Consider the following 72,089-nt stretch of genomic DNA (forward strand, 5'->3'; position numbering starts at 1 on the left):
GATTGTCCCGAGTGCCAGTGCAACTCATACAAACAGTCATACAAACAGTCTATGTCAGTTATTTGACAATGAATCATTCTCTTAGTATTTAGCCTTTCCGGGCATGCCTTCCTGCCACGGTTCTGTGTTATCAGTTATATTCTACTCCCTTTCTAATCCTGCCCATTTCTCAGGCTTAGGTTTGCTGACACAAAAAAAGGACATCTTGGTCTGGACACCGGCCAGTCTTCCAGCTCTTGTGGAACAGTCTTCCAGCCACAACCTTGACGTTCTCCTTGTCTCAGCACCTCATGCCTTAGGGGTCTCCCACAGAGATCCTTACCGTGGATTCTTGTTGACTTTGGACTTGACTGAGATTGAATTTCTTGCTAACCATAAGGTATGTGTGTCTGTGGTTGGGAGGGAGGCTCTCAGCCAGATTTAAGTTAGTGCAGAAATGTTAAATGTGAAGTTTCTTGCATCTAAGATAGATGGAGCAAATATTATGGCTGCTCTATCATCAAGGTCAGTCAGGGCTTGCTAAGAACTTTTGTGCTGCATGTATCTGCACCATAGGCATTCTGTAATTTCAGCTGATTTGGACACAAGTCAGGTTTTGGAGAATTGATGTGCAATTGTTACTAAGAAGAGGAAGGGCTTTCCCTCAGAAAGTGATTTTAGGAATCCGATTTCAGACCATGAATGACTAAAAGCAGCAGCCACAGCAATAATAGCGTAACACTTCCCAAAACAGAAGAATCAAACTCTGCAAACCAGAAACCCTTCCTGGAGAATGAGGAGTGAGCAGGGGTGATGCCATGAGTAAGGATATGGCAAACATGAAAAAACCTTCCTGTTCAAGTCTGAGCCTGACTCCTGAAACATGGTCAACTTAATGGGAAAGGTATGGGGCAAGCTGTGCTGACAGTCATGAAAACAGTGATCGATCAGAAACTGAGGACATTTGGTGGAGCAGCATGTCACTCTTGGGTTGGGGGAGGGCTGTCCCTTGGCTCAGTGGCTCAAATGAGATGCTGGGGCAATAGCAGCTGTCTTTGGCTGACACATGACATTGCTGAGCAAATGCCCCAGGTGCTTCCCTGTGCACATGATCCAGTGACTTTGGCTGGGTAACTGAGGAAACATACCAAAATATGCGTGTGGGCACTTATCAAGGAACTGGTTGTTCTAGCTCCTTAAAAACATCTGAGGGGTGAGGTTTGGAACTCAGTTCACTGGATATTGGCAAAAGTTCCTTTATCTTAGAAATGGGAAGACTGAATTTATTTATTTATTTTTTTTAAATAATAAATTTTATTTTTATATTCCCCCATACAACTGCACATGCCCCATTCTGACCCCAATCCTTCCCCTCCCGGCCCCCACCCCCCAAAAAGTGTCTCTGGTTCATAGTTTTTTGTTGATTTTGATTTTCACTTTCTTATAGTTATTCATTTTCCTGATCCCTTATTTAAGTTTTCTAGATTCCTGCTATGAGTGAGACCATCCAGTATTTTTCTTTTTCTTTTTGGCTTATTTCGCTGAGCATGATCCCTTCCAGTGCCATCCATGTTGCTGCAAATTGCATGTGTTTATCTTTTTTGACTGCTGAGTAATATTCCATGGTATATATGTACCACATCTTCTTGATCCAGGGAAGACTGAATTTATATACTAGTATGGCCAGGATATATATGAAAACCCCATTGACAGTAACGAGTCTATCTCTAAGTCAGCCTCATAGGAAATCAGATTACTTCTCATGCAACCAGTACAGGAAGCCGGAAATAACTCCTGTAACAAATGGCCCCAAATGACTAATATTTGATTCCTAACTGACAGCATCCTCAATTTTTGTCCCTTACTTTCAACTTAAGGACAACCAGAGAAAGTTAACTATGCATCCCTAGTCAAATAGTGTTTCCAGCTTCCAGTTAGCTGCCTACAATTTCCCCAAGCCAATAAACTCCAATCAGGGCACATTTGAAGCCTTCACTTTCTTCTCCATTAAGCTTTCTTTCCACCTCTGCCTGCTTTTGGGTCTCTATGGAAACCAAATAATGGTGGATGACTCCCTTGTTCTAAACAGTTCCAATAAATAGCTATTTCTGGTTTTCATAAGAGTGATTGTTTATTTCTACAAAAGCATGGATTTGATCCATGAAGAACTCTGAAATATCCTGATGAACATTGATGTAATAATCTTCAACAAAATACTAGAAATTTGTTTGTGTCACAGGATCATATATCATGATCAAATGGGATTTACCCCAGGAACACAAAGATGATTTAAAAAACATAAACCAATCAATGCAAACATTATATCAACAAAAGTAAAGATAAAAGTCAGGCCAGGCAAAAGGACAAATCTGTTAGGTAACCAAGATATCTCTGATTGAGAAAATGGGGCCCATTTCACTAACTCTAGCTTCCTGCTCTCCAACCACTCACTTCCCACCTTCTCCATCCACTTTGCCTTCCATAGATATAACCACCTTCCAAGTACCTGGACCACTCTCCTGGCCTCTGACCTCTCTTCCCCCATCCTATGCCTGACCTTACATGTCTATGCACAGCTGGAAGTCACACTTGCAGTTCCTGGCCTGACTGATGACAGGAACTTGGCAGGAACAAAGTCAAAGGCCTGCAGAGGCTGACTTGCCACTGATCCTCAATATCTCTTGACTATACTGGTTCCAACTGGTCCCAGCACCCAGGGTGTGGCTGTGCACATGGGTAGGGGCCAAGAGCCCTGGTGGTCAAGTCTGGAAGCAGGGAAGGCTGTTAACTTGGTCTTTCAATAAACACCGAACTGCTTCTGGGGGGATTTTACTTGAAATGATCAGTTTTTCTTGGTTCCTTGGTGACTACAACCAAGTGTAGTCAGTGTGGTAATGAGTTGCTGTGTCTTGGGGCGGTTGCTGACCTTTACTAAGTGCTTTACTTTGTGCACAGGCCTTTCCTACATGCTGATTTAATCTTAAAATAATTCTAATAAATAAGTAGTCTCGCTTATCTGTGGAGGATATGTTCCAAGACCTCTAGTTGATGCCTGGGGAAGCTACAAATAATAATGAACTCTGTATATTGCATTTTTTCTCATTCATATATACCTATGACAAAGTTAACTTATCAACTCGGCACGGTAAGAGATTAACAACAATAACTAATAATAAAATAGAACAATGATAATATATATGAATAAAAACTATAAGAATATGGTCTCTCTCTCAATATAGCTTATTGAGCATATTTTTGGATAAAGATTGATACTATGCTATTATTGTGCAGAGGAGTTAAGAACCATGCCCAAGATCCTAATTAGTAGAGAGTCATGTTCACTTTTGCACTTTAAATCCTTGAACTCAGTAGATGCTTAGTAAATACTGATAATAAAATAGCAACTGATATTGTTGGTGCAGTTTCCTTTCTACCCCCCTTGCTCACCAGTGGCCCCATTTTTGGGATGGTTGTTCAAGATCAGTGGTAAAGACACTGGGCCGTGTTTCTGTCCAGCACCTCCAGTAGGGGCAGCACGGTGCAGGGTCTGGAACCCAGCACTGACCATGCCTTGTAAGCAAGCTTGTTTTTGGGGGGTGAAGGGGTAGAGATGGCCTCTCACCTGCCTTACCTGAGAAGGCATTTTGCCTCTGGCCTCATTCATTCTACTTGGCAAGAATAACAAAGACATTAGCTTCTTGATGGAATGTGATAGTCTCAGTACCCTCCTCCCAGAGTGAAATAGTGGTTATAAAAGGAAAATGATAAACAAAATCATCCTCTCTCTGCAGGTGCTGGCATTATGCATTGAACTGTTTTGTTGCTACATGCTGGCTGGGGAGTTCAGTATTGTTGGAGCTGTTTGCCATCTTTATCTATTTTAATCATCTGAGAATATGGATGGCCAACAAATAGGGGCCTACTAGCCTTCTTAGCCAACTCCCCCTCCCCACCCTAATGCCACCACCCCCTACACCGTCACCTGTGCATTGGGCCCTGGCTTTGTGCTGGTGGGGTCTCCTCCCAAATGTTCTGTGGGATGGTAATAAAGAACATGGGCTCTGGGACCACAGGGCCTTAGTTGGAATCTCGGGTCCAAGTAGAATGAAATTTGTGTCATTGCAAACCAGGTGGGTTAGAACAATAGCAATTTATTGTCTTGAGGTTCTGGAGGCTGAAATCCCCTATCAAGATGTGAATAGGCCCATGCTTCCCCGGGGCTCTAGGGGAGACTTTTTTGTCTTGTCTGGTTCCTGTTGTTGCCAGCAGTCATAGGGTCCCTTGACTGGTAGATGTGCCACTGCACTCACTGGCTTCTTGTGTGTCTCCACGTTGTCTTCCATCTGTCTCTTTTTATAAGGTCACCAACCATATTGGCTTAAGGCCCACCCTAGGGACTATTTTAACTGGATTGCCTTTGTAAAGACCCGATATGCAATTAAGCTCACATTCGTGGGGTTAGGACTCCAACATGTTCTTTTTGGGGGGCAAATTCAGCCCATAATGCTGTGTGCCATTGACTAGCTATTTATAGTCTCAGTTTCCTTACTTCTTTACCTGATTAGGTGACTCTATATGTGAATCAAGCACTTGAAACAGTCAGGCTCTTAGTGCACAAGAACAGCTATTCCCATGACCCTCTTCTCACAGTTGCAGAATGCAGGCTTTGGGAGGTTTAGAAACTTGCTGAGGTTGTGACACTAGATCCAGCAGTGGCCCTGGGACAGGTCAAACCCAAGACCATCATTTTGTCCATGGCCTGGCCCTGTGCAGCTGAAGAAGCTGCACCCAGAAAGTACACAGCCTGACCTGGAAAATGCTGTTTGCATCTGCGTTTGCAAAGAGTTGTTGTCAAAGTCAGCAAAGTTCAATACTCTTTGGGGAATAGAGGCTTTAGCCCTTAGCATTTCACTTCCAATTCTACCATCTGTGGCTTCCCCATTTACAAATAGCAAGAGTACCCTGGGATGACCCTGAGCTTCTTCTTACTCCAACAATCTGTGGGTATATGGATCTTCAAATACAAGAACAAAACACACAATGGCTTGACTAAACAAGTCCCAGCTAATAATGTGTTTAGTTCCACTAGTATTTGGCCCACAGCAGCCAAAAAACTCAGACAGTTCTTTGGGGCTTAGCTGACTCCTTTGGTCTTTCAGATTCCAGAGGAGCTAGAGGTTGGGGCTGGAGAGCTTATGATGTTCTAACAAGTGTAATAGCTGGGTAGACTGAAACTTGGAGTATCTGATAGCTTCCTAACCACCTATTAACTAGGTTTGTTATAATAAAGTCTGGGAATAGATTTCTCTGTAACCCTTCCTGGGGATGACTTTTTGGGGTATAGTCCCAATTGAAGAGGGGCATATCTGCTTGCATGCAACACCATATTGTCTTTTTTTCTTTGTTTTTGCTTTTTTTAATTAATATTTTATTTTATATAATTCTTACATCATTTTTCTTTTTTGAACAATGTATGCATTATCATTTTGGTTATATTCCCCATACAATTGCACCCCCCCTTATTTTGACCCTAGTCCTTCCTCTCCCCTTGCCTCCCCCCGCCGCCGTAGTGTGTCTCTGGTTTATAGTTGCTTGTTGATTTTGATTTTTACTTTGTATTAATTAGTCTTTTTCCTGATCTCTTATTTAGGTTTTCTAAATTCCTGCTATGATTGAGACCATCCGGTATTTTTCTTTTTCTTTCTGACTTATTTCACAGAACATGATCCCTTCTAGCTAGAAGGGATCATATTGTCTTTTTGAACCCCTTTGTCACTGAAAGAGTGCCCAGGATGATTGCCAGGTCTTCACCCTCCTGAAGCATTGATGGGGTTTGTCTTCCTGGGAGCATTAGAGTAGGGACTGTCTCTTTTCAATTCAAAAATTGGAAGGAAGGCATGAACATTTTGGTGAGAAACCAAGTGCTTCCCTATTTGATTTTCAGTTGTTATTTTGAGAAGCTTGAATTCGTGGGGCATATATATAAGCAGTTGGAAAACTGTCAAATACACTCTGAGAATGGATCCAGGGGTTCTAAGTAGAGACACCTAGAACAAATTGATTTGTTATCTACGCATCGTCAATTTATGGGATGTGACTATTTTTCATGACTATGCAAGATGTTCTCGCTATGATTTTGTTTGTTTTTTACTTAGCAACCCTAATAAGATGGAATGAGCACAAATTTTACCGTAGTCTTGTTCCAAAAGTGTCAGCGTTATTGACACCCTAATTTACTGGATGCGTGTAGTCAGAGCAAGACTGAGAAACCCAGGGTGATGGGATGATGAGCTGCAGGCACTGTGGGTGAGAATAGAGAATGTCACACACTGAGACCAAGTCCAGTGAAAACTGGCATCTAAATGACTCTACCTTATGGAGGGAATTGTCCTGTGCAGAGGACCCAACTGTTGGTTATTGGTTTTCTAGCATCTCGCTAGTTATAAATTGACATTCATTCAGTAATGTCTTTATTATTGTCATTTCCTCTAATATACTATGAAATCTTAGGCAAGAACAATGCTGGGCTTGGAGCAGATGCTCAAAACATTATTAAAGTGAATGAATGTATGCATGCATGAATGAATGGTTATATAGACCTACATCTTGTTGATTCCTGAGCCTTGTTAGTGTGGATCAAGCCAGATCCTCCTAGTTGACCTGATTAGGTCCTGAGGGTTGGCCCCTGAAGGCTCAGCTGTTCTGTGACACTGATTTTGATCTAGCCCAGCAAACTTAGCTTCACCTCTTATTTTTATGTTACCCGTACTCTGAATCAGACTTGGAATTTTTTTTACTGCTTTTTCTTCCTGTAGGAACCTAAAGGGGAGACTGTCTTTTTGTGGTTTCTGCAGGAATGAATGGGAAAGGTTAGGTTAGCGGGTTTAGGATTGGTTAGTTTGAATAATTTCAGTAGGCTTTAGGGCACCTGTTGCCTGGTAACTGACCTTGGGGTGATCAGGGCTGGGTATGGTGTCCCCAAGCAGGAGAGGTCCATGAAAGAGGTAGTTGGGGTGTAAGCTCTGAGTTGGCTGGCTTGCATTTGAGGACATGTTTGTAGGCAAGTGATTTACTGTCTCTAGGACTTGGCTAGTTTGGGAGGGTTCTTCAAGGCCAGAGCTGTCAAAGCATCAGAATACCACAATGGTTAATAAAAGAAATGGTTGATACAAGGTGGTTCATAGAGAAGTGGGGGGTTGTTGGCTCTGAGCTGGGAAGACATCACAAGGATGTTCCCCACTGATCCATTTTAAAGACTCTTTCTTAAAAACACTATCTAATCCATAAAATATGCATTGCTGTTGTGGAGGAGAAGGGGATATTTCCTCCAACCCTCAAAATTCTTCTCAGCTGGTCAAGTATTCAAACTAAAATAAGACAGATTAGTAGAAAAAAAAATTAGTTACATTTTGTAGGGTAAGGTAAAAAGTATCAGGCTTTTCTGCCCTCCCGCCATCAGGAGAGATGACGGAACCCTGTGGTCCCGAATGCATGCCTGATGGCGGGTACCTGGAGTGGGGTGTGGGCATAGGTAGATGGGATTCACCTGGGCTAAGACTGGGCTTTTAGGGGCTTCATGGGGATGCCAGTAGAAGCCGAGAAAGAAGCAGACAAGCAGAACAGAAGCTGAGAGAGAACGCCGGAGAGGCCAGTGTTGTGGCTGGACTGGACACAGAGCAGGTTTTCTAATATCCAGCAGACTGGGTAAAGGAGGAGTCAGAGCCCTCAGTGGTTTTGCAGGTTTTTCATTGGGATTTACCCGGTAGACATCAGGCAGGAGTGCTGGGGGGCCGGGAGGCTGGCAGGCCTCCCAGCCCCCAGCAAATCCTCACTCTATCTGGGCTCTCCAGTGATTTCTGCTTCTGCTTCTTTGCTTCAATCACAGCTTCTCTTTTGGCTTCTGCTGGCATCCCTGTGACGCCGTCCTTAAAAGCCCAGTCTCAGCCCAGGTGAATCCCATCTACCTATGCCCACACCCTACTCCAGGTGCCCGCCCTCAGGCATGCATTCAGGACCGCAAGGATCCATCATCTATCCTGATGGTGGGAGGGCAGAAAAGCCTGATGTTTTTCCTTACCCTACATCCAGATAGAGGGTACCTGCCTGCTGTGTACCAGGTAAATCTCAATAAAAGCCTGCAAAAGCCACTGAGAGCTCCAGGACTCCTTTACCCGGTCTGGTCTGCTGGATCAGAGAAAACCTGCCCTTTGTCCTTCCTGCCCTTACAATTTGTTTGGGGGAATCTATCAATATATAGACACGAAGATTCTGAAGATAGTGAGGCAAAACGGGGGTATATATCCTGTGCTGAAGAATGTGGTAGGGGCCTGGGACTTCATGGAGAAAAAGGCAGGGGACTCACATGATGACGCACAGAGGCTCTATAATTAGATGTTTGCTCTGCATGTAGCTAAGTTTCTTCAATAGAATGGTTGCTTTGGTAGTGGCTCTAATGCTGGGTAAGACCCCCAGTTTACATTTTTCTAGTTCATTAAGGAAGTGATAAAAGGATCTAGATTGACTTCAGCTCAAATTCACAGGCCAAAGTGGCATATCTTGGGGAAACTACTTCTGAAGTTATCGGGCCCGCTAGTTACAACAGTGTATTATATTGGCCTCCTCAAGCCCTGGGTGGGAGGAGAGGCCAAACTACAGCCATACTGGGTGAAGTGAGATGACATGGTAGCCACACTGAATATTAGTTCCTGTGAATTGTGGAGTGTCAGCCCGGGGCAGGGTGTTTGTAATGAACTTTACTCCATCTGCAAAGCCCATGTAGCCAAGGTCCTGAATCTGCTGTGACATGACTTTCAGCCCTGGAGAACAATGAGTATTTTGTGGTGTTTTGTTTTTTAAAGATTTGTTTATTGATACAAGAACCAGGGTACAGGCCAGATGCGTGGGAGGGTGAGAGGATTCACTAGAGACAGTGTGGGGAACACAACAGGCAGACTGATGAAATACACCACTGAGGGGAGCAGCGGGCGAGACAGGAGAGGTCTGCCGTGCCATGGGGGTTTCTCCTTGGACTGCCAGGATGGAACCTGTGCTGCAGAGGCTGCGGACAGCTTCACAGTGCGTTGCTCAACCACCTGCGCCACCAGGGAGGCCCCACAATGAGTATTTTGAAGATGACAAATCAAAGTGAAAGTTGTGCAAGAAGTTTGCCTGCCTCGTGGTCAGCTTGTTATGTGCACAGCAGGGTTTTATGTAACACCACATACAAAGGAGAAGGCAAAGTGTGTATTTGGAACCCTGCAGGGTGATTCAGGCATCATCACTGCTTTCAAGAAGTTGGAGGCTCAGGTATCATCTGAAGAATGCCTGAAGGTCTTTATGTTACTGACAAATCATCAGGAAGTAAAGCAAGAGCTCACCAATCAAGGAAAGAACTGTGTAGAAAGAGATACTATGGAAGTTGGAGATGGGTTAGGGTGGGAGGTGGCTGGATTGTGGAAAGGCCATTTGATTCAAGACTCACAATAACAAAAGGCTGTGGATGGTGACTTTAAAATTTTATCTCCAAATGAGTTATGCATTGAGGGCTGTAGGGTAAAGAAAATATCAGGCTTTTCTGCCCTTCCGCCATCAGGATAGATGATGGATCCTTGTCCTGAATGCATGCCTGATGGTGGGCACCTGGAATAGGGTGTGGGCATAGGTAGATGGGATTCAGCTGAGCTAAGACTGTGCTTTTAAGGGCGGCGTCACGGGGGGACGCCAGCAGCACCAGCACCAGCACCAGCAGCCGCCGCAGCCGAAGCCGAAGCCGAGAAGCAGCAGAACGAACGCCAGAGAGCCCAGATAGAGTGAGGACTTGCTGGGGGCTGGGAGGCCTGCCAGCCTCCCAGCCCCCCAGCCAGCACCCCTGCCTGCCATATGCCTGGTGAACCCCAAATAAAAAACCTGCAAAACTACTGAGGACTCTGACTCCTCCTTTACCCGATCTGCATGGGATCAGAAAACCTGCACTGTGGTCCTGTCCTGCCCTTACAATTGGCGTATGTCGGCAAGATCCATGCAGACGGGTATTGGAGCCCTCCGAAGACCTGGAGGGACTAAGGAGAACAGACTTTGCCTGTGACGACGCTGGAGGCACCATGGCGGTATAGAAGATGGATACGTCCACGAGCTACAGGATGAGACCTGGCGTGAAGGAGACGCCCGAAAGGACCAGCCAACGACACCGGATAGGACCAGCCAACGACACCGGATAGGACCAGCCAACGACACCGGATAGGACCAGCCAACGACACCGGAAAGGACCAGCCAATGACCCCTGAGGCAGCAGGCCATTGCTGAAGCAGGGAGAGGCCAATGGACTGATAGACTGATTAACTGATGATTTTGGACTGACAATCCCGCCAGAAGGCGGAGGACCTTAGCAGGTTATGTTTATTTTTTGAGAATCTGGGGGTGGCCAGTGGGCCTAGATGGCCAAAAGCAGCCTGTGTATGCCCAGTGGCCAGGTGGAGGAGAAAAGCCAACTAAGGTGGCAAAAGCTGGTACTGATGCTAAGTTGAGAAGCCCTAAAGCGGCTGTTAAGCAGCCTGGGTATGCTGAAGCCCTGTGAGTCTCGTAAAATCACCTATGGGTGATGCCCTGCTCATTCTTGAGTGAGGGTGAGGAGCTGAGGAGCCCGTCCTTGGGGGACGGGTGGGGAATGTGGCTTGGGGTGGAGCCCAAGCCAAATGCAAAGTTTGGATCCCCGACCCATGTGCTTGTGCAGTGGGTTGGCTTGAGAGCAGGGGTCTGTGAGTCGCATGGGTGGCCATGAAGGCCGAGTGTTGGAGCGACTGCAGACAGAAACCCTGAGGGTTGGCGATTACCCCCAACAGAATAAAATTGCCAATCCCAGAGCTAGTGCATCCTGGGGGTGGATGCTGTGTGTGCCTTGTAGCCGAGACTACAGCCAGAGAAGGCCAGGAAGCCTGACGGCTCCTGGTGTGTTATAGCAGATGCCGTGTGTGATTTCCCCTCCCTCGTATGAGCAGTGCCTTCGGCAGCAGATTTGGTGGCTCATCTGCTGGTACCAATAATTGTCTTTTGCACTTGGTTGGTGCCCTGCCTGGACTTATTTGTGTTCTGTTGTATTTTGTTATGTTGTATTTTGTTATTTGATGTATTTGCTTTTGTGGGCCATGGCTGCATTGTTTGTTTGCTTAGAAAATTGTGTATATATGTATAGACTGTATGGCAGAAAACCCTGAGGGGGTGGACTGTAGGGTAAAGAAAATATCAGGCTTTTCTGCCCTTCCGCCATCAGGATAGATGATGGATCCTTGTCCTGAATGCATGCCTGATGGTGGGCACCTGGAATAGGGTGTGGGCATAGGTAGATGGGATTCAGCTGAGCTAAGACTGTGCTTTTAAGGGCGGCGTCACGGGGGGACGCCAGCAGCACCAGCACCAGCACCAGCAGCCGCCGCAGCCGAAGCCGAAGCCGAGAAGCAGCAGAACTATCTGGCCAGAGAGCCCAGATAGAGTGAGGACTTGCTGGGGGCTGGGAGGCCTGCCAGCCTCCCAGCCCCCAGCCAGCACCCCTGCCTGCCATATGCCTGGTGAACCCCAAATAAAAAACCTGCAAAACTACTGAGGACTCTGACTCCTCCTTTACCCGATCTGCATGGGATCAGAAAACCTGCACTGTGGTCCTGTCCTGCCCTTACAAGGGCCATGTGAAAAAAACTCACTTATTTCCCAAATGTAAAAATTTAAAATATAATCTGACGCTTGTTATTCAGTTTCAGCATGGGTCTTTTTAATATACTGAGAATTCTTTAGAATGTTTTCAATATTTTTGCAGTGGCTGGAACCCCAACAGATAACAGCCAGAAGCAAAAGGGATTTTACAGAGGTGATTCAAGTTAAGGGTTTTCAGATGGGGACATTTCCTGAATTATTTGGGTGGGTCCCGTATATAGTAATTATTGATTAAGCAGTAGTGTGGGAGGTTGGCATGGTTTTTGCGAAACAAAAACTGAGTAGTGATTTATTAAAAAAAACAAAAACAAAACAAAACAGTATATTCACTTCCCGAAGAGTCCTAGGGTAGAGACCAATGTAAAAACACACTTTTTTTTTTTCATTGAAGTAATATTGCTTTTTAACATTATATAAGATTTAGGTGTACATTATTGAAAATCAACATGTGTATACTACATTAAGTTCACCAATAAAAATCCAATTTATCCTTCATCGTACAATTGTACCCTTCATGCAGATTTACCTCCAGCCCTTAGCCCTTCCCTTCTGGAAACCACTAATTAGAGACCATTATTTTAACCACCTTTATTAAGAATCAAAAATCAATTCAATAATTCAACTCTGTAATTTCTATTTCTAATAGGAGCCAGGAGAAGCCAATAGGATATTGACTGGAAAAGTTGGGGGTGGTTGGGTGGTGGGAGGCTGAGAGGAGGAAAATGTGCTGTGGAGGATAGGATGGGAGGGCTACTAGGAGGTGGGTGACTGAACAAGGACCAGAGTAGGTGGGTCCTTCCTGGTGTCAGTTACAGGTTGGGATCCAAAAATTGGTATTTCATGGTGCTTCTACCCTCTCTTCCTGCCATTCCTGGTGGAGTAAACCTTGCCTTGATGAGCCCTGCAGATCGGGGTCTCCTTGGAACCTTCCGAAGGAACTTGGTATTGCCAACATTTTGATTTTAATGCAGTGAGACCTATGCTGGACCTATACAATTCTGAGTTCCAGAACTGTAAGAGAATTAGTTGTGTTCTTTTAAGCCATTGTAATTGGTTACAGCAGCAACAGGAAACTGACACAGAATTGGAGTTCTGCTTTGGTTTGGCGTGGTCTAAGCACAATGGCAGCTATTGCCGTTGAGTGTTATATAGCACCACATGTGTAATCAAGGCAGGGCAACTTAAGTCTGTAACTTCAGTATGATTTGGGTTCTTCTTTGTTTGGACAAGACCATAAGGCAGCTGGGACTATTAGCAAGCAGTCTTTCTGCCTAGCCTCAGTGGGGACACTCAAGCTGGTTCTCAGAAGCAGAATAACAGCAGGGTGAATAACCATGGCATTGCTCATTAGCACAGAATGAAGATCAAATCTCTAGCATGAAGAAATCTTCCCCCTTTCTGGTTCTAAGGAAAGGGGACTTTCATCACTCCCCCACATGGCAGGAGTGGCCCCCCCTCTGTGAGTAGCCTATCACTCCCTGTGAAGCCATACTCTAGAATTTGTCTCCCAGACAGACCACATTCCCCTAGCTGGTGCATCTCAGGTCCAGAGACAGAAGGGCCAGGTGGAGGGAAGCTGGGGCTTCCATAACAAGCAAGGAAGACTATGGGCCTCAAATCAGAGTAGGTGGGTCATTCCTGGAGCTTCCTGAGTCTCAAGGCAGAAGTGAAACTTGGGCATGTGCATGGAAGGGAAGGGAGTAGAGAGTTCTGGGGCACTGGGACTGGACTGGGCCTGGACAACTTGGGGACAGAGTGTAAGTGTGAGATAGAACCAGGTTCCTGTTCTTCCCATCTATGTTCTGTGTGATGTGGGCAGGATGGAAGGACAGCAGGCACTGGTTATTAGTATCTGGTCTTCCTGGAACTCTCACCCCTTCCCAGTGTCTCTTCCTGGAAACCAAGGTGGGGAGATGGGAGCAAAAGAAAAGGAAAAAAGGGTGAAAAGAAAAAGCCTTTCCTAGCAATGGTAAGATTTTCTCTTAAAATCAATTCTTTCCTGTAGATCTAAAGAGCTCTGCATAGGCTGCGCTTTTTAGGCATGAAGAGAATTGTGTTCCATTTACAATCATAAAGCACACACTCCTAGAACTGGAAGGAATCTTTGCATTTATAGGAGGCTGAGTAATGGTCCTTAACAGCTCATGTTTTCAATCTCTGCAACCCATGATTATGTTACCTTATATGGCAAAAGGGATTTTTGCAGAGGTGATTAAGCAAGGACTTTCAGATGGAGAGATTATCCTGAATTACTTGGGTGGGTCCCAAATATAGTCACAAGGGTCCTTATAAGAGCAAGGTAAGAAGGTCATGGAAGAAGACAATAATGGATGTAGAGAGAGAAGCAGTGACATGCTTTGGGGCTGCAGTCAAGGATTACAGAATTCAGAATCTCAAAAAGGTAAGAAGATGGATTTTCCCCTGGAAACTTCAGAAAGAAATTGGCATTGCCAGCACTTTGATTTGAGTGCATTGAGACCCATGCTGGAGTTCTGAGTTCCAGAACTCTAAGAGAACTAGTTGTGTTCTTTTAAGCCGCTGTAATTAGTTGCAGTGGCAACAGGAAACTGACACAGAACTCATTTACCTCAGCCCTCTCATTTTACAGATGAGGAGACTAAAGGCCATTTGCCGTGAATATATTTTCAATTTTTGTTAATTGGTAAATTCTTTGTGGGAAGGGGGTGACTTCTGCCTATATGAGTAAGATAGAGCTTTATATTTGTTATTGTCCAGCTGACCAGAACAGGCTCTTGCCTTTTCAATTATACATGGTCTGGTTTTTAAAATTGATCCTACCAGTTTGATGACCACATTATCTTGAATCCAATTTAATGACCTCCGATAAGATGAGTGGATATATGGGATAATATGACAAAGTATTTGGAATTAAGGCTGAATACACATTCCTGTAGATCCAGTTCCAGCATGGATGAAGGTAGAGGCTTCTTCTCACCAACAAGTAACACTCAGATACCAGCAAGGCGTTTGTGAGCTTAGTTTAATTCTGATACTGTCCATCTGGAAATATGTAACATTAGATATTCCACAAAATAGCATCAGATTAAGGGGTCAGTCTTCAAAAAAAATTATTTTTATTTATTTATGCATATAAGAACTGGGGTTTTGGCCAGAGGTATGGGTTGAGTGGTGTGAGAGGATTCATCTGAGACAGATTGGGGAGCAGAACAGGCAGATTTACTGAACTACACCGCTGAGGGGAGTAGCAGGTGAGACAGGGGAGGTCTGCTGCGCCAAGTGGGTCACCTCCCTGGCTGGGGAGCAAACTCATGTTGCAGTGGCTAGCGATAGCTTCATAGTGCTGCATCTTAACCTTGAGGGCATCAGTCTTGTAAATTTTAAGGACCACCCCCCACAACACCACCAGATACCAGTTGCGAGTCCATGTTGTGACCTGTATTTTTTTTTGTTTTTCTGATTGATTGTAAGTCAGAGGTTCCCATAAAGCTCTTTTTAGTCTTGATTACTTTGCTAGATGGATTCACATAACTAAGGAATCATTTTACTTCCTAAATCACTGGTTTATTAGAAAAGGATATAACTGAGGAACAGCCAGATGGAGGGTATGGGGAAAAGGTGAAGAGCTTCCATGCCCTCCCCAGGAATGCTATCTCCCATAATCTCTACATGTTCGACAACTCTGAGTCCTATCCTTTGTGAATTTTTATGGAGGCTTCCTGGTAGATACATAGGTAACACTCACTGGCCATTGGTGATTGATTAAACCTCTAGTCCTTCTATCTCTAGAGGCCAGGGAGTGGGACCAAAAATTCCAATCTTCAAATCACATGGTTGGTTCTCCTGGCAACAACCCTCATCCTTAGGAGTTCCAAATGTCACCTCATTCATTTAGCAAGATGTGCCTTTAAAGTTTTCTTCGCTTAAGAAATTCCAAGGGAAACATGGGTAAGCAAATGTAGACAAAGACCAAATATATAAGGAAAATACATAAGTGGTGAAAAATATATATTTGGTCACCTGCATGGCCAAATATTTTTCTTATAAATCATAATAAATAATCTTATAAATCACAATATTGCAAAGGTTATCCTATAAAAGCAGGGACAAATAGTTGCTTTTATAATGTATGACACAGTAGCCAACACACACTTTCCTCTCCACCAAGCTCCCTGACTCCCAGACCCCACATCAGGAAAAGAGGTTGTGACTTTGACACAAGGGTTTTTTTTTATCAAATGCTTTTTTTTTTTTAAAAAAAAGATTTATTTATTTATGCATACAAGAGCTGGGGTATAGGCCAGAGATGTGGGGGAGAGTGAGAGGATTCACCAGGGACTCAGCGGGGAGCAGAACAGGCAGATCTCCTGAAATACACTGCTGAGGGAAGCAGCGGGCAAGTCGGGAGAGGTCTGCTGCTCCATGTGGATTGCTCCCTGGATGGCTGGGGATTGAACTCGTGCTGCAGAGGCTGCGGACAGCTTCACAGTCTGCACCTTTACCCTTTGCGCCACCAGGGAGGCCCGACACAAGAGTTTTCAGAGGATTTCATTGATTTCTGAAGTAGCACAGGCTTTAGAACATCCTTCTGGGTCTGAAAAATGAAGACTCATTGCTTCAACCCTTGCAATAGACATCCTGGGTGACGTTCACCTCAAACCTCAGCAGATTTCGAGATACTAAAGAACATTATGTGCCTTGCTTATTTCTCGTCAGTTGGTGGAGAAATATAACAAAATGTGATGGTGATGGTGGGAAAGACCAGTGCAGCCATATACGGGAGGTGGTGGATGGTCCATGAGTACTGCACACTTGGGGACTTACTTTTGGGAAACTGTGGGGTATTGAAAGGGCTATTCAATCAATTCTTGTGAATTGAGATTTCCCATAGAAAGAAGTGCAGTTATGTGAATTCCTCTTTATGTATCACAGGATCAGCAGTGGCCAAAGGCAGTTTGCTTGGTTTAACTACCTCTTTTTGGCTTTTTTTTTTGTTTTTTAAAGATTTATTTATTTATTTATTTATACAAGCACTGGGAAGAGTCAGAAGCGCGGGAGGGTGAGAGAATCCACCAGAGCCAGAGCAGGGAGCAGAGCAGGCAGAAGGACCGAAGTACACTGGTGAGGGGAGCAGCGGGCGGCAGGAGAGGTCTGCGTGCCATGTGGGACCCTCCTCTGGTGGCCGGGGAGCAGTCAGGGATCGAACTGGCGCTGCAGAGGCTGCGGGCAGCTTTGCAACCCAGGGCTCAACCGCTGCGCCACCGGGGAGGCCCTCTTTTTGGCTATTTTAAGCTGTGGCCTTCTCTGTGCTATTTAGTGACTAGAATTCCAGTAGGAAGGGCAGGGATTGGTGTGAAGAGGATTCCATTATTTATATAATTGGGATGATGATGCTTATGGTGAAATTTTCTTATTGTGGCAAATTCATACCATCGAAGATTACTTGGCTTAACTAAAAATGCATGGCTCATTCTTCAAAATTATGGAACAAAAGCAAAACTATCTCCCCCTCCTCAACTAGTCCCTGGAGAAGGGATAAACATGAATACATTGTAACATTTACCCTTTGTTGAACAAATTCCATGTTGGGGGTATTGCTGGTGCTAGCCAAGTCCTCATCCTCCCCAACATGGTTTCCGGGTCATATTAATGAGGGTACTGGACCTACATGTCTTTAAATACCAGTCCAGGGCAGACAGATGGCAGGGACGGGGTTTTGGAATTAGTGAGCTGCAAGGCTTGGCTGAAGTTGGTCCTGTGGCTGAGGGGCTTGCAGAAGATCTGCATGGCTCCGAGTTACATCTTGTGGCAGCCTGGGCACCAGCATCTCTAACTCCATGGCCTCGCTTCTGAGGGTGAGATAGTAGCCAGCCAGCCACATCACCTTTGGGTCAACTGGGGGGTGGTTAGGAATTATTTCTTTTGTATATACAGACATGATTTAGGACTGAATTTCCCTTTCCAGAGTACAAACTACTCAGGCAAATTCTAGAAATGGTCATAAAGAAACTGCAAATTCTTCCTGTCATTCACAAATCATATAGGACTGAGGGTAGGGTGGGGGTAGGCTCATTATCTTAGGCTTCTTTTAATCCCAGAGGAGTTCTGTGTGGGAAACACTAACTGTTCCAGTGGTTAAAGACCCAAAGCTCCTTTTTAATGGGGCCACAATTGGGCAAAACACACAGCACTTTGAAACCTCTCAGCTGCAAGTATGTAAGTTTTAACGAGTCACACAAAAAAAAAAAAAAATAGGGAAACTTATGCAGAGTTTCCTGGGCCACTTCCTCATCTGAGTGATCACGTACCCAGCAATATAGCAGGGGTTGGGAGGGAGCTCCCCTTTGAGGAGAGAAAAGGTGTGTCCACCGCTACCCAGTGGGAGAGAGTAACACAAGGCTGGTTAGGAAATCCCTGGCGATGAGGATATAAATCCCTGCCCCGGGTTCTGAGCTTCCACAGAAGGTGAAAGTCAGGCCTGGCAGCCTTCCCTAGGCCAGAAACAACAAGGTGAAAGAATGTGGAGCAGCAGGTAAGAGACTTTAGAGAGAGAGAGAGAGAGAGAGAGAGTGGGCTAGGGGAGGAGAGCGAGAAAGATCTGGGAGACAGAACCTTTGGGATGTATTCTTGGATGGACTCTCAGGGGCCACTCCTGAAATCTCTGTCACTAAAGGGACCATATCAGAGGGTTTCTAAGGCCCTTTGATGATTTTAAGAGATAGGCCAAAAAACCTGTAGAATCCAAGAAGAAATAGATTGCTCCACCTAATGAAGGCTGTGATATGGGACTTTTGCTTTTGCTGAATTTAGAGGTTTTCTTCTTTGGAAGGAAATTGGCATTTTTTAGCATGACATCTTTTTTTTATTTTTAAAGTCAGTGTGACTTTTCTAACACCTTTGCTCAGTGTTGACTGAGTGCCAATGCTTGCAATTTTTTGAGGAGTAGCAAGCAGAGAGGTGGTGAAGTGTGACCCTAAGTCTCCCGGGTCAGGGTTCAAGTTTCAGCTCTACCTCTTACTAGCTGTATGATGTCACTCATTTTCGGGGAGGGAGAGTGTCTCTTTATGCGTCATTTTCCCCATCTGTAAATAGTGATCTTGATGAAGAGAATCATGGGATTGTGGGCAGAGTAGGTGAATCTGAAACATGAAAAGCATTTAGTGGTGTCTGGTTACCAAGCGGGGACTACCTACATGATTACTCTCAGACATTTTCTTGAATCCTGCATCCTTTTGGAGGCCTTACTTTCCTGGAAACTGAGTCCTGCAGGGTCATCTACCTCTTGGTCCCAGCTCGGCTCCGCCTCTAACCTGGTATGGTCTTAGTCAAGGTGCATCATCTCTCTGTTTCCTGTTCTGTAAACTAGACAGTTGAGTGACCTGTCCCCCCACACATCAGCATCTGTGGTGGGATGCTGCTGGCTTCCCTCTCAGAGTCCACCTTCCCCACCAAGTTCACCTTCCCCTGACCAAACTCTCAAATCTGCCTTCCCAAGAGGACAGTGGGTTTCTTTCCATCAGCTCAGGGTGGTGTCCCATGTGCAAGCCTCGACTGTAGTCTTGTTCATTTCATTTGTATCTTACTTTCCCATTTTTTTCGTCTCTTTGGTTATTCTAAAAGGCGAAAAACAAAGCTTGGTTAGTGGTTGGGGGAGCTGTGAGTATAGACTTGGCCCCATTTGCTTCCAGTAGGCCCATTGCCCCTTCCAGGCCTTGCCCGCAGGTCATCCTTCCCTCCCGAACCTCCAGACCCCAACTGTTCAGCAATGCACACCTGAGTGACCCAGAAGATCCACACTTCCCATTCCTCTCCCCACCCCAGGATGGCTGAGAGGGCCTCCAGCAACGGCACAAGAGAAGTGGGGCAAGCAGTACAGATTTAGTTGTCTTTCCCTGCTTTCTGTACAGGGGACATTGATTATTGCAGTGCCCTTGGCAATGGCTCCCAAACTTGTGTCTGCATCAGCATCACCTGGAGGACTTACTCAAACACAGACTGTTGGATTCACCCAGAATTTCTGACTCAGTAGGTGTGGAACAGGGGCCTGAGGACTTGGGTTTCCACTAAGTTCCCAGGTGATGCTGATGTTGTGTCGGCCTGCCCCGGGACCACACTCTAAGAACCACTTCCTTGGGAGATAAGAGGCAGGCTCGCGTCCGGTGACAAACCTAGGCAGGAATTATTTCAAGATAAGAAACTTTCAAAACAACCCGCAGAGAGTTTCTATTGAGTTTGCCAGGAATGCCAGAGGTGTGGCAGCCTGAAATAAGAAATAATCAATTAACAGATGAAGAAATAGGACCAGCAGGAGCACATGAATACATTAACGTCTGAAACTTGACCTCAGCTGCCTAGCAATTTTGTTATTCATCTACAAAGGAGTTATTTGCTTAAGTTTTTTGCTTTAAGTTATTTGCTTAAAGGAGGCAAGAGAAGGGAAGCAGAAAGATGTAAGAAAGGGATATAGAACTGCTGAGGTCAGCTGAAGGACTTTCAAACCCAGTGGGGCCACAAGAAAAACAATGATGTGGGTGATGTTGAACCATAGAGCCTCTGTTCCAGTCATGTTCAGCCCTGAGCTGAGTATTAGAAACACTCAGGAGCTTTAAGAATTCCCATATCTGGGACAGATTATATCAGGAATTTGAGGGATGGGGTCTAGGCATCAGTCGTTCTTAGAGCTTGCCAAGGAATGCCAAGGCATAACCAAGGCAGAGAGCACTCTTTCTTCCATCTCATAACCCTCTCACTGCCCCACCCTTTAAAAACTATTCAGGGACTTATTTCTTCCTTCATAATCTGTATTTTGTATCTGATCTTTATTTGATGATTCTCATTAAATAGGCATTGACTCACCAGTAGTATGAACAGGAAAGAAGTCTGTAAATGATTGTGGCACTAGGTGATGGGCCAAAAAGCCCAATTTAAACTCTCTGTATTAACTCCCTATGCAATTTATATATAAAACTTGATGTTTCCAGACATTAGTTTCATTCATCAGGAGAAAGGGATGGATTAGAAAGCAGGGGCTCTTTGCTGATTTTAAGAATCTCTGGAGATTATTCATGCTTCCCAAATGTTTCATGAAATGATAAGAGGAAATTTAAGAATACTTGGACTTAATTGGGAATTCAAAGCTTAGTGTATTCAGGGGCAATGCAGTAAGTCAAGTCTGTGAGGCTGTGAGTGATAGGGCCTCGAGCCAAGCAGAATAAGCACCTTCCTCAGAAAAGACATTCAATGAAAAATAATGCTAACATTCTAGAGGAATAATGCATATTCACAAGTTGAGTTGACCCATGATCCCAAGTCTGTGATTTGACAATTCCTGACAATATGGTGCCCTAACCCCAAAGTTAAGGGGGAAGAGTCAAATCCTGGCCCCATCACTAGTATTTGTGCTTCCTTGGAGGAATTATTTAATTTCTGTAAGCCTCAAGGTCTTCATGTCTAAAATGAAAATAATAGTAGATCGTTCATAAAATGTTGGAAGAATTAGGCGTACCCAGACTTTTCCCAGTTCCTGGCATACAGTAAAAGTTCAAGTGCTGCCTAACTTAACCACCCTCAGCATCACCACCACCATCATCTTTACCATCATTGTCACCAGATTATAAGGTTCAGGCAGCAAAATGTTAGAAACCACAGAGATTAAATATTATCTCTGTTCTCACTACATGTAGGCATCTACTGCTTAAATCAAAGATAAACCAGTCCTAAAGATAAATGCCCCTCAAGTCATCTAGGAATTTGATAATATGCAGATGGTTCTGATTTCCTCATATGAGGTAGAGGCTGAGATTTTGCATTTGTTTTAAGTGGTGTTCATGCTGCTGAGCTATGGCCATACTTTGAGTTACAAGACTTTAGAATATTCAAGACAAGTTTCTTTCATTTAGGAGCAAGGAAAAAAGTTAATGTAAAGTTTTAGATGGAGCCTCAATTTTCTAGAGCTAAATGCATTGGAATGTTTTCTTAAATATCTTTTGGAGGCAAAACTCTAAGATCCCACTGAATTCATGTCCTTCAATAATCCCCTCCCCCTGAATGAGAGGGGGATATATGAATATGATGCTCTGTCACTCCCACAATTAGATGACCTCAAATGGCAAAGGTGAAGGAATCTGGCAGGTGTAATTTAGGTCCCCATCAGTTGACGTGAAGGTAGTCAAAAGGAAGACCATGAGAAGCATCTTCTTTTGTCATAGGCTTTGAAGAAACAAGCTGCCATGTTGTGAAGAGGACCACAGGACAGAAATGATGGATGGCCTCTTTGCATTAAGATTGACCTTGATTTATTAAGAAAGTGAGGACCTCAGAAGCTGAGTTCTATCACAGCCACATGTGTTTGGCATAGGGCCCTGAGCTTTGAGATCAATCTGTGAAATCCTGAGTAGAGAGACTCCATCCAGTTGAGCCCAGAAATCCTACACACAGCAAAGTGAGCTAATAAGTGGGTGTTGTTTTAAGTCACTGAGTGTGTAGAAGGTAGTTGCACAGCAACAGAAGGCAGATAGAATGTCCTGATTCTTCTCTCTTGTGGTGCATTCTGGTATAGTTATACTGCGACTATAAGCTAAATCATCTTAGTAGTTTAATATAACACAAGTTTATTTCTTGCTCATGCTATGTAATTGTCGTGAGTCAGTTATATCAGACACTCATGGTTCCTCACAGCCACTTGAGATCATTTTCAAAAGAGAACTGACAGAGGCCATATATTGGACTCAGATTGTCTGGACACCAGTGCTGAAGTGGGAGGTAAGTGTTTCTCTTACTTAAAAGAAGGAGAAACAGGCCTGCAAGACCAAGTGAGTCCATGGATGGTGCCAGAGCTCAGCCTTCTAGCAGGAGGGTTCAGGTTTCATGGTAGCAGGGGAAGAAGAGAGGGTAGGAAGTTAGTGCCAGCTCGGCAATGTGTGGCTCTGGAATAGACCCATGTCCTTTTCACTTTCTTTTTGTGGCCCTAACCAGCCGCGTGGCCATGCCTCACATCAGGGGAAGTGGAATCCTGCTCCGCGGTATACTAGGACCGGAGATTAGTGACTGTCTACAGTGCTGTCACTACATCAGTTGGAGCAGCAGGAACGGAAGCAAGATTTCAGGTCACCTGGCTTCATGGGTGTTCTCACCATCAGGGAACAAATTGGTTGGGACATCAGAAAGCTAAGAGAAACCAGAGAGGGAAAGTCTGCAAACAGAAAAGTTGCCCTAGTCTCAGAGTAGAACAAAAGTTTTTCCTGGTGAGATTTTTTTGGCGTCTGTGGAAAATTGGACTAAAGCCTGTGTTTTCTTGTGATAAGAGATTTCCGCACACAGTGTAAATAAAAATTGCTTTCATTTTTCTTTGACATTTATCTGCTTAAATGTACATGCCAAACACAGGGCTGGGGCAAGCTGCTGCCTTCTGTGACTCCCACATAACAAGCCATTCTAGGGAGGCACATTTTCCAGGACAAAAAGACAATGAAAGAACAGCTGTGGGCCAAAAATTCAAGAACCTAGATGAACTGAGCCAGACGTCCACATGATATATCACATGTGACGTCAGATTAACTTCATCTGAGCCAGCATTTGGGACGGGGAGGCCCCCATCAGAGGTGTGCTAAGACTCTTTTCTAGCACAAAAATAATTTGTGGACAACCCATCAAGTGTTCTGCGGTACATATTTTAACAGGAGCTGCCTCGTATTTCTTTGCATTTAGCACTAAGCTGTCGTGTGAATGAAAGTATTAGAATTCCCTGGTAGGCTTTGAATGTGTGTGTGTGATTTGTGTTTACATGTTATTAAACATACTTCTGTAATATGCATTTGGCCATATAAGTTTATTGATTTTATTAGGTAAAATCAAACACCTCTGGCATAATAACTACTGTTAACTAACTTATTGACTATGACAGAAAGTTCTCAGGCTGAGTGATGGGCCTTTAGCAGGAGTTGGGCAGATGTAGACAGTAGAAGCTCTGAGCTGTCACTCAGCTCATCCAGATGTGTGTTCTTGAGGAAGTTACTTATCTCCCTGAATTTCTGGATCTTCTATAATTTGCTAACGACAACCATTTGTGAGTGTGCTCTCATTGTGGCACTGTGCTGCCCTCCTTACATGTCACATGCCATTTAACCCTCCTGTGCCATATGCCAGGCTATAGCCACTTTACCTGGCATGCTGAATCCTACAGAGGCAGTAAAACCTGCCCACTCATGTATCATCCAACTGGCATGAGAGGAAGGCCAGACTCACACTTGCTGTCAGGCTCTGACATCCAGATACTGTTCACATAACTCCCAGGTCTTTTGGAAGGTCCAGGTAGACTTTTGAGTTGTCTCCGAAGGTGGAATTTGGTCAATGAGTAGAGCTGAGAGGGAGGTGAATTTAGATTTCAAAATGACAGTGAAGTTTCTCATTGTGGGTACTTTCTAAGATTGGAAGTTTCCATCTGAGGAGGAGTAACTGTGACCATCTGTGGAGGGTACTGGGTTCAAGAAAACTGGTTGGGTGGGCTGCTGAGCTTCATGACTTAAGCTCCAGGATCTGATGTTTCTACAGAGCAGAGAACAAGTACGAAGACTGGGGATCGCACAGACTCAACTTTGCACCCTACTTTATCATTCCATTAGTTCTGTGGCCTTGGGTAAGTTACTTAATGTGCCTGAATCTATTTCCATTGTTTCCTGCTTGTAATTGGATGATGTGCTCTATGACTCACAAGCTTTGCCCTTTAGAGTGGTGCTGAGCAACGAATTCTGCTTATTTAAAGATCAGTCATAGAATTTGAGCTTGGTGGATTTGTACTGGAGAGGCATTTTGGAAGAGGGTGGCAACTATTCTGGGCTAGAAAAGTCATCTTGTGGGTTAGCCTGCGGGAGGGCCTGCAGCAGAAGGCAGGTGAAGGTTGTTCTTTGGTTGCTGGCCCAGGCTGCAGAGGGGCTCTGTGTGACTTGGGCTTTACTGGGAGTAGAAAGTGTTAACAGTGGATTTCAGTGAGTGGAAGATGAATTGGTTGATTTATTGAAATGTCAGTAGTTAATTGTTCTTGGGACAGAAGTTGATCAAGTTCAAAAGTTTTGACAGAGAAAAGGTTGTCTTAGAGAGGACACTTGTTGCAGAAAGTGAAATATACAGAGTATGTAGCTTTTGGTGGAACCAAGTTTTAACTTCTCCAGGTATGTTCCTTGGAGGTTCAGCCCAATATGGCCCAATGCCAGTTCTGCCAAATATGGGCCTCCAATAAGCAGTTCCATCTGCCTGAGCCCCAGGAGGGTCAATGATGTTGAGGTGCTGTCATTTGGATCTGATCAAGCAGACCAGAAACCATCTCACCAAACTGCTCTGAATTCCTTTTAAAGGGGGGGGGGTTGCTAGCTTCTCTCTTTTCTACCACAAAAATAATTTGTGGACATTTTTCAACAAGAACTGCCACAAATCTGGCCATATATTTCTTGCATCTGACCCTATAAGATCTTCCCTGCTCCTCAACTCTTAACCTTCTGTGCATTCCAGTGAGATAGTTCTAATACTTTTTATATTGCTTCAGCTTCAAATTTCAAAACATTTCTAAGTTTGATGTGAATATTTATTTTCCCACAGATTTCAGAAGGTATTATAGCATGTGTGTGAAACATGTTTAGGCTTTTAGGAATCTGGTTTTACAAATTGGAGGTGATGAAGTGATATGCATAAACCACATAGCTATCTCACTTTGTTAATATTTAAGACCTGTCCTTGTTTTTGTGTTTTGGATGACTGTATCAACTGACTCATAGGTGAACAGTTCTCTAGAAACTTCAGGAAACAAGGTGAGGGTGGGACAGAAATGTTTAATTTTCTCAGTGAATTAAGGCCAGATGTATTCAAATTCTCAGCATAAAAAAAGAATAAAGTACTATCATGCAACACAACATGGGTGAATCTCACACAAATATAGTGGCAAAGAAACCAGACACGGAAGAGCACATTATTTCAGGACACCCTTAAAAGAATAGACAAACTAATTTACATTCTTAAAGGCTATGAAGTGGTTATCTTGTGGTGGGTAAAGCATTTACTGGGAGGGGACATTTGGGGATGCTGGGAATGTTCTCTATCTTGCTCTGGGTACATGGTGGCACACAGATGTAAGAATTCCTCAAATTTTACACATAAGATTTTGTGGACATTTCTGTATGTAAGTTGAATCCCATCTCCAAGATACTCTTGCTCTACTTCCTTTCTGTGAAATTCACTGATAGTGTTTCTTGTACAGCAGTTGATTCTTTGTCATTGCTGTAGAGTATCTTATGGATGCAGCACAATTAGACTTTTATTGTTGTTGGGCTTCTAAAAAGGTTTAAAAAGAATGACTTTGATTTTTAGGTCTTAAATGGACATATTATCTACTCACTAGCAGATTTTACTTACTAAAATACTAAGAAATACATATTAGAAAAAATAGGCCAAATATATTCAAATTCACAATAGAAAAAATTGTTATACATTTTAAATGCCTGAAGATTTATTTCTGGAGCTATGGTTTATTTACTTGTTCGCAATTTGTTAAGCAATTTGGATTCTAAAGTATTGATGGGTAAAGTGTGATGACATCTACAAGTTTGATAGATATATATATATATATATATATATATATATATATATATATAAAATGGGGCAAAATATTAGTAATTAGTGAATCTAGGTGAAATAATACTGGTCGATACTATTTCAACTTTTCAGTCTATTGGAGAATTTTCAGAACTAAATGAAATACTCTTAGGCTAGATGTCCATCCATGGTCAGGCGGCAGGTGTGGGGGGTGAAAGGCAGATGAGCATTCCCTGTGGCTGTGCAGGTGCAACTCTTGCCTGTCGGGCTCAGCGTTGCACCATCAGTTCTTCCCACCTCACTGCATTCCTGCTCCTTCCTTCAACTCTTCATCCTTTCCTCCTGTCATTTTCCTAGCCCTGATCTTCATCCTTTTCCTCTGTTTTCTTTCATTGACTATGGTGAAACATAGCTATTTGACAATAAACTATGAATAGCAGTGTAACTCAAATGTTTGGAGCAAACTGTTCTTGAAATTTCCTCCTTCCAGTAAGAGGGTCAACTCAGATTCAAGTAGAAATGTTAAGTTGTCTGTAATTTAAAGATAAATTTAAAGAAAGTAGGGCAGGAGAACAGCATTTTGCTGAAAAAAATTTTTTTTTTCCCTCAAGTCCTGCCAAAGACTATTTCCCACATTATGGAATCTTGGTTCCAGCCTTTTTGAGGTTTTAATGATTGGAAATGATTGCTACTATGTGTTTGTGGTTTAATTATCTGAAAACCATTTCCTGGAGAGGTCAGAGTAAAGCAGCTATTTTGACAAATTCCAGGGAAAGAGACCAAGACAATTCCCTTGGCTGGGGACACCCTGGGGAGGGTGGGGGTATGGTGGGTGGGAAGTGGTTATCGAAGTTGACAACATGTTAGGATGTTGTTCCATTGGAACAGGATCCCTGCTGAAACATCTCTACTTCTCACCCTGACTGGATACGTGATTTTGAAAAGAAGGCTTGTGTTCAACTTAGTTGCATCATCTGAAAAAGAAAACGATGAGACTAAATTTGTTTAAGGCTCTCCCAGCTCTGTAGCTCAGCTATCATTGCCCTTGAATAGACACAGCCTGATTCTCTGGTGGAAAAGCAATTTTAGATATGATTGCAAATCTTCATGTAATTTGAGGCTTAAGCATGAACCCGTATGAGCAGTGGTGGCGGTGGGGTGCTTTCATCTGAGGGCAGAATGAACAGTTCCTCTTGCCTTTGACTAATGGGAACCAATTAGCAGAAACAGTTTACTTGAAACAAGTGAGTATCAGAAAGATGGCCACAGTATTGAGAAAACAATATGGATAGTACCTGCTAAAACTCACCCTCAACCCCCCATCCCCTTGTCATAAACTCTAGAAAGGCCACAAACTGGGATTAGGTTTGTGGTGCTGCAGAAGAAGCACTCATAACAGAAGGTAGTCCAGGATGAGAGGGCAGCTTCATGAAACCCACTAGGACTAAACTTCTTCTCTTTTCCCCCTGCCACTTTCAACAAATGGTTAGCACCTTGTGGTCCAAGATGGCAGCTACAGCCCAGCAACTGTAGCCATACTGAGCCAGCAGGAAGGAAAACTCGGGAGATTTTTTTTTAGTCTTTTAAGGACTTAAATAGACATCCTGAGAAGATCATAAAACATTTCCACTTACCTTTTATTGGCCAAAATTTTATTGTATGACCACCTCTAGTTGCAAGGGAGAATAGGAATGTAGTCTGTGCGGAATAAGGTTCCTAGTAAAGAGTTAAGGATTCTGTCACTTAGGACAGATATTAGATGAGGAAACCAGAGGCATCTGTCACAGAGAGTATATTTATGAAGAATAAAGACTTTGGAATCAGTGAATCAGTAGTCCTGAGTTTAAACTTTAACTTTTGCTTACTAGCTATAAGATATTAGCCAAGCTACTTAGCCTCTTTTGATCTCTTTGATCTCTTCTGACATTGTACAGTCGACATGCTATTTGCATCAGGGGGATAAAATGAAACAATGAATTTTCAGTATTTAGCATAGTAGCCATACTATTAGGCTAGTTCCTATAGCAGCATCACTGATATCATTCATTTATTACAATATGTGGTACTGGTTATATACAGTGGATTTACTCCTACTTTTGTGTCCTTACTAGAGAACTAGTGATTTTGCCTGAGACTAGTACAGTGGGGGACGTGATGAGCTAATAGATGTTTAAAGAGGACAAAACACCTCAGTCGATGTTGATATGCTCTTTACACTAACCAGGGGGCCTGGAGACCCCAAGGGGGGTTAGAAGGAATGTTACAGGAAATATTTGTATTTCAGAAACATATGAAGTCTAGGACCATGTAGAAGCAGAGTAGCTGAAGCAAAACATCCAGCTAAAGGGAAGATCTCAGGTCCTTCACTATCCAACTCTGGCCTCTTCTCACTAGAAGGGGAGCTCCCATGGCAGCTCTATGTCCACCCTTCAAGTGGTTTCTGACCAGCTCAAGGATCACTTCCCCAGTTTGCCAACCCTGCCCTGGCCAGTTAGGAGTCATCTTGATTTCTTGTGAGCCATTTACAATGATATCTGTACTGCAACAGGGGATAACCGAGATTCCTACAAGGAAATAGGTGAGGGGAGGTGATAGGGATTTTTTTGGGGGGGGCGTTCATGCATCATCCCCAACTCTGGTAGACTTTCAGCCAAACATCCCTGGTACTTTCTGGGGCAGGGCATCACCTAGGTCATGAGGGCAATGAATAAGACTGGACTTCTCTCCTCAAGGCTGTCATTCCCATGGGGAGTCAGACACAATACAGGCGTGGCCACCTGTGCAGCATGTTTGCTTGCATTACCCTGCCTGTGTAACCTTGCAGCCCCTCCCACTAGAGGTGGGGGTTATTTCCCCACACCACTGCTGGCAGGTTTGGTCATATGATTTACTTTGGCCAATGGAATGCGGGCAGACAAGAGTGAGCTGGTTCTGAGCAAGGCCTTGAGTGCTTTTGCCCACATTTTTTGTGACAGCCATCACACAAGATCAACTCCCAGGTGGCTCACCAGTCCAGGCAGGATGAGGGACGCATGGTACAAATTTGGATCCCACCTGAAATTTGGAGCTAAGCCTAATCCAGTTAATTTGGCGCTCAGCCAAGCTCCACTTGACCCACAGATCTGTGAACCAGAATAAATGATTATTTTAAGCCTCTTGGTTTGGGCGTGGTTTGCGAAGCAGCATTGTTGTGATTATGGTTAGTTGATACAACAGGCAATTGCAATGTGATGTGTGGAGGACAACAAGGAGCTAGAAGCAAGTGCCACTCCAGTCTTGGGGGGGCTTTGGGGCAGGATGCTTCATGAACTTGTGCAAGTTATTCACTTTTCAGGCATTGTTTTTCTTTATCTCTTAGAAAGTTAACAGTTATGAAAAAGAAGAATCCAAATGGACTAAAGGAAAACTTCCCTGACAAGTAAAATAGGCTTTTAGTGATTTTTTCATTCATTCAAGAAACTGGAGTTAGAGGTATAGCTATGAATAAAATAAAGTAGGATCCATGGACATAGAACCTCATTCTAGAGACAGAAGATAAAATGAATAATGTATGCTATGGAGCACAACAGCCGGAAAGGGAAAATTTTAGTGTTGGGAAGAAGGGTGGTGTGAGGGACCGTTCGCAGCAAATGAAGGATGTTGGAGCACAGACCTGTGGAGAGGACACCCTAGGGAACCTGGAACCGCCCGTTTTCCTGGGGACCACCCTGTTACAGTCTCACTGAGGAGAAAGCATCTCAGATCAAGGGAGTCCAGAAAAAAACATTCCTGTCAATATCCTTCCCTCATTTCCTTAAAGTTTAACTTGTTCTGTTACAGGGCAACCCTGATGTGAAATGGGGTAGCCTGACTGTAGGTCCTCGCCCGCACGCTTAAGAGGGATTTAAAATGAGACTCAACTGTAGGCACACACAAAAAGGCTAATAAAGGGTTTATTTAAATTTTTAAAAAGATTTATTTATTTATTTATACAAGTACTGGGTATAGTCAGAAGCGCGGGAGGGTGAGAGAATTCACCAGAGCCAGAGAGGGGAACAGAACAGGCAGACTGATGAAGTACACTGCTGAGGGGAGCAGCGGGCACGGCAGGAAAGGTCCGCCGTGCCATGTGGGACCCTCGCTGGCAGCCGGGGTGCGAACTGGCCCTGCAGAGGCTGCAGGCAGCCTTGCAGCCCAGCGCTCAGCCACTGTGCCACCAGGGGAGGCCCAATAAAGGGTTTATTTACAAAAGAAGGGGAAATGGAGAAATGAATAACTCAGGGAGAAAGAGAGGGAGATAAATTGGTGAATTGGTCCTACCAGTTCCGCTGAGCTGGAACCCCAATAGCACTCTGAGAGCTGGTGAACAACCTAGTACCCCAAGCCCATGTTTGTTTATACACCAGACCTGGCTGCTGAACTCCACCCTCAGGTCCCAGCAATCCTCCCTTCAGTGGCGATGACATTATGGGATTTGTAGCCCTTGGTGTCTTGGTTCTCTTTGGTCTAGTGTGGGGGTGGGGTCCATAAAGCCTATTTGTGGAGTTTCTTTGGGACATCCTTCCCCCCAACAATTCCCCTGTTAGCTCTCTGCCTACTTGTGTCTATAGGGGTGCCTCTTTTTTTATTCCTCCTTTTCCTAAATAAAACTGTGCGTTTAAAGTGTAAAAAAAAAAAAAAAAAAACAAACCACACCAAAAAAAAAAAAATTATCCCCCTGTTCCTAGAACAGATATCACTGTGAATATCTCTTGGTAAGCCCAGATGATTCTTACCTGGCAAGGCAGGGTTGGCAAACTGAGCAAGTGCCCCTGGTGGTTGGAAAACTTTAGAAAATGGAATCCCACTTCCTAGAGGGATTGTAAATGCTCTAGGGTTTGAGGAGGAAATAAAAAAAATTGAGTTTTCTTAAAAAAAAAACTAGGCAAAAAGATTTCCACCATCACGTAAAGTCTCCAGCACTAACCCCTTGGGACCATCTTCAAGGGGCTCTTCTTTGGGGTCAGTGGCTTCTGGTGACCCCTCTGTCTTTTCCTCTAGGCCACGGGGACTTGAAATGTCTACTTCCTGTGTCCTCTGGAAGTTGTCAGAAACAATGTTTGTCTTGTTCACCCTGGTAATGGGTGTTTCTGCCTTTGTTCTTCAGCCTGTAGAACCCAGAGGTAAGAAGTGAAATTTTCAACTGGGAAGGGCCTGCCTGCAGCCTTTCTGGGGAAGCAGTTGTTTATCTAGTGAGGTTTTGTTTTCAAAAAGTAGGATGTGCATATTCACGCCTAGAGAGGCAACAATGCTTCCTCTGGCCCACCTTGCTACACACCCATCATTCCTCACAAAGGTGTGAGCCCAGTGGTGCTTTTCCTTTAATAGGAAGTGCCATTGGATTTTAATCATGAATCCTGTGAGAAATAAACTTTTTCTATCTGAACTCAGGATCTACTTATAATGACAAAATGTCAACAAGGTCAAAATTTAAATTTTTTTTCATCACCACGTGAACCTGATTTGACTTTTTCCATAGCATACAAGTTGGGTTTGATAATGGCACTGAAGTTATTTGTGAGTTAGGAACTTGTAACAGGAGGAGTTAGAGGGCCCCCAAGGTGCAAGACTCTTTTTAGAGGCACCTGGCACTGGGAGGTCTTGGGCAGGGTTTTTTTTTTTTTTTTTAAAGATTTATTTATTTGCATACAAGAGCTGGGGTGCAGGCCATAGGTGGGGGTGGGGGTGTGTGTGAGAGGATTCACCAGACAGAGTGGGGATGCAGAAAAGGTGGATTGACTGAAATACACTGCTGAGGGGAGCCCCTGGTGAGACAGGAGAGGTCTGCTGTGCCATGTGGGTTACCTCCCTGGCTGGGGATCGAAATAGTGCTGCAGTAGCTGCGGATTGCTTTATAGTGCTGACACTTAACCCCTTGTGCCACCAAGGAGACCTTAGGCAGATTTTAGACCTAAAGGCTGATGGTGGTCTCTCTGCCCAACAGTGACTGCAGGAAATTGCCAATTTCGTGGCAAGCATTTCAAAAGTTACTTCAAAGTGGAAGGGGAACCTGTGATCCTGAGGTGTCCCCAGGTGCGAAGTTGGTCGTGGGCCTCATCCAGCGCCCACATCAACTTGACATGGCGTAAAAATGATTCTACTGGGTTGGTGCCAGAGGAACAGACGCGAGTGCGGGTGCAGGACGGTGCTCTCTGGATGTTGCCAGTCTTGCAGGGGGACTCTGGTACCTACATCTGCACTGTCAGGTAAGCCTCTGGGGGAGGTGGGGAGGAGTGGAGTGCTTGGCAGAATGGACTTTCGTGTGGTTCTTCAGCCATGACCTGGCTCTCAAAATTCAGTGCACTGGTGAGAATCTACCTGATATGACCCAAGCTGTGCCTGAGGTACCTCCCACCCAGACCCTCCTCCCAGGTGATCTCATGGCTTCCTTTACTCCCTGTGTTGAAGATTTTGCTCCAGCGTCACCTCTTTGAAGAGCACTTCTTGAACCACTTGATTTAAAACAGCGCTTCTATCAGGCTCTTTCCTCACCTTGCTTTTAATTTTCTTTATCTGACATGCACATGTTACGGATTTATTGTTTGTTTGCACCATTAGACCATAAACTCCAGGAGGATAGGGACTTGATGCTTAGTTCACTACCAAAGCCATATGGCAGGGACACAAGAAATAGATCAAGAATACTGATTAGATTTTAGACCTGATGAATGAGTCGATCCAATGTCTTGCTGCACCCATGAGGGACTCAAACTCACTTTAATGTTCTCCCAGGTTGAGGGGGAGGAGAGGTGAAGCTGTAGCTGGAACCCATAGCACCTGACACAGGGTCTAATCCTACTTATATTTTTCCTGTCCTGTTGCTTTACCCCTTTAATTGTGCTAATACTACATTTACCATTTTAGCCCTTTAATATTAGATTTACCATTTTAGCCCTTTAACATTTTTCTATTAAAGTAACATTAGCTTAAAAATTATATATTTTAGGTGTTTAGCATTATAATTCAATATCTGTATATACTACAAGAAGACCTCCACCAAAGGTTTAATTTTCATCAACCACCATACAATCTATCCTTTTTATCTGATTTACTTTCCTCCTTCTCTTCTGGTGACTTCTGTTTTGTTCCTATAGTCTCAGGCATTTTAAATATTTTTAAATGTACAGTTCAGTACAATTCACCACCATTCATCTTCAGAACTCTTTTTATCAACCCAAGCTGAAACTTTGTGTTCATTAAACGATAATTCCATCCCAGCCCCCAACCAGCGTTCTATTTATATCTCTATGAATTTGACTGCTTTAAGTATCTCATATGCATAGAATTATATAATATTTTTCTTTTTGTGACTGATTTATTTCACCTAACTGAATGCTTTCATGGTGCATCCATGTTGTTGCATGTGTCAGAATTTCCTTCCTTTTTAAGACTGAATAATATTCCATGTCACCTTTTGTTTAATCATTCATTCACTGATGGACACTAAGGTTGCTTCTGTCTTTTGGCTATTATGAATAATGCTGCTGTCAACATGGTTGTTCAAATATTTGTTTTCTCTCCTTGCTTTCATTTCTTTTGGGGATATATACCTTGAATTGAAATTGTTGGATCATATGGCAATTATGATTAACTTTTTGAGGAACTGTCATACTACTTTGCACAGTGGATGTGCCATTTTCTTCTCCACCTACAGTGTACAGAGTTCCATTTACATCCCCACCAACACCTGTTAATTTCTTTCTTTAAAAAAAAAAATTATAATAGTCATCTTGGTGGGTACTGAGTAGTATGTCATTGTGGTTTTGACTTACATTTCCCTAATGGTTAATGATGTTGAAAATCCTTCCATGTGCTTTATTGGCTATTTGTGTATCTTCCTTGGAAAATTTTTTATTCAAGTCTTTTGCCCATTTAAAAAATTTAATTATTTGTTTTTGAGTAGTAGGAATTCTTTCTATATTCTGGATATCAACCCCTTTTTAGATACATAGCTTAAAATGTTTTCTCCCATTCCATGGGAAAATGGATAGTTGTTGATACTACCTTTAATGTTCAAAAGTTTAAAATTTCTGTGAAGTTCAACTTACCTGTTTTTATTTTGGTTGCCTGTGCTTTTGATGTCATGTCCAAGAAATCACTCTCACATCTGATGTTTTGAAGCTTCACCCCTGTGTTCTCTTCCAAAAATTGTAGTTTTTCCTCTTAGAGTTAAGTCTTTGAGTCATTTCAAGTTAAATTTTGCAGGTGAGATATAGTAAATGTCCAATTTTATTTATTTAGTTTATTTTTTGCCTTCTGGTAAACAATAATTTAGCCTTATAGTCTAAAAGTTTGTTTTTGAAATAGTTAGTTCATACCTTTGTTTTCTTTCTTTATTGTTATATGAACGAAATCATATAGTGCTTGTCTTTCTCCATCTGCCTTATTTCACTAAGCTTGACACCCACCAGGTCCAATGATATTGCTGCAAATGGCAGGATTTCATCTTTTTAAAAATAGCTGAATAGCTTTTTTAATATATAATATTTATATATTTTTTATATATTGTGGTTATATACACAATATATATTGTGTATAAAACCACATCCTTTTTATCTAATCATCTTTAACAAGCACTTTGGTTTTTTTCTCTTTTAGTGTAAAAATTCTTTTTTTTTCCTAAGGAGCGCTACTGTTACAGGACAGGGAGAGGGATACCCCCAGACCCCACAAACCTGCCTGCTCTAAATAGGTTCTGCCATCCGCCACATCAACATAAAACATACGAGACTTTAATGGGAAGGAAATTTAATACAATTAGGAAACAATACAGGAAAGGCAAAGAATATAGTTTCTAAATCAGGTACCCAAAGTTACCCGTCCCCTTGTGGGTGAAAGTCCGTCCAAGCAGGATTGGCCCAGAGCAAGGCCCCAAAGCCTGCCACAAGTCTAAAGCACCTTCCAGTGGGGACCCATAGAAAAGGACCAGAAACAACCAGACAAGTCTGTAAGGAAAGGAGGAAAATCAAAATCAAGATGAAAACTGCCATTGTCACCTCCCCACCAGTCTTTCACCCACATCTGTGTCACCCAGTCCACGACCAAAAGGCAAGCGTAGTTTTTTTTCACGTGTCTCTTGGCCCCATGTGCCTCCTCCAGGTCTCCTTCTGGCTCTTCATCCTGCTTCCTTCCTTCCTCAGTCTCCTCTGCAGCTTCTTCTCTCCCTGCTCACTACTAGGAGACCTAGCAGTGTGGTGGAAAAAGGAATTTGGGGTCAGAATGACATGGATGTGCCTCTTAGCATTGTCATTTCCTATCTTGTTGGACCTTAATCTTATTACTCCACATTTATGGCCTCAGCTTCCTCCCCTATAAAGAGATTTGCTGAGGTTCTGTGAAATCACAGCATAGGAGATGTAGGTAGTACCCCAAGTGGGAGGTCAGTATACACAGAAATGTATCCCAAAGGCAATGCTTACTTTTTTTTTTGCTTTTTTAAAAGATTTATTTATTTATTTATACAAGCACTGGGTACAGTCAGAAGCACGGGAGGGTGAGAGAATTCACCAGAGCCAGAGCAGGGAGCAGAACAGGCAGAAGGACCAAAGTACACTGCTGAGGGGAGCAGCGGGCGGCAGGAGAGGTCTGCGCACCATGTGGGACCCTCCTCTGGTGGCCAGGGAGCAGCCGGGGATCGAACCAGTGCTGCAGAGGCTGCGGACAGCTTCTCAACCCAGCGCTCAACTGCTGCGCCACCGGGGAGGCCCGGCAATGCTTACTTTTGCAGTGATAATGTTGGGGGGGAAAGGACATCCTGAATGAACTCCACAAACATAGGTTTTATGACTCCACCCCCATCCCAGACCAACGAGATCCAAGACACCAAGCACTGCAAAAGTAAGTCTCAGGTGTTATTGGTTGATGTACCAAAAGGAAACATGCTTTGGAGGGTCTCTCAAAGCCATTAAAACTTGGGTGTAGAAAGGATGCAGCTATAACTGACTAGAAAAAGTCCTATGACTGCTCCTACCCACAGTAGGGTCAGCACATGTAACCCTACTGTGTGCTTAGAATAGAGGAAACTGGGCAACTGACCAGCACGGATGGCTGCCACCCCTGTTCTGTGGGGATGCCACGCTACTTGGGACAGATGAGTGGTGGTCGAATTACCACTTCCCACTGCCTCTTACTTTTGACCTAGTCTCATGGAGTGTCTTGCTGAAGGGAAATTGCCAGATCAGTAATCTGAACAAATTTGCAACTCTCGATATGTCTAGTAACCTTGGTTTCTGAGATATTGCCCTAATTTGTGGGTCTTCCCAGAGCCTTATTGGGCTTTTAACCTTGATTTGACTTTAGTGACTATGAAGACTTAGGAAATTGCTTGATTTATATATACCTAATTTTCTTCATCTACAAATGACATACTAATAATTTCCAGCTCATATTGTAGGAGAATCAATGTATGTGGAGTACCCAGCACAAGGCCTGGCATGAAGTTTTTCACTACAAATCTGCTGGGGTGACTATTTTCAGGGATGCACTGTTACTTAATTTGTCCTCACTTGCATCTCTCTGACTTACAGAGATTATTCTTTTTTTAAATTGTTAGTTAAATTTTTGCATTTCTTTGTGCATAAAATGTTTATTCATTTCTTTTTCCCTTTTTAAAACCAGTTATGAATATAATGTAGATATTGTCTATATGTTTGAATTAATTCATTATATTTTTAGGTAGTAAGCTTTTATCACTTAATACTTTCATATGTATTTATCGCATTTTGTTCCTCCTTGGATGAAGATTTGTTTTGCATTTTTGTTGGGCAGTTCCCTCCCAACCCTGCACTTCCAATAACACACATTCTCATTGTCTCTGTTGCTGTACCATACTTCTTATGTAGCCAGAAACTTAGCTGAGATAATCATATTTTTATGTTTTTCTGCTTAAAATAGTCTTAATTGCTATCCTCTGTCCTTTCCATTTCCTGCGTATTTCTGGTAATGTTTTGTCTCTGCCCTTTCCCAAGGTCCAGGGTCTTGACAGAATTATGATATTAAGATTATAGTTAGGCCAGCCCCCTCAAATTGAAAACCAAACAAACTTACCACGATCATTTCTCCTGTGTGGTAATGCAAAAATCTTTTTTAGATCTTATACTAAGTTCTCAGCAGCTTTCTGAAATTAGACTTCAGTTGATAAGTGATTCCCAAGAAAAGTAAAGGGAATATTCTTTTATAGAAACAGTGGCTCTTAGGAAGTCATCTCTCAGTTTGGCTGTGGTTCCTATGCTAGGAAATAGGAGCACATTGAGGCTGTGCTCAAAGATCCACCCCCCCAACCCCCAAGAAACTGGGACGTTTGATGGCCCTTGATGGTGTCAAAAGCAGACTTGTAGAAGATCTTTTGGGGAAAACACAGAATCCATCACTATTTCTATACATAATTGTGAGGTGGTGCTTTTTTCTCTCCTTCCTCTCCCCCCCACTCTGACAAGAACTCAAAAGATCCTGAACAAAAGTGTTGCAATACTAATCAAGAAAATGTGGAATGCAGAATTTCATGGGTTTGGGATATTATTCTTCATTTCATTGAATTCTCCTTTTATTTTTGCCTTGCTATTGATTGTTCTTTTTTTCCCTTTTAAATCAGAAATGCTTCCTACTGTGATGAAATGTCCATTGAGCTGAAGGTGTTTGAGAAGACAGAAGCTTCCCTGCCTTTCATGTCATACCCGCAAATCCTAATCTTAGCATCCTCAGGGTCATTAGTTTGCCCTGAGTTGAGTGAATTTACCCATGATAAAACTGACACAAAACTTCAGTGGTACAAGGTACATCTTCAAAAATTGCCATTTAATTAAAATGCATTTTACTAGTCATTGGAAAGATAAATACACCCATCCTGAAGGTGTTGTATTTACTTCATATCTCAGTTTTTTGAAAAAAAAACAAAAAAAAAAACAAAAAAAAAAACAAAAAACCTAGTTAATTAAAAAAGGGTCATGATTAATACATTCCTTTTAATACTTATGGACTTGGTAAGAGTCCTTAGAATAATGGTTTGAGAAGACAGAAATGAAACAGAACAGCTGAAGAAGAAAAACCTTTTACTTTCCCATTTGTCTGTAAAAAGGTAGAAATAACTGTCAGTTTATTTTACAACTTTATACCCATATTAACAGAGCTTTTGAAAAGCACATGGTAATTAACCCTTGGGTTAAAAGGTAAATATCAGCATGATATATTCCCTCATCTACTTGAATAAATACTATAGCATCGCGTCACCAAGTGTGGGCAAAATGCAAGCCAGGACTAATAAGCTTTTTTTGGTCTGCTTGCTATCAAAGGATAGTTTTTGCAGTATTTCATGACATGATAAAAATGCTACAAAATTCAAATTTCATGGCCTCCCCTGGTGGTGCAGCAGCTGAGTGCTGGGCTGCAAGGCTGCCCGTAGCCTCTGCAGTGCCGGTTCGTTCCCCGGCCACCGGTGAGGGTCCCACAAAAAAAAAAAAAATAAAATTAAATTAAAAAAAATTCAAATTTCAGTGTCCATAAATAAAATTTTACTGGAACAGGCTGTTTAATGGCCTTGCTCATTAGTGTCAGTTTTCATATGCAATGGCAGAGTTGAGGAGTTGGACGGAGGTGATGTAGTCAATAGGCCTGAGTTATTGATAGTCTGACCCTTTATGAAAAAAAGTTTGCTGTCCCCTGATAGACCAAAGGTTAATACTGAAAAGTGGAGTTATTTTTTTAAGCATGACAGAAATGAATCCTGTAGTCAAAAATAGGTCAGTTTACTGGTGTGATTAACTACACGATGTAGGTAACTTATCCGATTTAACATTGGAAACTTTAAAATGATTTTCAGCAAGCAGGGTGAGAGAACCAACTCCTATGAATTAACCAGTCAAGTTACAGAACCAAGTTCTCTTGGTTCTCTGGGACATGACTTTTTAGTTAATAGAGAACAGAAAGTGACGCTGAGAAGTTTTACATATAGATGAAAGCATAGGCTGTGGAATCAACCAGCCTGGCTTTGAAATGCTGTTTCTTCATTTACCTGTTGTTCAGCTTGGCCAACTTATGTCACAGCTTGAATCTGCTTCCTCTGCAAAGTGCGGTTAGTCATGTCCATTGAGTGGGGTTGTTTTGAAGATGAAGTGGAGGATTGTGTACAAAACACCTTGTGCAGTGCCTGACCTCTAAATGGTGCTCAGTGAATGAGGAGGAATGAGGATATCCCACAGGTGCTTAATAGTAATTGGTTCTCTTAATGATAATGCTAATCATTGCTGAGCAGGTACAGTGGCAAACTCTCTTCTAAGCTGGGTCTCATGCAACCTCGTGAAGTAGGGACTTTTAGTATCTCCATTTTATAGAATAGGAAGCAGAGCTCCAGAAATATAAGGAACTTGTCCAACAGCACAGAGCTGGTAAATAGCAAAGCCAAAACTCTAACCCAGGTGCCAGGTCTCACCTCCTCCGGGCAGGCCGTGGGTGCTGGGGGGTCAAGGGCATTGGAACAACAGGCCGTTTGGTTTTTCTCATTTTTGAGCACTCATCTTAGGAACAATGGAATTTCTCTTTTTCATTAAATATATTATAAAATAATGTGAACCACGTAACTATTTCAGTTATGTCTGTGTTCTCATTCAGAATAAGATTCTGAAATGACTCAAGGTTATGTTTGACTATTACAAGATTTTGATCATCGTGGTTTTGAAAGAGATGGCCCTGAGAACATTTTGTGCTCATTATGATGTTTTCTTCACTTTCATTCAGTTTTTTCTATTTTATTGGAAGCCTTGCTTTAGAAGGCGCTATAATGCTGAGCCCACAGTGCTTTTGTCCATACGAAAAGCGTGGCTTCATTCTCACATTTAGCTTTTTATTACACATTTTTCTCTATTTCTGCTGACTTCTAATACTCCTCTTCTGAATATTGTTTTCCATATCACCAGAACTACCTAACAGTGCTCTTCCCAGGGTGATTTCTAAGGCTATGAGTAGCTGCTAGGTTGTAAATAAGTTTGTATTTTAAATGATATTCTTTGTCAAAGATGAGTTTCTTTTTTTCCCCATTGTGCTTTAACAAATGTGTTCAAACATTATGGCTAAACAAATCCAGCAATTTTATAACAAATTCCCTCTCCTGAAAACACAGTTGAAATGTGTCCAAAGTACAACATTTGCAAAGTAAATACCAAGGCAATTCTTTGGTTGCTAATTCAATATTGATTGATAATAATGATGATATTTATAGCTTTTGACATACACATCATGTGACTTAAAAAAAAATTTCCCCTTAAGGATTCTGTCCCTTTGGATCAAGATAGCGAGAAGTTTGTTAGTATGAGAGGAAACACTCGCTTAATCATATCCAATGTATCTGTGGAGGATGCTGGCTATTACACCTGTGTCATGAAATTTGCCTATGAAGGCAAGCAATACAACGTCACTCGGAATATTGAACTACGCGTCAACAGTAAGTACTAGTCATCAAGGTACCTCTCCATGCTGGTTCTAAAACTAGTGTGCAAAGAGCATGTGAGTGTTCACTAGAATTTTTTGAATGTCTTTGCTATGACAGTAAAAACAGATGTGTCAAATACCTAAAGATCAGGCTACTAAGATGTGTGCATGTGACACTTTGAAAGGCCCTACAAAGCAGGGTGTTATGGGGAAAGGTAGTTGAGAGAGTGCTAAGTCTAAGGCTAAAACACTAGTGGGGGCAAACATGGGGAGGCGGTCCTTTTGAAACCCCCCCTTTGGAAGGTGAGGAGAGGTCTTCTTCGCCATGTGGGTTGCTCCCTGGCTGGCCGGGAATCGAACTCGTGCTGCAGTGGCTGTGGATTGCTTCACAGGTTGTGTCTTAACCCTACAGGGCCAGCCATCAGAACATGGTTGCCATTTATGTATTATTCTAGGATACAACTGGACTCTTCAGGGCATTTTACAGAAACTTGGAATATATAAAGATTAAATAATTGGTTTATGAGGGGAAACATCTTTTTTTTCACAGAGAACCCAGAGATTAAGTTTTACTATAGGGAAAATCATGTTTCCCATGAACTTAAATCTTTAGGTCGTATTTCTTTTGTAGTCTTGTGAGGATTCATTTACATCAACTCTCAACTGGGACATGACTTTTATCTTTGAAAGAGCCTATAATACTGCACAGGAACACTAGGGGGCAGCCAACCTACGTATTAGCTTGTGTTGTGATCACACTCTATCAGCAGAGCCCAAAGAGTGCCTGGTCCTGGGCCAGCAGCAGTAACATCACCTGGATACTCGTTAAACAGGCAAAATCTCAGGTGCCACCCGAGAACTGCTGAATTGGAAAAGGGGGAAGCAGTCTGTGTTTAACGAGGCCCGCAGATGAGGCTGGTGCACCCTCAGATGCAAGAACCACTGATGTATTTAGTCTTTGTTGCTTCTTTCTCCCCCTTCCACTGCCCCTGCCTCTGTTTCAGCCCTGTGACATGAGGGAAGGGAGAGATTCCTAGTCACGGTCAGGAAGACACCTGTTCCTTAAGCTCTCCTGAGATGTTGTCTGATGTCTACTAATTTGAGGGTTTCAACATGCTTTTTCATGGAAGTGAGGATAGAGCCAGAGGCTGTGCTCATGCATAGCCCTCACCCACCCCTACCTCAGGCCCCCTTTTTGCTTTAATCTTGTGCCCAGTTTCTTTAAGCTGCAATGGATAACTGCCTCTCCAGGAGCTTGGTACTGATTCCTGGGAGATAGACCTGTCTCCCAAAGAGTTTATCTCCTTAGTTAACAACACCTTGTAGCCAATGCTGTGTTACTCTGTTCCTTACTGAGCTTGGGATGGGCATTACAGAAGGCTCTAAGTCCCTGTGCAGTTTTTGTTTTTATTTTGTTTTTTGAAGTAACTCTGTTCTGTGGCACGCACTTGGGGAGATAGGTGGTGGTGGAGCAGAGAGAGACATTTTAGGGTACATAGACCTTAGAGTTGTTAAAAAGCAAAATTTAACTAAGTGAATTTAAAGATCTAATTGACTTTAATGATTCATGAATTGAGCAATAGCCTAGCCACGGTAGAAAGGAGCTCCCAAAAGCCATAATAATGGATGATTTTTATAGGAAGAAAGGGGGTGGAAGAAATAGTAAGAGAGGATTGTCCCTGCAATAGGGGGTGGACAGGCTATCTGGCAGACATCTCGTTGGTGTGACCAGGGAACTCCAGCTTGCCTGGTTAAAGTTTGCATTTTTGGAAGAGGCTGAAACAGCAGTCATATTAGGTATTAAGCCTCAGGTGGCTGACATGAAGCTTAGCACAAGGGACTTCATTTTGGGCCTGTTGTGTCTCTTTTAACAGGTTAGAACCTATCCTGTGGGCATTGTGAATGTTCCTATTAAGAATTCACTTAGAAGCCAGGGGAGGAAACGGTTAACTTTTAGCACAGTACAAAGCCCATCTGGCCTTGCAATGTGTGTTTAAGTCCTCTGCCAGTAACCTCTCTTCTGGGAAAAGTCTTGGCCAAAGATTCTCAATTTTGTGAAGACTGTTTCCTTTGCCAGACAATGACTGAATATCTTACACTGTGAAAGACCACTTAGTTAATTAGTTAAACAATGGAATTTGAACCTAAGCGTGAAGTGAAGACTTTCCTAATCAAAGTTCTTTTCCTCCTCTCTTTCCCAGAAAGACAAGAAGAGAAAATTCCTGTGATTATCTCCCCCCACCAGACCATATTGGCTTCACTGGGTAAGCCTAGGACTGCGTGACCCACAGGGGTGTCTGTATTCAGAACCTGGGGTTCCAGGACCCCATGTCTCATGGTGTGCAGTGTGCCTGGGTTGAGACCCCAGAACTCCAGTGTGAGAGACAGGAACAGCAAACCCGAGGGACTATTTCCCTTTGAAAAATTGTTAGAAATGACATTGCTTGAAAGCAGGTATACCAAGCTCCATGAAAACCCTACCTACAAAAGTTTAATGTGAATATATGAACATTTTGGCAGCAGTTATTTTATAACTGAAGTTATATTAATGTGAATATATGAACATTTTGGCAGCAGTTATATGAAGGGATTAATGGCATGATTTTCTTACAGAGCCAGTATCTGTGGTGTATTTAAAATAATTCACTTTACAAAGTGTGGCTGGTGCTCAGCTTTTCCTGAAGGCTCTCTTTGTAAAATGAGACTGCCCCTGCCACTGCTGGCTGCTCAGAGACAGTGTCTTTGTGGCCAGAATAGCTGGTCAGCTAGTGCATGGTGTGATGAAGACGACTGGTGACTTTCATTTTTCACCTGTTGTAACACGGGCTGCTGGCCACATGAGCTTCCTTACTGAACTTCCTGTGTCCAGAGGAATGTGTCTTGACATTGACCCCTATATGAAGGTTTTAGTTCCCCCATTGTCCAGCAGGAAAAGCTGCCCAGAAGGTCATGTTAGCTCAGGGAAGGCAAAAAGCCATACTCGGTCAGACTGGGGTTTAGACTTATGCCAGTATGTCTGTGAAGTCTCTACTCCTGTTTTGAGTTTGTTTTTGTATCATGGTTTTGTAGGTTTTTTTTTTTAAAGATTTATTTATTTATTTATACAAGCATTGGGTACAGTCAGAAGCGCGGGAGGGTGAGAGAATTCACCAGAGCCAGAGCAGGGAACAGAACAGGCAGACTGACAAAATACACTGCTGAGGGGAGCAGTGGGTGGCAGGAGAGGTCTGTGCGCCATGTGGGACCCTCACCCATGGCCGGGGATCGAACCGGCGCTGCAGAGGCTGAGGGCAGCTTTGCAACCCAGCGCTCAACCGCTGCGCCACTGGGGAGGCCCGGTTTTGTAGGTTTATGCTCATTTATTAAACCCTGGCTGCAGAATCCTATATATGTATGTAATAGAGAGGTAAGGACGTATGTGTGCATGCATGCATATATTTAATTGGTGACCATCGAAAAGGAGGACTTTTGGGATTGCAGTCTACCATGTGAGTTGTAGCTCCCAGTGGCAGCCTTGGCTCTGGGGCCAACCACTTGGGAACCTGGGGAAGTGGGAATACTAGTTAGTGCTAACTGGAATCCCAGCACCCTGGCTTCTTGGTGGTCCCCACCTGGGTGAAGCTGAGTTTCCCACTTGGTAGCTTTGAATAGAATGCAGCGCTGGCAGTCACATGAAGCTGGGTTTAATGAGTTGCTTTTGGCTGAGACATCTTCAAATTTATATGAGGTGGTGAAGGAGGAAGGGGTGCTGACATTCTGAGTCTGAAATAGGACTTGGTACAGTAAATAACGTGCTTCAGGGAGGCATATCCCCCATCAAGAAGAAACAAGGGGGAGGGATGTGTCCCCCTGCCCCTTCCTGAGGTAACTTAAAAACTATAACCTATAATGATTGAGCAGGGGGCCCAATACCATCACATGGCTTAACTGTAGAGGGCAACCATTCATATAAACACAGTGGGTTTTAAGGGCATTAATCTTAATGAAGTTGATCTGGGAATGGAGAGGTTCAGGGGAAAACTGAGAACAGCAGTGGGCCAAAAGAAAGAATCCATACCTTTCTCTGGATTTTTTGAGGTAACTAGAATAAATTACGGAAGAATAGAGCCCTTGAATTCAGAATGCCTGAGTAGTCTTGGGGAAGCCATTGGCTCTGGGTTTTCATCTGCCAAGAAGAACAGTTGAAGGAACTGGAAATGCTTGGTAAATTCTGATGCTCCATTTGCATGGAATGGTTTGAGGAAACTGAGTTTCCTTAAAGAAAAGAATTGGCTGGGGACAGGGAAGGGTCCACTGCTCAGATTAGCTGTGACCTGAAGAGTCGGGGTAACCAATGTTCCCCAGCTGGTTTCTGATGATTGATGCTCCTTGTCTTGCTGTACACAGGGTCAAAACTGACTATCCCGTGTAAAGTGTTTCTGGGAACCGGCACACAATCGACCACCATGCTGTGGTGGCTCGCCAACAACACCAACATAGAGAGCACCTACCAGGGAGGCCGCGTGACAGAGGGGCCACGCCAGTAAGTGGGTGAAAATCTTGGCAACTTAGAAGCATATCCTGCAGGCTCTTGTGAGGCCCCGATAGTCTTCACCCTTCCTTTTGGAGACAATGTCATATTTAGTTTATCAATATGACTCACATACCACGAGGCAACTAACTTCTGAATTGTAAACTGTTGGATTTTTATTTAAAAGTTGAGCTTTGCTGAGATTTGTCAATTGTTAAGATTCAGACTTTCTACAAATCTACATGAGAGGTGGGTTGCAATTAACTCATTGGTATTGATGTTGCATTTTAAACATTTATTTTGTGAATTTTGCAATCCACTCCCCTCTCTGCAGTCGTGAGTATCAAACATTTTCACAGAACTTTAAAGAGACTCTGAAACTTAGCCACAGTATCTTCAGCCTCCTCTGTTTCTTGGGGAACTGTGACTGCCACGTTCTCTCATGAAGGGTTAAAAGAAAGGCTTCTGTTCCAATGAGAGTTCAACTCTGGAAAATATTTCCTCACCCTGAAAGTAGAGCAATCAGACCTTGTAAATGGGCACTGTTTGTACATGAGGATAGTAAATGCACTGTCATTTGATGTTCCAAATTAGAAAACATTTTAGAAACTACTGTTTCAATACTCTGAATTAGCATGAACTTTTTTTTTGTTAAATTTTGGTCCTTTTTGAAAGATCCGTTAAAAAAGTCTGCATGCAGTTTAGTGAGTAAAAATGTGAGGTTAGTGTAATTGTTTGCTTGCAAATCCTTGTTGCAAAAGGCTGTTTCAGCTTCTTAAGCAATTCTTTACTAAAAGGAACCTTTTTTTTTCTCCCATAGATGACTCAGAAATCACCCTAGTGGATTTATATCAACGATGTCTTATTCACATGGGTAGATAGTAGTGAGTGTCTTCAGGTTTCTATCATAGAACAAAAGATGGTTCTGCAGACTAGAGCCAGTCCCTTTGCCTGCGGGCAGCTTTCCTTCCTGTACTTGAGTTCCCAGAGTGAAAGTCAACGGTGAAGATGGAAGGAGACAGTGTTGAGTGCTTAAGTCCTGGAAACTCCCTACTCTATAAGTATGCAAATGATTTATTGGAAATACAGTCAAATTTCCCATCACTAGATATTTCTATTCCCACGACTCATCAAGGGTCTTAAATTATATTTTTTTCATTACCCAAATTCAACTGGCTTCTATAAATTCTCCTTGTCTCAAGTGTCCTATTACAGCGACCAACACTTCAATGTTACTCCATGTTAGGAACAGTGTTAGAAATTCTCCAAAATAAGTTAAAAAAAAACATAATGGCAAGTGCTCATGCTTTTATGAATTTTGAAATCAACTTAAGCATAATGTATCCTTCTGACTGAGAATGTTTGGATGTCTGCATTTTAAAGATAAGCTTGTATTCCATACATCATGTTTATGGATACATTTTCTCACTCAGGGAATACACAGAAAATAATGAGAACTATATTGAAGTGCCACTGATTTTTGATCCAGTCATAAAAGAGGATTTGAACATGGATTTTAAGTGTGTTGTCTTTAATACACTGAGCTTTCAGACGCTACGAACCACAGTCAAAGAAGGTATGTATTTGGGGGACATTAAAGAGGAAAACAAATATTGACTTTTCTGGATGTGAGACAGGGTTACTCACTCTTCAGATGATTAATTAAGAAGTCCTTTGCATTTCCTGTGAGTGAAACACTGAGAACAAATCTCATGGTTTTTATGATTGCTTTTTGGTGATGTGGTAGCTGACTTTGGGGAATTATAGTCAGGTTAAGGTTTAAATAGCAAGCTGATTTTGGGAAAAAAGATAAAATGGTCCTGTGATAAACTTTAAAAAATCCTGTGTCCTCATGTGGTACTGCTGGGTTAGTGGGAGAGATTGTTCCCTATGGCCTCGAGAGGAGGATAAGGTTTGCTTTATGGCAAAGTTGAGTAAGTTCACCCCCTGAAAGCTGAGGACAGGGAGGTATTCAGGCTTCAGGGCACCTTCTGGGTTAGTCATTAGTCAACAGGAGATTAAGTGAAGACTACAGCCAAATCAACCTAGGGCTCATCTAAGGACTTTTAAAAAAGAAGAAAAGAAAAACCCATGCCGAGCAAGAAAGAGAGAAGCAATCAATGTAGTCTATTGACAGCTCAATGGAACAACAGATAAGCCAAAGCAATCCCCATGTGGACTCTCATCAGGCATCTGTGCTGTCTGCACAATACAAAGTGCTCCACTTTGTATTTGCTGGGGAGCCAGCACCAGACAACTTTTAACTGTAAAGCTGAGGATTTGGTCAACTCTCGAGGAAGAGAATGACAACCCAACATCAATTTCCTCCAACTGTAGTCTGTGCAGTCACTGGAATCACTTATTGAAGACAGAGGTTCCTAGGCTTACTCCTGGTTTACCCAAATTCTCTTAGGGTGAGGACAAAGACTGCAGCTTAGTAAATTCCTTTGATATTAAAGTTGGAGAACCAGTTTCTAAGACATCTGTGCAAAGGCTGGTGTTTCAGATAGCTTCTGTAAGAGACTTGGTGGTGGTACACACTTGGATTGAAGGGCTCCACAGAAAGCAGTATCCACTTCTGGGGTTCAGATGAGTGACCCAAAGAAAGCTAGTTTGTATGGTTCTGCTACTGGAAACCTTGAAGAATTTCTCTAGCATGAGTCCTGTGGGGGCATATCCTTTGCTGGGATGGCCGTGATGGAGCAATTTTAGCAGAGAAAATTGCTAAAAGTATTTCACTGAGACTAAGACACAGAAAATTAAAGTTTTTACTCATTTCCTAGCTTTGTGGGATTTTAAGATGTAAGAGTCATCAGGAGAAATAGTTGGAGATTGTGCTGATTCCTGGATGCCTTGATAGACCATGACAACTAACAACATAAAAATTCTAGTCTCATTACCAATGTGTCTCATAGCATTCACATTCTTGTATTTACTCTTTCACTTCTTACTCATAGTTTCTTCTGTTTTCATAACCATAACAGGGATTCCATGAAGTAGAATATAAAATAGCCGGATCCAAGCAATAATCCTGACACCAAAGATTGACATTCAAAGTCTGTTTTCTTTTCCTTTATTACTTTATTTAATCCTCATAACACTCATGCTCATTGGAAAAGGGAAAACTGTACTGTCATCATGTCACAGTTGGCTAATGAGACATGACAGATGATAGCTTCACCTGTCTAGCAGGTGAAGCAAAGTTAGACCCTCAACTTGTCTCCCACTCTGTGTTTTCTGATGGATTTTTGCTCCACTTTGCTTGCCATAGTCATCATTGATATGAATGTGAGAGGCATATTTTCTGGAATTTAATGATCATTTATTAGGAAACACAAATTTCAGTTCCTTTTTTTCCCTGTAAACTACATGTATCTATCCTATTTGGCAGTGAGAGAATGTCCAACCCTGATGTGATTCTATTCTTCCTGCAGCTGCCACATTCTCCTGGAAGATTGCACTCGCCCCCCTGTCCTTGATCTTGTTGGTTTTAGGAGGAATATGGATACACAGACGATATAAACGCAAGAATAGGAAATCATGTGCTTTGGCGATGTTGAAGACTGTCGGTCAAGATTTTCGATCTCATTCAAGAAATAAAAAGGAAATGAAATAATTCAAATACAAATCATATCCTTATTAAAACAGCTGTACTCTTTCCCTTAGTTGTTTAACAAACCTGCTGTATTTATAGTGGATTTTGTAATAAAGGTTTGAAATAATACAATTTTTCTGAAATCAAATGAGAGCAGCAAATGTTCATGTGTGTAGGCAAATAGCACTCTGCTTTGCAACCTACTTAATGAATGAATCACCCTGACATTTGAATAAGAGTTGAAAATATCTAAATGAGTTTTAGAATTCATTCATTCACTCATTTAACCAACACGTATTAGAAGTCTCTTTTGCCTATACACCATAACTATTTTAGATACAATAGTTAAGACATAGTTTGTCTGTTGAGAAGATGGGGTTTCTTTTTGAGACTGGAAAGAATGACTTAAAAATGGTAAAGAAGAATAATCAGCAAGAATTGGTGAATTTTTTAAAACAGATGATCTCAAAACATAGCAATTTAAATCGGTAGATGGGGGAAAACATGGTGGAGTAGGCCATGTCATGAAAGTGTCTCCCTAAGATCATCCAGAAAATGGCTTAAATTCTCATACTTCTCATATCATCTTAACAGTAGAAGATGCCTGATTGCCCAAACACCTGAATTATTGAAGGTGTCAGCCAAAGAGGCAGTGTCTTGGTGGAGTCAGAAGAGGGAGGGTGGATCCCCAAACATGGCAGTGCCAAGTGCATGGCAGCAGCCTTCATTGCCTCTGAGCAACTATGCCAGAACAGGGAACAGGCAGAGGAGGGTCTGGATTTGGGAGGCATACATCTCAGAACTATCACAGAGACAGAGACAGGGAAGTCTATGCACCCTCTCCAAAAGCTGGAGGCTGTGGTCAAACTTGGAATCCTGTGAATTTTCACTGCCCAGAGTGGCAGGTGGAGGCCCTTCCTCCCAACCCCAGGAAAAGCAGGGAAACTTGTTCCCAACACATAAGTCTCCACCTGTACCAGCTACAAAACCTGCTCTATTTCCCCTCACCCCCTAGCCCACTATAGTTGGCTACACAATGAGATACCCCCTTCTATCTGTGAGAATGGCCCATGTCAAAAAGACCAGAAACAAGTGTTGACAAGAGTGTAGAGAAAAAGGAGTCTTCTTACACTGTTGCTGAGAACGTAGAAGGTCCATTTCCTTGTGGCGGTTTCTTAAAACATTAAAAATAGATCTACTATATAATTCAATAATCCCTCTCCTATGTGTATTCTTGCAATATAAAACCACTAATTTGAAGGGATACAGGCACCCCCATGCTAATTGCAGTACTATTTACAACGGCCAAGATAGGGGAACAACTTAAGTGCGCAACGGCTTGTGAGTGGATAAGGAAGATGTGGTATATATTCAAAATGAAATCCTAATGATCTATAAAAAAAGGATGCAGTCTTGTCATTTGTGACATGGATGGAACCGGGGAGGACTATGGTAAGTGAAATAAGTCACAAGGAGGATGACAAATACCAGGTGATTTCACTCATATGTGGAATATAAACTACAAAGCAAAGAAACAGATCAAACCAAATCAAAAGCAAACCCTAGAAATCTCATTATAGAGGCCACCAGAAGGGGAATTGTTAGTTTTCTTGTCTGCAAAATGGGAATAATAACAGGAACGATCTAGAGGGCTAGCTATTTAAAGATAAAATTAAGAGACAGGATACACAGAAATAAAAATATTGTATTGTTTAGACCTAAGAATGACAAACTGCAGTCTTCGGGCCAAATGCAGTCCGCCCTCTGTTTCTGTTACGTTTTATAAGAAGACAGCATGCCTGTTGGTTTACATATTGCCTGTGGCTGCATTTGCTCTTTGAAGGCAGAGCTGAGTAGTTGAAAATTTGAAATATTTACTATCTGGACCTTTCAAGAAAAAGTTTGCTGACCAGTGATTGAGGCCAAAGAAGTTATGGGCAGTTTTGATGCTTCCTGTTATATTTCTCTATTATATCTTCTCTCCCGTTCCTCATCTGTTTTCTATCATATTAGGAAGAAGAGGGGAGGTAGGTTTTTTAGCACCTGATCAGGAACTTTAACTGTGAAGGAAATGGAAGCAACGCTTGAGATGGAAGTTTCAGTGAGGACAGGTTAATGCTGCTCTTGGTGCGCCTGTCTATTCTGGATCTTCTGACTTGGTGCCACACAGCTTTCCTCTCCGGGACTCCACTTGCAAGCTCTTCACCGTTCCCCACATTCAGATTTTGGCAGCATCAGCAATGACCCAGAAAAGAAGCTGACTGCAACTAGGAGACAACAACCACAATTTTATTTTTGGACTCCACCTTCACTGCCTGGGTTACACATTTCCTCCCCTCCACAGGTCAGAAGTGTGGGTCAAGCTGCTAAAACAGCACATGCATTTGATACTGGATGTATGATAATATTAAGGAATAAGTATGATATTGGGGTTATGTGTTAAGAGAACAGTTACTATTTTCTAAGAGATATACTGCAATATTTATGAATGATAGTTGAGATTTGCTTCAAAATAATCCAGTGCAAGGTGGCAGTATAGATGAAATAAGACTGGTCATGTGTTGATAATTGTTGATACTAGTGATGGGTACGTGGGGGATCCTTATACCCTTCTTTTATACCATTTTCTCTATTTTTGTATATGCTTGACCATTTCCATAATAGAGAGGAAAAAACAACAACATAGAAACAACCCAAATACTCACTGGATAAGGGAATGTGTATGTGAACTGAGGTGTAAAAGCACTATACATCATATAGGTGATGAAAATGGATAAACTGCAGCTACAGGAAATAATAAGGATGAATCTTAGAAATATATTATTGGTGAATAATAAGTCCCAGAAATGCTTATTTCTAGATAATGCCCTTTTATATAAAGCAAAGTACAAATAAAATTAAACCCAGAATATACGTACATGTATAATATATATGTATAAACACACATGTAAATAGGTATATTTAAGAGCATATGTGAAATAAAACTAATTTAAATTATATATGTATGTATATATTTTAAAAGCACATTTGTAATCAAATCATATTTTAAGAAAGCAAGAGAATGAGAGGGAGCCTCCCTGGTGGCACAAGGGGTTAAGCACAGCAGTATGAAGATATCCACAGCCACTGCAGCACGAGTTCAATCCCTGGCCAGGGAGGTGACTCACGTTGCGCAGCCGACCTCTCCTGACTTGCCTGCTGCTCACCTCAGCAGTGTATTTCAGTAGATCGGCCTGTTCTGCTCTCCTGTCTCTGGTGAATCCTTTCACCACCCATACCTCTGGCCTGCACCCTAGTTCTTGTATGCATAAGTAAATCTTTAAAAAAAAAAAAAAGGGAGAGAATAAGAAACACAAGGTCCAGAAGAGTAAACCCATCAGGTGACAGGTCAGGGACTGGGGTTGGGATGGTTTAGGAAGATGTGAGTTACATCAGGTTCTACATCTCATGCTAGGTGACAGTTATCGTTGTTTATTATTAAACAGGCAGATGAAGGAAAAGGCTACACTTGGACCACTGAAGAGAGTGTGTCCTGAATCAAGGATTCTAATCGAATTCTGAGCTCCCAAGTCCAAATTAAACAAACAAAAATGAAGCTAGATGGTCTCTTCCCTTAATGTGGCCGATCTAATCTATTTTATGTTGATTCTTTTGGGTTAACTTTGTGAGGTGAAGTTTTCCATCTCCCTCTACAGAATCTGGGGAGACTGGACAGTTAGCAGTGCCCATGGCTTTGCACAGCTATGCATCGCCTAGAGGAAAACCAATCCTAGGTAATCAAACACTCCCTTCTCCAGAGCTGACTGAGGATGACAGTGGACACCAGAAACAGGCAATGATTTGTGCCCCCCAAAATGAATTTTTTTGGTCTCATATATTTCATAAGGGCTTTTGGAAAGGGTAGACTTGTATATTTAGTGTAAGACCCTCTGGGGCAAGAGCCTTCTCACTTTTTGATGCATCCCAGTTTCCTGGCTCCGTGCCTCTTTGTTTAGTAGATGCTCAGGAAATGTCTTTTGACTGGACAGATGAACTGTGCACTATTTGGGTTTTCTCAGAGTTTATCAAACATGTTCTGTTAGTGGGCTCCTTCTGAGTTTCCCTGCTTCTACTCCAACTCCCAAATTCACACTGGTTATTTCCATTACTGCTGCTAACATCTTGTTTAGACACACACATGGGCATTGTGTTTTCTTGTCAAACGGCCCTGCCCCACACTGACCTCTGCCCTATGTCACCTCTCCCCCCATGCTAGGGATCCTTGTTGCTGCCACTGTCCCCCAAGAGAACACAGTCACCCCATAAAGGACAGTGTTTTGGGCAGTCCAGAGGTCAAGCAGTCCAAGTGCCACCCTGGGCTGCAGCCTTTGTTATCTGCGGTGCCAGGGGCCTCCCCGTCACTCACATAGGTGGTCTCCTTCCCTGCTGCACCTGGTGAGTCTTCTGCCACTGCAGGGACAGTGGCCAGCTGGCCTATCCCACAGGACCCAGCAGAGGTGGAGTGAGCCCTGCTCCTCCTGGCATCCTGCAGAAACCACTTCCCCATTCCGCTTTAGACAAAGGGAAGCAGAATGAAACCTCCCACAAAGAAGCTCCCAGAGGTGCTGCCTACTGATTCTTCAGAAAAGACCCAGCCAGCAGTTATAGGCCCCTGAGGGAGGCCTAGGAGTCAGCTATGTAAGAAGGAAGCATCTCTGCCAGCTGCATAGACTAGGGAAGAGAAAGCTTAAGATAAAAAAACAAACAAACAAACAAAAAAAAACAGTGGGAGGAAAGAAAAGGCAAGGAAAAAGAGGGAACAAATATTTAAACATCTACAATATGCTAGATTTTATGTTTTACTTAATTTGATTTTCAAACCAATTTACTTAATTTAATTCTCAAACAAATCCTACAAAATGAGTTTTGCCTCCCACATTGTAGAGGCGAGGAAATCAAGGCTCAGTTTAAATATTACTTAACAGAGAGACAGTGGCTTGAATGTGCAGCAACAAAGCGTTTCCTAAGACCAAACTGGGAACTCAGCACAGCTGCAGAACAGCTGGCCCCAAGCTGGGGCAAGTCCTTGTCAGGCATACAGGAAAAAGGAGCAGAGCAAATGTTTGCTTTCAGGGGAGGAGGGGAGGGCAGCCTTGCTACCGGAAGAGGGGAGCTATAAATGTCAGTTCCTCCCTCAGACTCACTAAAAGATGCATCTGGAATCCAGGAGGAATGAGGACAAGAGTGACGCTAATGGGGACCCCTCTGCAGGGAAGGAAGCATCAGAAATGGCAGCACGTGGCTTCTTTTGGACTAGCCCTTGACAAGCTCTCGACAAGTCTGCACCTTGCTGTGACCCCTCCCCCCCCCCAAGGGTGGGGCTGAGCAGCCTCCCAACTCAGTCCTGCTCACCCTTTCTGCAGCGGCCTGGCTAGTGAATATGAGCATGTTCTGGCTTTCCAAGCCTGATGGTAGGCCATATAGACTGAGTCATCCAGAATGCTCAGAACACTGAATCAATTAGCTTTAAGACCATGCTAGACTCCAGGCTGAAAACTCATCCAACTGTATTTCCTGTGCCAAATCACTATTTTAAAATGTAGGTTTTACTATTTTTCAGAATGATGAGGTCATCAGATCAGTGATAATTGTCACTGAAAAGATATTCATTTATTCTCAGACCCCAAGAGAAGAGGCCACCTGCAAGCACCTGGGTGCATCAGGAGACAAAGTGAGCCAGGGGATTATATGAGCCTTTATTGGTTTCTGTGAAAGAAATTTGGGAGACAGTGTGAGCAAGCTTAGGATCTGCTATTGCAATAGTTGGAGTCATTTCAGTGGGCCCTGGGACTTAGGGAGGGTGCCAGGTTGCCTGGTATCTGGTCCTGGTAGTGGCCTGGAGTGTGACTGGCCCATTAAGGAGGTGGGTTGTTTTGCATTTGAAAAGCACACCCGTGGTGACTAGTTTTTTTTCTCTAACAATTGACACCAGGGAAGAAAGAATAGCCCCTCCAGGGTCAGAAGGCCCCAGATGTCAGAGCATCAGAAACACATGGTTAATACAATTATGCTCTTTCTGTCTGACACAGCTCATTAGAAGTTCTGAAGAGACTCAAATGGCCAAAAAGTAAAAAGGTAAAATAAGTCTGCTCCCAATTTATTTTTTACAAGGAGAATATAAAATATCCTAATGAAGCAGTCAGGCCAGTAGAGAAGTCTCTGTAATTCTGGCAAGCATTAGTAGTAAAAGTTCAGTGTCACGCAGAAATGTAGCCTTGTGTCTGTAGCCTTGACAATATCCGAAAAGGCTGTAAAATAATACTTTGTAGCCCCCAATTGAATTTAAGTCCTCTCCCAATATCAACTTCCTAAGGAGAAAGCAAAGTTGAAGGATGAAATGATTTTGCCCTTGTAACTTCAAGTATAATGAAAACAAATTTCAAAAATGTTGAAATTAAAGGCTGAATATTTTTTTGGTTTTTGACACTGAAATTTATTTTTATTTTCTTATATCGTTGACCACTTTTGTACAATATTTGATTTCCCCCCTCAGGTTTAGTTTCCATAATTCTCCCACTACCACAGCACCATAGTCCCTTGTGCTCTGAACTGTCACCATAGTCCCTTGTGCTCTGAATTTTCTCCACATTTCCTTCTTTCTCAGTCCCAGCAGGAAACCTCTGGCCTGTGCTATGGTCTGTAGGGTGGGGCTGTCTTTTCTCTCCTGCAGGGAAGGGTGTGGCTCCAGAGGGCTTGGGCTTAGAATTGGCCTCTCTCAAGCCCCTTAAAAAAATTTCTGGTGTTACAACAAAGCAAAATCAGACAATTATAAATCAGAGACATCCTGCAGGGGAGGAGGAGGGGGAGGGATCAGAGGGAGGGAGGGAGAACACAGGGAATTGAGGTGATGGTGCACAGGTGCATTGGGGAAGGAAATTCCATGGGGACTACACCTGAGGGGGTGGAGGGAAGCAAATACTGTTTAAAAATGAACAACGATGTAAAAAAATAAAAAAAAATTTCAGGTGTTAGTACAAGATTATCACAACTTTTGACTCCACTCACACTGGATTTCAGAATAAGCTGCTCTCTGGCCTCTGGAGCAGATATCCCAGGCCTCTTCTGCTTCCAGAACCTGGTACTGAGTCTCAGCAGAGACAGCAGAACCTCTGGAATACCTGGGAAGAAGGGGAGACAGTGCGGGCTGAGGTAACTGGTTCTCACAGAGTGACACCAAACCAGATTCAAACCCATTGTCCTGATGGCCTCCCCTTACTGTGCCTCATCTGTGCTATACAGAGACCTAAATTTTCAACTATATTCCTTTAATAAACAATTCTTGCAACCCCGCTGTAGGGCAAATGAAATTGATCAGGCTCTTTACACCATTGACCTCTGTGGCTAGCACCTGCGGCCTTGTGCTAGTGCAGGAGACGCTTGGGAACGTGGGCACGGGGCACATGTGCCTGATTGTGGACACCTGGAGCATGGCGTGGGCACGCATAAGTGGGGACACCTGAGCCTGGAAGGCAGCACATAAGGCGGCGTCACTCAGAGATGGAGGATGGCTATGGAGGACAAGTGACTAGAAGAGGTGAGACCATAACAGAACACCAGAGAGAGCCCAGAGGAAAAGCGGTAAAGATTTGTGGGGGGCTGGGAGGCTTGGTTGCCTGCTGCCTCCCAGCCTCCGCCCTGCATTGTCAGCCTTCGGGCTTGCCACTGTTGAGCAGAAGGAATGTGTGAATGAACTCTACAAACACAGGTTTATAGACCCCACACCTACCCCAGACCAAAGAGAGCCAAGACACCAAGGACTACAAATCCCATAATGTCATTACTGTGAAGAGAGGATTGCTGGGAACTGAGGGTGGAGTTAAGCAGCCAGGCTTGGTATATAACCAGACATGTGGGCCTTAGGGATGCTTGGTTTTTTGCCAGTTTTCAGTGCGCTATTGGGATCCCAGCTCAGCAGAACTGGTAGGACGCATTCACCAATTTATCTCTTTCCCTTTCTCCCTGAGTTATTCCTTTCTTCATTTTGCCTTTTTGTAAATAAACCCTTTATTAACATTTTTGTGTGTGCCTGCAGCCGTGTCGCATAAGTCCCTTTTTTTTTTTTTTAAAGATTTATTTTATACAAGAACTGGGGTATAGGCCAGATGCACAGGAGGGTGAGAGGATTCACCAGAGACAGAGCGGGGAACAGAACAGGCAGACTGACCGAAGTACACTGCTGAGGAGAGCAGCGGGCGCGACAGGAGAGGTCTGCCGTGCCATGTGGGACCCTTGCCAGCTGGCCAGGATCGAACCGGCTCTGCAGAGGCTGTAGACAGCTTCACAGTGCGGCGCTCAACCACCTGCGCCACCAGGGAGGCCCTCATAAGTCCCTTTTAAGCTCATGAGTGAGGACCCACAGCCAGGCCAACCCATTTCACATTGGGGTTTCCTTGTAACATCACTACACCCACTGAACAAGAACTGAATCAAGTTGAGACTCACCTAGCAATTCTTTAGCCATTTTAAAAGCCTTAGTTTATGGACAAGCCACATCAATGTAAGATGCGTCCCACGAGGCCCTCTCCCTGGCTGAAAAGGAAATGGCTGCTGTCACGGGGTTCAGGCCCAGCAGCTCAGGCCTGGGGCTGCCAGTGCAGCTAGCATCTCTTGGCTGCTGAGGAACTCAGAGCCTTTGCAGTTTAAAATCAGCACTGCTGTTGCTAAAAAGGCTTAATTTGGTTACATTCAATGACCTGGGGCTGCCGGACGCCACCTATATCTAATGTAGTTCAAGGTCAGGCTGCAGCAGTTGATTTCCAAAGGTCTGTGTCTTTGCTTTGGTGGCCCCAAGGCCTGCCTCCCCACTCAAGTCTTACTTTAGACAGCCTCGGTATAAAACCACATGCTAACTAACAATGAGGTGCAGCAGCCACCAAGGGGAGATTCCACAGGTCATGGAAGTGGCCCTCACTACCATTGTAAGAGCCCATGCAATCACATGGCCCCACATGGGCTGTCACAAGCCACCAAGAAAAGGGCCACCACAGCCCACAACCATGCCTGAACAACATCAGATGCATCCATCACCCTGTGTCTATCATATACAAACTCTACTCCTTGTTACTCCAGTTCTCATCAGCTGAGCTCTGAACCAATTCAGAGAAGAGACAGAAGAGCAGGCAGAAGTGGGCCAGCATGTGACCCTGAGTGCGAACACAGTTGGAGCTGTGTGGCACAGGAGCTTCCAGATTCTAATGCCTGAGCTGGACTTCTGTACCCAGTCCCAGGAAGTGTGGGGTCGTGCAGACCTCCCTGTGTGGGGTGCACCCCTGGAGAATTGAGGACATAGTGGGACCCAGCAGAAGTTGGCTTCCTGTCCTTAGCCTGGTCCTTAAAGAGCAGAAGATGTGGCGGAGCAATGCGCACTTGGGTCCTCTCTGAAGCTCACAGTTGGGTCCCACACACCTTCCCCATTGGGTGAACTAGTGAGGGAATGAGGTTCAGAAGTATCTAGTTGGAAGGAAATGTCAGAAGTAGGAACCAATATTGCTTCCTAAAAGTAAACAATTCTTGGTTATATCTAGCAAATGTATGGCACTTTTGTTGTTCTTTTCCAATACATTACCAAGAATTTCTTCCCTCCAACCCTCCAAGGTGGCTAGACTTCAGAGAGCAGTACAGAGCCTCTTGAAGGGCTTCAGGCAAGCCCTCATTTCCTGTGTGGTGTGTGGTCCCCCACCCACCCCATGTCTGCCAGGATATTTGTACCAAATCAAAATAATCCAGCAGCTGTTCAAAAGTCATTCAGAAAAAGGGAGTTTCTTACCGCTTGGTACACAGAAGGTGATCAATTAGTGCTTATTGAATGAGTACATGAAAGAATGGCTTACGCCCAGTCACTATAGATTTTCTTTCAACTGGCTTTGCTTAGGTTTTTTCCTCTTCTCCAAATCCTGTTCCCTCATTAAGGGTCTGTTCAAATGCTGTTTCCATTATAAAGTTTTTTCCCAAGGATTGGAATAATCTTTCCCAATTCTGCATTCTCCAAGCACCTTAGCTGGGCCTTCGCTATAGCATCCAGTGCTTTCAAGTTTCTATGGGCTTCATCACCCTCCCCTAGGAGGCTGTGAGAACATGTTCAGGGTCTCACTTTGTCTTGATCTCCATACTTTGCAAAGTATCACAGAGCATAAAGCACACAGTAGATGTATACAAAGACTCTGAGGAAGAAAACTCAACTGAGTGGCCCCCGAAGTGCCTTTTTCAAAAGGACCTGATGCAGTGGTGACAGCTCAATCAATCTTTCTTGGGCATCTGAACACATCACAGAGTCAGCCACCAGGGGGCGCCAGAGTGGAACACGCGTCCCAAATGTAGGGTAAGGACCCTTGACAGAGCTGCTGCAGAGCAAACCTCACAGTATCCTCGCTCTTTCCTTCCCCACAGATCCATCCTGGGTGTATATTTAGCCCGTCTTTCGTTTCTTAGACTAGGATGGGATCACAGTTTCATGGTCCCCTGCCTCCAGCCTGGTTCTGCAGCCCACCTCCCATCAGGCAGCCAGAAAAATCTTTCCGAAGCCCAAACTCGATCACATCCTCCTCTGCTTCAAAATTTGTACAGCTTCCTACTACCTGGGAAGAGTCCATATTGAGAGACCTTTTCCATTCTGCTTATTTGTTTCATTCACTTTGTCTATGTGTGTCTCCTTTTACCATAAGTAACATCAGGGTGAGGCTGTTTGTATCTGTTTTGTTCACTGCTCTGTTTGCAGCTTCCAAAAGAGTGCGGTGCACATAGCAGATGGCTGGCCTGTAGTTACTGAGTGAATGGGTGAATTCTTAGTCCTTTGGCTTCCTGGCCTGCCAAACCCTTCTGCTCTCCTCACCAAGTGCCAGCCACACTCACCCACTTATATTTCTGCTCAGATTTCCATTCTCTCTCTTGTGGGACAGTGGCCCATGCTATTTGCTGGATTTGGAAAACTCCTTCCTACCCTGTGTTCAGTTAGCTGACTCCTTCCTGCTGTGCTTTCCCCTGGGAAATCTTTTCTGACCCTCCTATACCTGTCAGGGCTGCCTCTCTCAAGTGCTCCCATAGCACCAGGCAAACATCACAGTTGGAAATTTGTAGCACCAGTTTGATCCCCGGCCGCTAGGCAAGGGTCCCACATGGTACGCGGACCTCTCCTGCCGCCCGCTGCTCCCCTCAGCAGTGTATTTCGTCAGTCTGCCTGTTCTGCTCCCCGCTCTGTCTCTGGTGAATTCTCTCACCCTCCAGCGCTTCTGACTGTACCCAGTTCTTGTATAAATAAATAAATGAATCTTTAAAAAAAAAAAAAGAAATTCGTCTCTTAGTGAGAAGACAGGCGAGGATCTTTCTAAGTAGTTTTTTAAACGTTATCCCATTCACTCTCCAAAACCTACAAGATAGCTACTAATAATGCCACTACTTTACACAGGGTGCAGAGAGGAGGGATTGAGTAGCTAATCTGGACAGTCTCCTTGCTTGAGTGGTTTGCCTCAGTTACGTAGGTAGTAAATGTTAGAGACAGGACTTGGATGCCATTATCTGGCTCCAGGTATCACCTTCTTAATCTTTGAACTGACTCATCTGAGACACTGAAGTTCTCTTTTCCCTTGTCTATCTTTTCTAGACAGTAAGCATCTTGAGGGGAGAGTCTGTACCTTATACAGTCCTGGCTTTGTTCCCATGACTTGTGCCTAACACACATGAACTGACTAAGCATGAAACTGGGTAAATGAATGAGTGAAGAACAAACAAAGGAGAGTGTTGAGGTCCTGGGCATACAAAGACAAGGAAAGCCAAGTCCCTACCCCCATCTCCACGTCCACCAGGGAAGCTCACCATTTGGTCCAGGAATGTTCATACTGGCCTTTCCCCTAAGGGCCCATCTAACAGTCCACGTGTGTCTCTGGATTTCACAAATGAACCCATTCTTCTAAATGCTATTTGGCTAGTAGAGGTCTATAGATTTCCCCAAGTCAAAGACAGCCAAAGAATGAGTTTAGCCCATTCATGGCTGCTTGGTAATCATGGGAGGTGGGAGATACTGAGGACTAACAAGGAGGTTTTTCTCTGTAATTTAAAGTGAAATTGGAGTCCTGTTCCAGGAATCTCTCCCCCTACTCTCAGAGGTCAGTATGTCTTCTTTCTTGAAGATTGGTATGGCCAGGCTCAGTCAGCTGCACCTTTGGCTTGAGCTTCTTTATCTCATTGTGAAAAGACCTCTGAACCCCCTATTTAGTCTAAGCTTAACATATCTTCCAAAGAAGTGGGGGATACCAGGAGCTTGCTGTAGCAGAAAGAGTAACTTTATAAGCCACTGGCATGGTTTTTGATTTTTTTTCTGTACTCTGGATGTGGATTTCCTGTTTAAAAGTCTGAAAGACTCTCACTGTGGGCATAGACACTGGCTGGCTCTGACTAATAGAAGCCCATGATTATATTGCTTCAGGCTCTCATACAAATATTTTCAGAATCAAGTCCTTTGGGAATTATGTCAAGTGCTGAATAGGCTTTTCTTGGTAAACATTTGAGTGGGCCATGTCTTTTTGAGTCTGTTTTTGCTGGGCAGTACTCATCCTGAAGAAATTCAGGAGAGTTATCTTCAAAGTCAAAAGCCTGGCTTGACTTCAGAAACTTGGTGATACAGGATCCCGATGAGAATGTTTATGGGCAATGCCTTTTGTTTTAACACATTTCCTCCCCATCAATAAAAATTTCCTGTAACACACTTGAAAGTCAGCCTTTCACAGGAGAAAATTTATGAAGGATTGTGGAATGAGAGTGAACATGACATCCTCCGAGGTTGTACATGCTTCTCCAGGTCTCACCAGCTACTGGTGCTGCTGAGGGCTGGGGTCATGAGAAGGGAAAAGAAAAGTTTTCTTTAGTTCTACCTCTGTGTCTGTAAGGGATGCACTCGCCACAAGAAACAGAAATACCAATAAAAGTGCCTTAAACAAAACCTGGGGCTTATTTTTCCTCACTGGGCTTTGCCTGGGTGACATGCTTAGCACAGATGAACTGACTTAATACATGTCAATGCTTTAATGCATCTCTGCATTCCAGTGATGTCACAGTCAGTGATTCTTGAATCTTGGTCATTTAATCAAGTTTGCAAAAATGACTGTTGGGATCCAAACACAGGATCTACATTCAATGTGGGGAGAAAGGAAAAGAGAAAACTGAGTCATGTTTTGTTTTTTTTTTAATTATGTTTTTGCATAGAAGAACTGGTGTGTGGGGTAGAGGTAAGGGGCATGAAAGGATTCACTGGAGACAGAGTGGGGAGCAGAACAGGCAGATCTACTGAAATACACTGCTGAGGGGAGCAGTGGGCCAGACAGGAGAGGTCTGTTGTACCATATGTGGACAATTAACCTGCCATATGTGGTTAGCTCCCTGGCTGGGCATCAAATTCAGGCCGTAGCAGTGATAGCGCCGACACTTGACCCCTAGGCCACCAGGGAGGCCCATTAGTCATGGTTTTACATTTATCTGGAAAGCCTTTCCAGAGCTCCCTACAGTCTTCTGCTATGTTTCATTGATCAGAACAGTCACATGGGCTTCGTTGTTCCCATGGGAGTCCAGGAAAGCCCCAAGCTAGCCACATACATTCAGTTTCCTTTTGTACAGTTGAGCAGCCCTCTTAGCCTGTTCTTCAGGCTTTCCTTCTTCACCTGGTGCAGCCTTAGTTTTCTAGGCACCTGGGAAAATGTTTCTGGGACCTGGGTCAGAAGGAGGCTGGTGTGTCACTGCAGCATGTGCCTCAGGCTTGTCTTTCTGCTTTCAGCCTTCTAGAGATATCCCTAGACCTGGATCCTGGGCTTGACCTTCCTTCACTGGGGCAACACACTTCACCAAAGGGAACTTTATTTAGGAGGAGCAGCAGTGGCACCTGATTGGGGACAGGGTGGATCTGGGGGAAGGCCAAATATCAGCTGCTACGTGCAATGCAACAACCCCAGGGACCTTGCATAAACACCAGTATTGCTGGGCAGACACGCATATGCACCTGAGGTCCCAGTGAGCACTTTATTTTGGGAGTTTCTGAAAGAGGTGAAGAGGAATACAAAAAAAAAAAAAAAGATAAGAGAAAAAAGAGGAAATCAAGTAAGCAAAGAAAATGAACCTGTATGATAGAGGAAAGTGTGGTACATGCACATTATGAGAGTCTCCTGTGAGAACTTAGGAAAGGAGAATGATTTCCAGGGTGGTTGTGTGTGCTGGTTGGTGGGAGGCTAGTAGAAAGGAGAGTGAAGACAGTGCATGTGTCACTGTAGAACATTTAGTCCATTTGCTCATTCATTCATTCAACGAACATTACTTCTTTCCCTCCTTAGCTAGCAAAAGCAGACATGTGGCCAGTTCCCCTGGCCAGTGGGAACTTAAGTCTCATGAAGATGACAGACAGAGCTGACATAGTGAGTCTGAAAAAATGGACAGTTGTGGAGTGTATTAGGAAGGAAATGGATGTGGTGCTAAGAGAGGCTAGTACTAGGGGATTTCGTCCACTCAGTCATCAGTGAAGGATGTTTAAGGGTGAGTGAGATTTCATAACCAGGGGGAAGGAAGGCATCCTATCAGAAGAAACAGGCTGAGCAGTGAGCATGATGAGGGAGTGCTGGCCAGCTTTACAGAAAAGCAAGGGGTCGGGACATCTGAAGAAAGCAGAGAACGAGTAAGGATTTGACAACCATGTACCAGGCTCTGTTCCAGGTGTTTTTCATGTTCTGAACTTGTTATGCTTAGAATAATCCTATAAGATGAGAATTCCCTTAGTTTTGGATCCCCTGAAAGTAAATTCTGGGATGAAGATTTAGACGAAGGTAGTTTATGGGGGAGATGATTTCAGGAAGCAGGAGAATGAGTGGGGAATTAAAGACAAACCATGTGAAGGGTTATTTATGGAGGTCACCTATTATGTCCGGTTGGCTTCTTCCTGTCTGCCAGAATGTCCTGAGTGGTGTAAAGATGTGCCCCCCAAGTTTTGCTTGAAGAAATGGACACATCAATAGTGAGGAGCCCCCAAATCACCTGCTCCAGAGGTTATGTTCATTTTAAAGATAAGGATCAGAAAATTTCAGTCTTTTGCCCAAAATTTCATCATCAGTGAGGGAAAAGCAGGAATTTGAACCAACATCAGTTATGACTGCAGAAGGCATACTTTTACCATCATATGCCACTATAGATTTCACTATCTATTAAAACATAACTATCAAGAATGTATAAAATTAAAATGGATATTAATGTCAATGTTAGTGCAATATATTTCTGTCATTCATTTCTCCAGGCCTAAAAATGATGTTAGTTTTTGCTGTTGCTCTAGTACCTACATCAGAAGCATAGTCTCCCTAGGTGGCAGCAAGGAAAGATATTCTGGCCCCACAGGGATTTAATCCCAGCACAAAATTAGTGAACGTGATCTCAGTAGGCTCTGTAATACACTAAAGATGTTTGCAAATTCTTTGTTCATTCTCCCAACAAAAAGTGGCATTGAAATATCCTCCCCAATGCCAGCCTGGCCTTACTGGCTTGTTGGACCAATAAAATTGGACAAATTTGACTTTCTGGGACCCAAGATGTTTGCTCATAGGAATCCCTGTACGCAGCTTGAATAGAGCACCGAGGTGCCATAGATGATGTCCTGCAGCTGAAAAGACCCAGGTAAGTGCTCCAGGTGAGAGCACCAGCTAAACCCAGCCTTCCAGCTGACTCTGCCAAGGTGCCGAAGTGGCAGACTAGGCTGTCTCCCAGCGAGTGTCACCTATGACATCTGATGACTCATGGAATGAATGAATTACCCAACTGAGCCCTGTTCATATCCTTGGTCTATAAAATCATGAGGTTAAAAAAACCCACAAAAATTATTTCTGAATTTTGGAGTAATTTTTTTCAACTGTAAACATCTGGAACATGGTCACTATCAAAATCAGCCCATGAGTTCTTCCAGTGCTTGGAATGGGGTGATGTGCTAGTGCCAGCACTGTGCAAAGAATTTGGGACTTGAGCACAGAAGAGTACATTTGAATTTATGAGCCTCTAGGAGCACATTTTGATGAGCACTCAGAAGGATTGTTTTATTTCTATTTGTTTTAGTCCTGAAATTCCTTCTGGAAGGACATGTAAATTCAGGTGAAAATTTTAGGTCAATATCTAGCTCTTTGTACTAAGGTCTAGTAAATAATGACATTAGCAATCATTGCAAGTTTGGGCATCTTTTTCTTTCTGTGAACCACATCTGGAATTTTGGACCAAGCATCTGTAGAACCTTCCATGAGAATGTAAAAATACACTCTATCTCCAGAGTGAATTTTAAGTGGTGGATACAAGTCTTCTGAATCAATCTAGATGTGAGTAGACAGAACATTAGAAAGTACCCACACTGTGAGGAGCTTTCCAAGAGGCATATAGGAAGTGAGGTGATGTATGTGGATGTGGTTCTTGAGGAAAAGTAAAGCAGCAGGTGGAACAAATCTTAGGGAAACCCAAGAGGAGACCAATTGGGTGTTCCAAGGATGAGAAGTGCTTTATAGCATTCACATCAAGGGTGAAGGATGGGACTCAAGTCCTGGGTGACAGACTCCAGGAGACTGGCTGTTCAGATCAGGCCACTCGTGTCCTTGCCATAATTCCTTGTGACCTCAGTATATATGTATCTCTGGGGAAAGAAAAACCATCATTCACTAACTGGGTAGTTAATTTAGTGAGGCATCTCACCTGTTTGAGGTCAAAGGCATGGCATGGTTTTATTTATTTTTTCAATTACAGCCTCAGCTAGCTGTGTCCTGAACAAGCCTTTATCTACTAGGTGGAGATTTCTCTGCTCACCCGTTAGTCCATCTCCATAACTCTCAATAACACTGAGTTATTAGAACAGTGTAGTTCTGATGATTAAGTCTTCAAATCTTGGTCATTAAAAATTTTAATTTCATCTGTTCTATTTTACCCACTGTTGTGAGTGTATTTGTGTGTGTGAGTATATGCTTAAGATATGGGAGGCTCTGTCATCTGTCTCTGTTATTTGCTTGCCTCCCCCTAAGGTCTAGTAAATAATGACATTAACAATCACCTCTGAGTTGGTTGGCTATGGCAGGAGAGAGGAATTTTTCCTGCCTCTGCTGAGGCTGCTGTCCTTTTCCTACTAGCTGTCATTGCTTTTCCATTTTCCCCTGAATTGGCCATCAGTTCTTTTGGATGCTTTCCACCTACTGCTGGCTAGTTGGTGGTGGGAGAGGACATTGGTTGGTTTCTCCAGGGTTGTGAGAGGGTGGTCTCATCTTACACACTGCCTTGGGTTATCATATTTATCATGTTAGTATCCCCAACGCCTTTGTCCGTCTTGGTTGAAGAATTTTCAACATTGTAGACTAGCTTCCCTTAGGTTGTCTTTCATTAAAAGGAAAATGAGACCTTTCTGAGCCCTTTCTTATAAAACTCTAGCCAAATTTCACAACTCTTTCCCAAATATAACCTAATAAAATCACCCCAACTCTGGAGGGAGCAGTGATTGAGACAGCGAAAGGCTACCCAGTCCTGTTCAGAGTTGCCACCTCAGTGGCTTTGCCAAGGTTTTCACCCCGGTCCTTGGTTCCAGCCATCTCCACCATCAACCACTGTGCGTTCATGAGCCTCATTCTCTTCCAAGAACTTCAACGTATGTTCACTCCATTTTCCAAATATGACTGAAGCTGTGCCTGTATGAACACAGGATGAGAATTTGTTTTGACAGCAAGGGTTTTTTGCCCTTTAACTAAGTGGGACAATGAGTGCATGTTGCCAGGAAATGGTCTCAATGAATGGCAGAGTTTCTTCTCAGGGTGATAATGGATAGGCAGGGTATCTTTGGCTCACAAAAATAGCATAAATGACTTTTCTGGAAGTCATTTTAAGGAAAACTATAATCATAAAATGCGAAAGTACAGAGAAGTATAGTTTAGAGTTTCCAGCTGATTGCTCATTATTTTATCAGCTTGCCGTTTTATTATCTAGAAAATGGAAATTCACTGCAAAGTCAGAGCTTTCTCTATGTTTTCCCTTATTTTAGATCACTAGATGTTGTCATTATCTTGAAAGTTAGTCTTGGTTTCTAGGCTTCCTGTCTAGATTTGCCTAATGCCTGTTCTTCCACTGGCCATGTTTTAAACTCCTTAAGTTAGATCTAGGCCAGGGCTGAAGTTGGACCTGAGTCCAGGGAAATGGCCTTCAGAGGAGGCATTATCAGTGGGATTTCTACTTAGGCGAGTCAAGAATGGACACCATCAGAGTAGGCGAGTTTGAGGTGATTTAAATCAGATTTACTTAACAAAGTTGGGCGAGTCACTGAAAAACGAGGGGAAAGGAAGAGCTTGTGCTGCAGTCCTTCCTGATCTCTGACCTCTCACCTTTGTGTCCAGTGTTGCTCAATAGAAACCCAGTGGGAGCCACAGTTGGGGTTCACATTTTTCTGGTAACTACAGGAAAAAGAAACAGGTGAAATTAATTTTAATAATATGTGTTATTTAGCTCAATATATCCAAAACATTACCATTTCAAAGGATAATAAATATAAAAGTGATTAAGAAGGTACTTCATATTCTTTTTCTGTACTACTTCTTTGCAATCTCATGAGAATTTTACATGTATGGAGCATCTCAGCAACTCTGAGCTGTGTTTTGAGACCCGTGGCCACAGGGCAGGAGGCTGGCACTTTGGACAGCACAGCAACATTCTGATTTTAAGGCATTATTTGAAGTTGTCATTTCTTTTGGACTGAGAATTGCTATAGTTTTTTTTAAATGAAAACAATTTTCACTTTTAAAATATAAAGTAGTGTAAAAATTCATAAAATGCTGAAAAAAGAGAAAAGGAAAAATAATCACAATTTCTTAAGATACAGAGATAATCACTAATAGGAATCTTCTAGACTTTTCTAGGCTTGTACTCATATACACTATGAAAATGGGAAATATTTTTTCACATCAATAAGTACATATCTATCAGAAATAGTATGAATGATATTCCATTGTCAGTGAATCAAAATTTTTTTAAAAGATTTATTTATTTATGTACACAAGAACTGGGGTACAGGCCAGAGATGCAGGGGGTGAGAGGATTCACCAGAGACAGAGGAGGGAACAGAACAGGCGGACTGACTGAAATACACTACTGAGAGCAGCAGCGGGAAAGACAGAGGTCTGCTGTGCCATGTGGATATCTCCCTGGCCAGCCAGGGATCGAATTCATGCTGCAGTGGCTGTGGGTAGCTTTATGTGCTGCACTTAACTCCTTGCACCACCAGGGAGGCCTCGAATCAAAAATTAAACAACCAGTCTCTACACAAAAATTAGACAACAAACGTAGTGTTCCTAGGTTTTTGGTTTTTTTTTAAGATTGATTTATTTATACAAGCACTGGGTACAGTCAGAAGCACAGGAGAGTGAGAGAATTCACCAGAGCCAGAGGGGAACAGAGCAGGCAGACTGATGAAACACACTGCTGAGGGGTGCAGCGGGCGGCAGGAGAGGTCTGCGCGCCATGTGGGACCCTCGCCTGGCGGCCCGGGATCGAACCGGTGCTGCGGAGACTGCAGGCAGCTTCGCAACCCAGTGCTCAATGGCTACGTCACCAGGGAGGCCCATGTTTCTAGGTTTTAAGTATCAACAATGTCACAATAAACAACCTTACCTTTTCTGACACCCACCTGATTATTTCCTAGTGGTCAGTTCTCAGAAATGAGGCTTCCTGAGCCCAAGGGAGATGTGGTTCAAGGGCTTTAAGAAAATACCCTCAGGCTTTCCGGTGGCGGAGTCTGGAGAAGACGCGCAGAAATGGCACCTCGCAAGGGGAAGGAAAAGAAGGAAGAACAGGTCATCAGCCTTGGACCTCAGGTGGCTGAAGGAGAAAAGTTTTTGGTGTCTGCCACATCTTTGCATCCTTCAATGACACTTTCGTCCATGCCACTGATCTCTCTGGCAAGGAAACCATCTGCCGTGTAACTGGTGGGATGAAGGTGAAGGCTGACCGAGATGAATCCTCGCCATATGCTGCTATGTTGGCAGCCCAGGATGTGGCCCAGAGGTGCAAGGAACTGGGTATCACTGCCCTCCACATCAAACTCCGGGCTACAGGAGGAAATCGGACCAAGACTCCTGGACCTGGGGCACAGTCAGCCCTCAGAGCCCTTGCCCGCTCAGGAATGAAAATTGGGTGGATTGAGGATGTCACCCCCATCCCCTCTGATAGCACCCGCAGGAAGGGGGGTCGCCGTGGTCGCCGTCTGTGAACAGGACTCTTCAAATTATTTTCTGTTAAAATAAATTGCCTTCTTGTAAACCAAAAAAAAAAAAAAAAATACTCTCAGGATTAACCCTTGGACAACATGGATTGAACTGTGCAGGTTCATATACATGTGGATATTTTTCAATAAATATAGCGGGGTTGGAAAAAACTCTCATGTGAATGGCAGAGCCGAGAACTATTGAAAATTGAAGCTAACGCTGGGTATTTCATGAATGCGTATAGTATATGTAGACAAGACTGTTATTCACTACCTTAAAATATGCATGTATCAACTACAAAAAATTAAAATTATCAAAATGCTTACATACAAACATAGCCATTCATAGTAGAGAGAAATGTAAACAAATGTAAAGAGGTAGTTTTAAAATTAGCCGATTAAAATTAGCTAGTGTGCTCTGTCACTGCAATAATTTCACAGCCACCTCCTTTTGCTATTGAGGTGAGCTCACATGTTACGAGTATCAGCTTAAAATTCTGTGATGTTAATCTTCTCCCTGTGAAATTCTCTTCACTTAAAAAAAAATATGCTTGGTGGGCCTCCTGGTGGTGCAAGGGGTTAAGCACCGCACTGTGAAGCAATCACAGCCTTTGCAGCACGAGTTCCATCCCCAGCCATCTAGGGAGAAATCCACATGGCAAGGCAGACCTCGCTGCTTCCCTCAGCAATGTATTTCAGTCAGTCTGCCTGTTCTGCTCCCCACTCTGTTTCTGGTGGATCCTCTCACCCCCCCACATCTCTGGCCTGTACCCCGGCTTTTGTATACATAAATAAATAAATCTTAAAAAAAAATGCTTGGATTTTCAACTGCAGGGTGGGGGATGTCAGTACCCTAACCCCCATGTTCAAAGGTCAGTGGCCAGCTGTATGTATTCCTGAGTCCAGCAGCAGCAGTGCTGCAGGTGCTGGCCCTCCATGTGCTGGACACTGCTAAGAAGGCATTTTTCTACTAGGGAAATTTAAGGCCAATGAACCCTAAGCCCAGGAATTGGGATTTGCTCAGAAAGTGCTTTCTGGAATGCACTATTTCCACCCCCAATTGCTGATATTTACTTCCTCACATCAAAAGGGGAGATGGAATTTGTCTGGTATTTGGAATCAGCTATTTAATGGCTATGGCTATGATGCCATTTGGTGTTGCCAAGCCTTGGAGAACTCCCAGTCTGTGAGCTTAGAACTAGGTTCCCCTTGATGGAGGGGGCCTTTCGCCTAAGAGCCTGGGAACATGGCTCTGAGGGGACACAGGTGCTGAGTGGTCTGTGGGTCTTGCTGTCCCAGAATAAGTCAGGATATGGCAGGTGGATCATTATTCATCAGCTTTCCCAATTCTTAGCCACAGAGACACAGCTAAGTAATGAATTCTTACTTGACCAGAAACCTTCAAACCCTTGAGTCATAGTAGCAGATGATTGATTTTAAAAGAAATATTAATTTGAAAATTATTCTTGGCAGCAATTTTTTTACCAAACATTAACCAAAGGTGGCTGACTGCAGTGTTCGTGAGAAGGTATTTGAGATACTGGGGATGACAGAGCTCACTGTGGTCTCCGCAATACCCTTGGCTCTGAGATATGTTTTCTTTTTCTTTTTCTTTTTTTTTTTTGAATGTATTTTTTTAATTTCATTTTTAAAAAATTTTTTTACATCATTGTTCATTTTTAAACAATATTTGCTTCCCCCACCCCCTCAGGTGTAATCCCCATTGAGTTTCCTTCACCAATGCACCTGTGCACCATCACCTCAGTCCCCTGTGCTCCTCCCTCCCGCCCTCTGATCCCTCTTCCTCCTCCCCTGCAGGATGTCTCTGATTTATAATTGTCCTTTTTTTCTTTGTTGTGTTTTGTACTGTTATTATTTTTTTACACTGATGTCTTATTGGGTTCCCCTATATTCCTGCTGTAAGTGAAACCATCCGATATTTTTCTTTTTCCTTCTAGCTTATTTCACTGAGCATCATTCCTTCTAGTTCCATCCACATTGCTGCAAATGGCATGAGTTTATCTTTTTTGATTGCTGAATAATATTCCATTGTGTATATATGCCACATCTTCTTGATCCAGTCATCTATTTTTGGGCATTTGGGTTGTTTCCAGGTTTTACCTATTGTAAATAGTGCTGCTATAAGCGTAGGGGTGCAGGTGGTCTTTTGAATCAATGTGTTTGTGTCCTTTGGGTAGATCCCTAGGAGTGGAATTGCTAGGTTGTATGGTAGCTCCATTTTTAGTAGACTGAGGAACTTCCAGACAGCTTTCCACAGTAGTTGGACCAGTGTGCACTCCCACCAGCAGTGCAGGAGAGTTCCTTTTTCACCAAATCCTTGCCAACATTTGTTGTTGCTTGTTTTTTTGATATGTGCCATTCTCACTGGTGTAAGGTGGTATCTCAGTATGGTTTTGATTTGCATTTCCCTGATGATAAGGGATGTTGAATATTTTTTCATATGCCTGTTGGCCGTTTGCATTTTTCTCTGCTTCTACAACCTCTTCCTCCACCTCAGTTCATCATAGCATATACACATATATCAGATATATTTAACTTATTTTATAGAGATAAAACTGGCGTACAGAACTGTTTATATTTTGGGAGGTATAGTTTCTCACTTCTAATGTATGCTACCACTTTATGCTGCTACCAAAGCATCAGTAACCCTCCACCCTAGTCCATTGGTCCCACCCCTTCATTTGCTCCCCATTTCTCACTTTCTGTTCTTTATCTGGCAATAGTTTGAGCTTCAAAATTGTCCTGCACCTCCAGTCTTTCACCTTCTTCCTGGTGCTTTCCAGAATTTGTGAGACTAGGGAGATCACATGGGAATGTGGTGGCTAATTAAATACCAGGCTGGCTGGTGTCCAGAGCCCAACTCAGCCTCTCACTTGCTATGTGACAATCAATGGACAGCAGCTATGGTCAGTTTCCATACCCTGAGCTGTGAACTAGGATGGTAGCATCAATCTTGTGAGGCTGTTGGGGATTAAATTAAATGAGGTGATATATGCTGAGTGTCCATCACAGTGTAAGTGCTC

General features: G+C 43.2%; 1 protein-coding gene and 1 pseudogene across 6 annotated transcripts; both read left to right on the forward strand.

Moving 5' to 3' along the window:
* Positions 1–200: 200 nt before the first annotated feature.
* Positions 201–48,920, forward strand: IL1R2 (interleukin 1 receptor type 2). 6 transcript variants are annotated; one of them, XM_037528927.2, is made up of 10 exons: positions 22,183–22,422; positions 24,211–24,295; positions 31,261–31,382; positions 32,204–32,465; positions 37,850–38,030; positions 40,516–40,690; positions 42,879–42,941; positions 45,064–45,199; positions 46,621–46,763; positions 48,622–48,920. In XM_037528927.2, exons 3-10 carry the CDS (start codon positions 31,277–31,279, stop codon positions 48,801–48,803), a joined length of 1,248 nt encoding a protein of 415 aa, XP_037384824.1. In that variant the 5' UTR covers positions 22,183–22,422; positions 24,211–24,295; positions 31,261–31,276; the 3' UTR covers positions 48,804–48,920. The 6 variants fall into 6 exon arrangements, with proteins under 6 accessions (XP_037384823.1, XP_037384825.1, XP_037384826.1 ...); XM_037528926.2 differs by lacking the exons at positions 22,183–22,422; positions 24,211–24,295 and adding an exon at positions 201–379; XM_037528928.2 differs by lacking the exons at positions 22,183–22,422; positions 24,211–24,295 and adding an exon at positions 14,233–14,344.
* Positions 48,921–68,566: 19,646 nt separating this feature from the next.
* On the forward strand, positions 68,567–69,082 carry LOC119259926 (40S ribosomal protein S14-like; annotated as a pseudogene).
* Positions 69,083–72,089: the final 3,007 nt, after the last annotated feature.

The sequence above is a fragment of the Talpa occidentalis genome, unplaced genomic scaffold, assembly GCF_014898055.3.
Source record: "Talpa occidentalis isolate TD23 unplaced genomic scaffold, MPIMG_talOcc4v2.1 talOcc4.5, whole genome shotgun sequence".
In the NCBI taxonomy this organism is placed as follows: domain Eukaryota; kingdom Metazoa; phylum Chordata; class Mammalia; order Eulipotyphla; family Talpidae; genus Talpa; species Talpa occidentalis.

Coding starts and splice junctions, on each gene's coding strand:
- IL1R2 (XM_037528923.2), top strand. Junction 38,031..40,515: donor CAAAACTTCAGTGGTACAAG/GTACATCTTCAA, acceptor TTTCCCCTTAAG/GATTCTGTCCCTTTGGATCA. Junction 46,764..48,621: donor ACGAACCACAGTCAAAGAAG/GTATGTATTTGG, acceptor TTCTTCCTGCAG/CTGCCACATTCTCCTGGAAG.